This window comes from Acomys russatus, chromosome 14 (assembly GCF_903995435.1).
Source record: "Acomys russatus chromosome 14, mAcoRus1.1, whole genome shotgun sequence".
Classification (NCBI taxonomy): Eukaryota; Metazoa; Chordata; class Mammalia; order Rodentia; family Muridae; genus Acomys; species Acomys russatus.
This window is the reverse complement of record NC_067150.1, coordinates 30816305-30883988: the sequence shown is the minus strand read 5'-3', so window position 1 is coordinate 30883988 and position 67684 is coordinate 30816305. Positions and strand designations below refer to the sequence as shown.

Sequence of the window (67684 nt, the reverse complement as noted above, 5' to 3'; positions counted from 1 at the left end):
GGCCAAGATCCTAGAGACTATCCAATCAATGAGCTGTGGGTTCAGTTGAGCAACTATACCTGAATAAGTAAAGCACACACACACACACACACACACACACACACACACACACACACACACACACACACACACGAGAGAGAGAGAGAGAGAGAGAGAGAGAGAGAGAGAGAGAGAGAGAGAGACGAGGGCAGGCTATCTTGGAACAAATAGCTATAAATGATATGTACCCATCCAATCACTTCCCTCAGGGCTCAGAGAACTCTACAGTAGAGGAGCAGGAAAGAGTATATGTCATAAACCCTCCAGTGGAGTTTGTGTGACAAATACTACATAGGCCTGAGGCCACAATCCCCCAAAAAAGGAGAATATCCTGGACTGGGACTGATGTTTCTGCCAGGTGATATTAAATCACAGCTTTTTTTCTCTCATTGTGCTGGAATCTATTCTTTCTTCTTAACCCTACTTCACTCCCATGTCAGGACTTCTCAGGTATAATCACAGTCTCTAGGAGACGACCCTAACTCAGAACTGAAGCCAGGGGCTGTTAAGGGCTGGAGTAGTTCTGCTTCACTTCCTCTTATTAAAAAATGACTAAAAATTAATCATTAGTTAAGAAGTTATAGTATGGCTTACAAAATATAGAGAATTTCAACTGACCCTGGACAAAGCGAACACATACATATTGACACCAAGTCAGTAACTTAAAAGTTATGACATCTTTACTGTGTGTTCTGTACCCTATATTACACTCAGACACAAACTCATCTGTGTGGTTGTGTCTATTTGTCTCTAACTTATCTCTGCCCACCGACACTTCAAAAACTCACAATCCCAAGGACCTATCCCTGACTGAGCTGGTCCGTGACAAGTATAAGAACCAGAGGAGCTGGTGGACAACAGGGTGACAAGTCCCTCTAAATTCAAAGACCAAAGTTCATATGAAAGAACATGGATAGGGCCTCTGCACAGTCAGTATGTCTATTGGCAAGAAAACACAGAGCAGCAAAGTCTGTAAAATATGAAAGTGAAATGCTTCTCTGCCATTGCTGAATATGAAAATTAGTGCAGCCATGATGGAAGTTGCTATGAAAGTTTATAAAATATAACTGTCAAATAGCCTAGCTGCATCACTCCTACCATATAGATTTCACACTCTTGATTCCTTGGTCCTAACTCAAAAAAGGAATACACAGGGTAGTGTAAAAGAAAGGGAGATTTTGTAGCACTGTCAAGTGGGAGCATTTTCATTGATTAAGAGTGGACACTGGCAAACATCCTCATTGTAAAGCATAGCATTTACAGATGAGAGTATACAATAGTTAATGGCACTACTGTACTGGTTTGTATTTTAGGTAGATTATATTTCTCCAAAACCTTCTAAAAACACTTAAAAGATCACTTGTATTGAATTTTAAGTGATGGAACAGTGGTATGCCCTTATTCTCCATAAGAACACTTCTGACTAGGCAGAAATCTTATGACCTGCAGAGAAGTTTATGACAAATGTGCCCCCAAGACATAAATGTGACAAAGATTTTGGTCAGATTACAAGTTATCAAAGTCCCCCAGTGTAAACTCTTAATTGTAGTAGATGTAGATTAGAAGGAAAAGCTCTGCTTACAATGACCTTCAAGCTTGCTAATATCTAACTAGGGACATGATACTCCTTAGCATATTCACAGAAATACAAATGACAACAGCCTAAAGAGCCACTTGCACAACAAATTTTATTGCAGTACTAGTTACCATGGTCAAGAAATGGAACACGCCCAGATGTCCATAAGAAGACGAATGAGTGAGCAAAATGTGGTATTTATAAACCCAGTGGAGCTCACTAACCTGTAATGATGAACACTGTGCTATCTTCAAGAAAACAAATAGAACTGTAAACCTTCAGGTTAAATTAAATAAATATTTTTCTGTCATGGTCTAGATCTATACTTAATGTATATGACATGAAACTGAAAGACTATAAGGGAGAGAAAGAGAGCAAATGGCTTGGGTACAAAGAACCATAGAGTATAATGTAAGGAATAAGAAACATGAGTACCAGGCTGGAAAGATGGCTCAGAGGTTAAGAGCACTGGTTGTTCTTTCAACAGTCCTGAGTTCAATCCCCAGCAACCAAGAAGTGGCTCCTAGCCATCTATAATGAGATATGGTGCCCTCTTCTGGCATGCCTACACAAATGCAGGCAGAATACTGTATAAATTATAAATATATAAATTTTTTTAAAGATACACCTTATTTACCTTATTTGCAGAATCTAATATTAAATAAATAATTATGTTGACATTTAAAAATCCTGTGACATCAAGGTTGATAGAGTATTTGTGGGGATAACGTTGTTTAGCAAGAGGCAAGGGTAATGATATGTATTAAGAAAATTAAATAGTTTAAGCCATTATTTTGTCTGCTAAATACATAGTACAAATAATAGTACTAGTAAAAGTGAGACTATAAAAACTTCAGTTATAAACTTGAAAAATCACTAAATAGAGTAATAGCTTTTAAACTATCAACTATAGATACAACCTTGAATTTCTTGAGTAGTTAATTATAGAAAAATGCAAAGAAATCCTTATTTATCACCCTGCAAAAACTAAAGTCCAAGTGGATTAAAGCCTTCAACATAAAACCAGACACACTAAATTTGTTGTAACAAAAAACGGGAAAGAGTCTTGAGCTCATTGGCACAGGAGACAACTCCCTGAACAGAACACCAACAGCTTAGACTCTCAGATCAACTATTAATACATAGTACCTCATGAATAAGAAAAGTTCTGGAAGGCAAAGGACACTGTCGATAGAACAAAATGACATCCTACAGACTGGGAAAAGATCTTCACCAATCCTACATCTGACAGAGGGATAATATCCAAACTATATAAAGACCTCAAGAAACTATACACCACCACACCAAATAATCCAATTTTAGAAATGTGGTGCAATACTACTCAGCTATTAAAAACAAGGAATTCCCGAAATTTGTGGATAAATGGATTGAGCTAGAAATGATCATAATGAGTGAGTTAACCCAGAAGCAGAAAGAATCAAATGGTATATATTCACTTATATCTGCATACTAGCCCAAGGGGCATGTCCCACAAAAGCCTTCACTTACCAGGAAACTGGGACAGAGGGGAAGGCATCCTATTAGGACTCTAAATGAGAGACGCATGGGAGAACAGCAAAATAAAAGGATCCAGAGGGTCCTAGAAATCTACAAGTAGAACAATATGATAGGCAGATTTGGGCCCAGGGGTCCCGCTCAAACTAAGGCACCAGCCAAGGACAATACAGGAGGTAAACTTTAAACCCCTTCCCAGATCTAGCCAATGGTCAGAATATTCTCCACAGTTGAGTGGAGAGTGTGATACGACTTTCTCACGTACTCTGGTGCCTCACATTTGACCATGTCCCCTGGAGGGGGAGACCTGGTGGCACTCAGAGGAAGGACAGCAAGCAGCCAAGAAGAGACTTGATACCCTATGAGAATATATAGGGGGACGTAATCCCCCTCAGGAACAGTCATAGGGGAGGGGAATAATGGGAAAATGGGGGGGGGGGAAATGGGAGGATACAAGGGATGGGATAAACATTGAGTTGTAACTAGAATAAATTAATTAAAAAATAAATAAATAAATCAAAATAGAAAAAAATAAAGAAATGTGGTGCAAGACTAAACAGAGAATTCTCAAGAAAAAATTTTGAATGGATGAGAAACACCTACAGAAATGTTAAATATCCTTAGTCATCATGGAAACACAAATCAAAATGACTCTGATCTTGCACTATCAGAATGGCTAAGATTAAAAACTCAAGTGACTGCTCATGCTGGCAAGGATGTGGAGAAAGGGGAACACTCCCCCATTGCTGGTAGGTGTACAAGCATTTTGGAAATCAATCTGGTACTTCCTCAAAAATCAGGCAATAGCACTATGTCAGAACCTAGCTGTAGCACTCTTCAGAATATACCTGAAATAATGCTTCACCATACAACAAGGACATTTGCTCAACTGTGTTCATAGCAGCTTTATTCGTAATAACCAGAATCTGGAAACAATCTAGATGTCCCTCAACTGAAAAATGGATAAATAAACTCTGGTACATTTGCACAATGGAATAGTACTCAGCTAGTAAAGACAAGGAAATCTTGATATTTGCAGGCAAATGAGAGAGGAAGCCCAGACCCAGATGGCATATACTCACCGATGAGCAGAAATTAGCCACATAATATAGGATAACTACACTACAATACACAGGCCTAAATAACAAGGAGGACCTTAGGCATAATGCTTAATTCTCATTCAGAAAGACAACTAGAATAGATAGATACCTGAAGCAGTTGAAGAGAAGGAACAGGATGGGAGCCTACCATAGATGTCCTCTGAAAGACTCCACCTAGAAGAGGATCAAAGTAGATGCTGAGACTCACAGCCAAACTTTGGGGTAGACCACAGGGAGTCTTATGGAAGAATTGTGGGATAAAATGACCTGGAGGAGATAGGAGCTCCACAAGAAGACCAATAGACCTTACAAATCCAGGTGGAGGAGGGGAATACTGCAGAGACTGATGTACCAACCAAGGACCATGCATGGTGAGGACCTAGATCCTCTGCTCAGATGCAGTAGATAGGCAGCACAGTCTCCTTGTGGGTCCCATAATATGGGGAGTAGGGACTATTTCTGACATGGACTTGGTGTCCACTCATTGATCACTTCCCCCTGCCAGGCCACAGTGGAAGAAAATGCAGGAAAATTCCAGACGAGGCTGGATAAACCGGGTTCAGATGAAAGGGAAGACGGCTCCTCCTTTTTGAGGAAAATGGGAGGGATGAGGGATAGAGGCTGCGACTGGGAAGAAACTAGAGAGGGTGCTACAATCGAGATGTAAAGTGAACAAATTTTTAAAAATTTTAAATGTCCTTCTCTGGGAGGAAGTCAATATTTAGTTAAGCATCTCCCATAATAACAATTGTAGCCATAGATAATATTGTTGGTTGCCAGGGTCCAGCCCCAGCAATAGATGGATCCCTAGGAAGAGATAAGGAATTACCGAGGGAAGTCAGATGTTGGGGTGGGGGTAATCATACATTCTGACTGACTGGTCGTCAGAGTACTTCTTATACAGAACTCAGTAGGCAGGCATAAATTCATATTGCTCCAAAACATAAATCATATCATTTTTGTATGAGGAAACATGTTTTAACTTCTTCTTGGTCAGAAGTTTAGGCATCATTGATAAACTGTGACAGAACAGAATTATCTTTTACAATCATTTTCTTCATCAACTCCACAACCCAACTTTTAAGAATCTTGAGGTACATTTTGCCAAAGCATGACAGCACATTCTCAGTCTGATAGCACTTGTGATTTCAAGGGCACTAGACAGAGAGAAATCATTAAGCCAATATTGGGAGATTGCCATGTCCCAAGCAATGTATTATCAACTTTTTTTTTCTATTTTCTTAAATATTTTTATTTTTTACATATCCATTTATATTATCACACATATATACAATAGATTACCTATAGCAAGAAGAATCATAACACAATCAGGAATTGTATAACTGTTACATTCTTAGTGTTTTGGCTATTTGTATTTGGCAGCCTTGAAGAAAACATCTTTCCTATCTCGGTGCATCTAAAATTCTGATTGTGAATCAGTATCTATCCTATCTCATCATTGTCAATTTAAAGCTTAGGTTTGGAGATAGGGATTGAAAAGAAAGAAGGGGGACTATAGAAATATTTAGGGAAGATAGAAGAAAAAGTAGATTAGTGAATCTACCCCTGAGCTTAATGTCTCAATTGTCACTAACAAGGTTAATTTTGATTCACTGGTATGGAATTTTGTATATAGTTCCAAGTAAGTTTAATTTTAGATACAGTGGTATATAATTCAAATTTAAGGTTATTCTTCACACATATTACATATATTTCTACTCTGAGTATCCATATACCTCAATTATAATCTAAAGTTTACTTCCAATATTTTAAAAGTATTATTGCAGGCTGGTTAGGATAAATACGTTATACAAGTGTTATCAATTTTTTTTTTAATGGAAAGAGCACAAGTTGTCATTAGGGCAAGGAGAAATCTTAAGTACAGTGCTTCTGCAGATATTATTCAATTTCTGCCACTATGCAATGTTTTATTTTATATATTTGTATAATTTATTTATATGTCTAATCTTAGTATTCTTTCATTCCTTGGTCATATGACATCACAGTGGTTCTGTATGATCTAACTATTCTAAGAAAGCTGAATCTTAAAACTTCATTCTTTTTTATCATTTATTCATACAATTCTTCATCTATCAGGAGAAGTCCCAGTGTAAGGCAGAGATAACTCCAGCCAATCTAACTTTGTTGCTATAGCTTTTCCTAGAGAAGCATACCACATGCAGCCCCTAATTGACCCCAATATGCCATAGAATCACCTGAGCATACAGTAGGAAGATGTTTTTAACTTGATCTGCTGTCAGTCCCTTTAGCCCACTGAATCTTGTCTACCTTTTAAAAATTTACTGTTTTTCTTTTTTTTTATTTTTTATTAATTTATTCTTGTTACATCTCATTGGTTATCCCATCCCTTGTGTCCTCCCATTCTTCCCTCCCTCCCCTTTTCCCCTTATTCCCCTCCCCTTTGACTGTTCCTGAGGGGGATTTCCTCCCCCTGTATATGCTCATAGGGTATCAAGTCTCTTCTTGGTAACCTGCTGTCCTTCCTCTGAGTGCCACCAGGTCTCCCCCTGCAAGGGACATGGTCAAATATGAGGCACCAGAGTTCATGTGAAGGTTTTTCTTGTTCCTGAGTAAGTGCAGGGGTACACGTTCTGAGAGTATTTGAAAGTCAAAGCCTCATAAAGAAGTCTCTGGCATCTTCATTGGAGTCACAAACTCCAGGGCCTAAGGAAGACCTTAAAGTAGTGCCAGATAAGGATAGCTCCATAGAAGCGGGAGGAGTAGTATGCTAGGAAATTTTCTGGGGAATAACAATAGAAGTACTCCTGGGAGAAGGCATAAATGATCCATGAGAAATTTCCCATCAACCTAATATCCCAAGTTGTACAAATGTTAAAAGTCTTGAAAGCATGCAACAAAAGGAAATCAAGGTCAAAAGTGAAGGTTGACACACTGGTGATTGCTATTATGCTATATATAAGAGTGCTGTATCATGTACACACACACACACACACACACACACACACACACACACACATATACATATATATATTAGATAACGAATAATAATCAAGAAGACAACAGTTCATAGTTCTGAGTGTTACAGAATGCATAGTCAATGTTGTCTGAGAGTGGTCAGGACCTTTCTGCAGCAGCATCTTATGGCAGAAGACATAAATTATGCTGAGAGCAATAGTTATACTACAAGAAAGTGAATGAACAGCGGAGGAACATAAGCATTCTTTTTAAATAAAAAATCCACTTTCATAAAAATTATTCCAATTCTGCAATAGTTTCACTAATGTAATCCAGACAATAGCTGCAATGACTGAACATGTCTTAAGAGAAGAAGCACAGTGCTTTACACTGGCAATTACATGTCAGAATGCCTTTGAAGATATTTAAACTATGGTAAAATCAATGTTATTTGCCCTTCACATCAAGGAAAATTAAAATCTTTAAAAGCTGTTATGAAACAGCACACAAACCCCAAAACCTTAGGGATACCTCAAAAAGATAAGTCTATCAGAGTTTTTGTTGTCTATTCAAAATTCTTTTATTATATAATTTTTAAAGTTTATCTGTTTATTTATATATTTTTAGTTTGTGTGTGTATAAGTGTGTATTTTGTGTGTGTGAGTGTGTGTGTGTGTATGTGTGTGTGTGCGCTCGCGCGTGCTTTTATTTGTGGAAGTTCTATTGACCTCCTATCTTGGCTTTCTGTGTCTGGAATTCATTTTAAACTTTATATTTTAAAAGTGAATTTTTATTAGAAATGGTGAATCCTTCCACTTCAGTGACTGTCATTTAAAAGGCTCTCTTCTATGTCACTAAACAACTCATTTAAAGAGAATAATGTGCTTGGCTCATATCGATCATTCTACGGAAGCCACTAAAGATGATTTTCATAGATCAGATGTGCTACAATGGGTCCTACTTCCAATGACCTTGACAAAGCATCAGAACCATCTTTAATAACACAGAGACAGAGAGTCTTGTTTATTAGTGTATCAGGTGAGAGTGATGCTCCTGAGCTGAGGACTTTATTTTGCAAAGCCCTAACCTGAGATTCCCCCAGAGGCACACGGCATAACGGGAATAGGTTAGTGTGCTCACTATTCCTCCCACTTCTACAACCTGTCCTCGATCATAGAATAAGTTCTCTGGAGGATTTCAGCTGTCACTGTAAAGCTCACACAGCTTCAAGATATCTTCTTTCAGTTTTGTTATAAAAACTGTGCCATAATCCACTAAGATGGAAATACTAAAAAGCTGGACAGTTACAGTGGATATTGAAAGTCTGGATTAAATGGAATTCATTGCAATGGACACCTGCAGTTATGGAACCATATTATGAAACATTCTCTTTTCATAAAAAGAGAGTTACTGTAGCAACTGAAAACAGTCATATCAAAATGACATATGACCATATGACCAAGAAAGGAAAACAGGGACAGAAACAGACTATTTGAATCACAACTAAAATATAACAAATAATAACTGGACTACCCAATGATATGCTGACATTTATCATTTATGTATTCCTTGTTACAGCTTGTTAGAATCATTAATACTTTTGAGAATACAGTCCAATGGCTATGAAAGAGGAAACATGTTCTCAAATTGCTAAAACTGTAGAAGATGAAAGCTTTCCAATTGTGGGGGAATAAAAAAAAAATAACCTATGGAAAATAAAGCAAGTTACAAATTCTCCACTCTATGGTTTAAAAAAACAGAATGAAGAATGTAGGAAAATATATTGACCAATACACAGTAACTCTTAGTATTATAACTACAGGTAAAGGAGACACCAAATTCTGATTAAAACTTTCTTTTGGTTAGGGTTTTTGTCAGAGCAATTTTAACATCTTTGTTCCTAAGGCTATAGATTAATGGGTTCATCATAGGGACCACAATGTTATAAAAGACAGAAGATATTTTTCCCTGGTCCATAGACCCAGTTGAGGAAGGTTTTAAATACATAAATGCACATGATCCAAAGAACAGAGAAACAGCAATTATGTGGGAACTACAGGTGCTGAAGGCTTTGGATCTGCCTGAAGTGGACCTTATCTTGAGGATGCTGGAAAGGATGAAGCCATAAGAGGTAAAGATGATAACAGTGGGCACAATGATGTCCTTTCCTGCTATAATGAACAACGCTATCTCATTGACATAGGTGCTGGTGCAGGAGAGCTGCAGTAAAGGGAGGAGATCACAGAAATAATGATTGATGGTGTTCCCATCACAGAAGGTCAGTCTCAGAACACATCCAGTGTGGATCATGGCACCAGAAAATCCCATCAAATATGAACCAACCATAAGATAGGAGCACATCTTAGGAGACATAACAATGTTATACAAGAGTGGATTGCAAATGGCTACATAGCGATCATAGGCCATAGCTGTCAGTACATAACATTCAGAAATAATAAAAAAACAAAAGAAATAGAATTGGGTCATACATCCCTCATAAGAAATAACATTCTTCTTCTGTATGAAGTTCATTAGCATTTTAGGTGTAATTGCTGAACAATAAGAAAGATCTATGCATGACAAGTTAAAGAGGAAAAAGTACATGGGGGTATGAAGGTGAGAATTCAGCACAATTAGCATAATCAAAGCCAAATTCCCCAATGTGGTTATCATGTACATCAGCAGAAAGAGTAGGAACAAAGGTATCTGTAGGTCAGGTTTGTCTGTTAACCCCACCAAGATGAATTCAGTGACCAAAGAAGCATTTTCCAGAGACATCCTTCTGAAGAGAATCTGTAGTAAAAACAACAACAAAAAGATGAAATTAGGTAACATAAAATAACACACCACCAAAGCTTCTACTATATAAGTGAGGTATGTAGTAGAAATGTCTAAAACTGGTTCATTTGAAACCATGGAACCACATTTCATAATATCACATTGTTCAATGACATTGTCTTTCCCCTTTAAAAACTGTATTATAGAATATCATCACCTGTATATAAAATTTGTCTAGAGTATCATCATACCTAATACAATTATTCAAAAAACTAAGGGAGAAGCAGGTTGTGCCAAGTCAAATTGCCCTTTCTGTCTTGACTGCTGTTTCTTTGACTGGGTTTCTGGCTTAGTCTGGAAGAGGCTAGAGCAACATGGTATTAAACTTCATCTAAATTGGACCCTTGCAGAATTGACACATAAACAAAAGAACAAAATTCCAAAACAGATAATATAGTGGTCTCTGTGTCCACTCTGATAGTTTAAAGGAGACTGGAAGATGCTGATGGATTAACTTCTTATATAAGGAAACCAATTGTTTGTCGATTATGGTTCAAAATACAGCAAGTTTGGACTGGGCAGTAACTAGAGAACTACCTATCACAATGACAGTGAATTAAAAGATGTAATGAGAATTCTAGAATTTTGGTTAAAAAAACAGAAATATCATAAGAATGCATTTTTATCTTAATTCCAGGTGTGAGGATATAAGGCTACTTTGATATAAGCTGACTATGATTTATCTCCTGCTCTACAAGAGGTGTGGTGTTACCAGCAGGCCATAGTTTCTGAAACAGTGTGATGTGTGGAGTTCTGGAAAATTTTCAAAAGGTATACACACACACACACACACACACACACACACTAGGGCCCCAAAAGGTAGGGCTGGTGATTGCTGTCCTTTCGTGGTTGGGATATTGGTGGTGGTTTGTTAGTAGACATGCTCAAAGAAGAAAGAAATGAGATTTAAAGATCTCTCTCTCTCTCTCTGTCTCTCTCTCTCTCTGTCTCTCTCTCTCTCTCTCTCTCTCTCTCTCTCTCTCTCTCTCTCTCTCCTATCCTATCCTCCTTTCTTTCCTATCTAGTGATAAGGCGAGAAACCTGGGAAATAAAGGGTGGGAGAAAGCAGAGCCCACAAGTAGCAAAGACAAGCTACAAAATGCATCACATTTAAAAGGGCCTTAGAAGTTTGTATCTCTCTGTCTCTGTCTCTGTCTCTGTCTCTGTCTCTCTCTCTCTCTCTCTCTCTCTCTCTTTCTATCTCTCTTTCACACACACACACACACACACACACACACACACACACACACAAATGTAAAAGTGAGATCTATCTGTTCAAATAGAACTGTTGGTTAAAATACCACAAGCAGCTCCTGTTTGTATTGCCTATACAAAACATCTTCTGTTCAGTTCACATGAGGTTTCCCAGTGAATTTTGGCTAACATTTATCATTGCACAGACTGGGAAAGAATGAAATGTATTGAATGTTAGGCTTCACCTCAATCTCAATATTAAGCTTTTCTGTGAACATAATAAGCTCAAAACTTAAAATGAAAAACACTTATCAACTATCCAGTATTATAATCTAAGAGTTTCATCTACACAAGCAAAAATAGGATATTGTTTACTAGAGCAAATGAGAGAAAAATAGGATTATAGGGTAAAGAGATGTCAAATGTCACTGTATAAGTTCCTGAAGATGTTGATTTTAAACATACAAGGACTCCATGCTAAAAAGAAATGCATTCAGTTGGGAAAGGTGTCTAGACCTGGACATGCTAACAGAAATAATGCCCCATTGTCAAGAGGATATATCTCAAGGTTAACTTCTTGCTACATATGTACACATTAAAACCAAATAAAAGCAGGCCAATATTCAAGAAAGCCATATTTGAATTAGCTTCATTGTTGGGCATTTTACAATTAACACATGACTTAAAATACATTTATTATCTCACATTATCATTTTAGAGATATCTAAGTGAAGACATCAAATAAAAACTTAGTCTCCTTTGGTGAGAAAACTTCTTGCTTACTTACCAGAGTTATTTACCCTGGGGTCCACAGGAGGACTTACTTAGATTTACTTCATTCCAAGATGATACAGCACAAAATTAATATCCCATAGTCTTTGGGAATCATTCATAACTACTGACCATAATTCAAAAAGCTACTCTTAACACATAGAAGAATCTCAGGGAAGCATGCAGCTTTTCTTTTTTTCACACTGGCCACTGGGTTAGACGCCAGAATATTTAATATAATTTACTATCTTCCCTGTGGCGATGGGTAGGGAAGGGCATTCCTCAGTCTCTTCTCTGGGCACAGGTCCCAGATTTAAAGAGGAAAGGGGCTTATTGCATTTGCATGTTAGACCATAGAATCTGTCTAGATCTTTAGGGACCAGCTCTCTACTGAAGAAAGCCTCCCTCTTTAGGGAATGTACTTCCTCCCTGCTTAGGCCAATACTGAACTCCCATCTGCCAGTCACCTTCATCTCTTAAGGGAAATCTGCTGCCTTTGTTATTTTCTCTTTTCTTTCATGGTAATGTTTCACAGAGTCTACTTCCATTGCCATCTGCTATCTGATTATTATTCTTGTTTTTCAAGGAAGTCACCTTTTGGAAAACACTCTCCTCATGATCAAATTTTGTTTATATACCTAGGATCAAATTCAGGAAGTCATGCTAAGCATCTATTCTAACCCTGAACAATACCCCCAGAACTCCCAAGCTCTTAAGATCACATTTACCAGCTTTGTGTACCACCAGTAAAGAAATAGAAGTAGGCAGATCTCTGTGAGTTCAAAGTTAGCCTGGTCCTACATATTAAGTGCCAGGCCAGCCAGGGCTACATAATAAGAAATTTTCTCGAAAAAAAATAAGACAATAAACAAGACAAACAAACAAAATCACATTTATTGTGTTGCAACGCATGTTAATGGTTTTTAACAAGAAAATTTCTGAGTGGATGCTCTGCTTGGTTATTAACATTTTAGTAATGAGATGACCATATATTCCAGTCAACAAATTGGTCTTTAGTGGTAAATAACAAGGATAAAAAATAATTTTATGTCAATACCTACATAATAATGAAAGTAGTGAAAATTTAATCTTATGCAGGTTTGCTTCTTTTATTTGTGATGTTATAGTTTATATTTTCAACATTGTTTTATGTGACTATAGCCTAATGAATTGCTAGGAAATCAAGGTAGAAAGGAGGTACATACAAATGATAAGTTAAAATAATGAAGCATTAAAAAATACTCAACACATAATGTATTAATGACAGCAAAAAAAATGCAAATTAAGACCACTTTGCTATTGCATCTCATTTCAATCAGGATGACCATCATCATGAGGTAATCAAATGACACCAAATGCAGGCGAGATGTAGAGAAAGACCAACTCTTATTCACTATTGTGGCACATAAACTGGTGCAGCCACTATAGAAATCAGTGTAGGGCTTCGTCAAACAGCTAAAAGTAGAACTGCTACTATGACGGAGCTACACCATCCCTTCCTGAATGCCCAAAGGATCCTATATCCTATTAAAGAGATATGTACTCACACATCTTGTTCACTGCCTCATTCACAATAGCTAGAAAATGGAATTGGCCTAGATAGGAATGAGGTACTATCCATTAATGGGTAATGAGATGGTCAAATAAGTCTCCTCTTTTATACTATTAGTCCATGACATTGTTATTGAAATTTTATAGTTCAGTCATTTATTTTGCATGCATTATTATACAGATAATTCGGTCATGGTGAATGGTCGTTTTAATATGTTGTTGAACTGCTTACATTGAACTACCCTTGCATCTGTAGAATGAAGTAAAATTAGTCATTGTAAATGCTTTTGGGGATGTGCTGTAAACTTGATACACTGATATTTTACTAAAAAAAATCATACCTTTTTACAAGATAGATCCATAATTTTATTCTTGTTTTACTCAATTTTAGAATTAGAACATTCTAGATTTTTTTTTTTTTTTTTAGCTTTCCGGAATGCAGGATTTTGAAATATGCCACAAAATTATTATGAATTTCACCGGAGTCTATTGTGATGTTGTCATCTTTATCTTTAATGTTATTATTTTGTGCCTTCTCTTTCTTTTGGTTAGTACAGTTAAGAAATGGAAAGCCTTGGTTATCTTTTAAATAACCTTCTTGTTTCATAACTTTTTGTATTTCTATTTTCAGTCCATTTCTTTTGTGTCTGCTGTAATGTTTATTATTTCTTCCCAACTAATTATTTGGGGTTTAGTTCATTTGTATTTTTCTAATACCTTAAGATATACTACTGAACAATATTTTGAAATTTTCTCTAATTTACACAGTAAAAGTATTTTTAACTCTTAACTTCTGTAATCTTAGAATCATTTTTCTTGTATCCACAAGGTCTGGTACATTAGGTTTTTAATTTATTCTGTTGTAGGAATGTTTTGTTTTCTTCCTTATGTATTTTATAGACCATTCATGATTAAGACATGTATTTTTCAGTCTCTTACCCTTGATTTCAGTTTTTGTCCACTATAATCAGATAGATCATAAGAAACCACTTCAGTTTTGCTTTGTTTGTTCTTCCTGAAACTTACTTTATGTACTAAATATGATCTATTTTTAAAAAGTTCCAGAGGCTGCTAAAAAGAATGCATATATTTTTAGTTTATTCACAAATATCTCTTTGATGTCTATTAAACATTTTGTTTTTGCTGTCATTTAACTCTGGTGTTTATTCTGCCAGGACACTCCACCTGATATTAGAAATGGGATATTGAAATCATCCAATTTTACTGGGTTCAGGTCAGTGTGGTATATGAATTTGAGTGTGCTAATGTGTGATGAAGTTATAATTAGTAATATAATACCCTGTAGGTTGGTAATTTTCTTCATCCATGTGAATTAATATTCTTCATCACTGAATAATTGTGGATGAAGTCCATTTTTAAGGCATCAGTACTAGTAAACTAGTTTGATTTTTAGTTGCATTTTTTGGAATTTGTATTTCTTTTTTACTTATTTTTATTTTTTACATATACGTATATATTATTACAGACATACAAAATAAACTACATATAGCAAGAAGAACCACAAAACAATCAGGAATTATATTAATGTTATATTCATAGTGTTTTGGCTGTTTGTATTTGGAAACCTTGAAGAAAACATCTTTTCTATTTTGGTGAGTCTAAAATTCTGAATTTACATCAATATCTGTCATATCTCATCTCTATCAAGTTAAAACATGTATCTAGAACTAAAATTATATTAACCCCTAAACAACTAAGCTTAATTATAAAACTAAACTATCTTGTCTATAACCCCATCAGAGATTTGAGAAGGAATAAAATTAATCACATGAGCAAACATTATGTGCAGGTTAGGAGCTTCCAAAGTGGAAAAAAAAATGACGAAGAAAGTTGGCTGCCTGAGTAGTCACTCAAAACTCTATAGCATTGGAGCATCATCTTAGTCTTCTGGCAGAGTATATCTGACAGACATATTTGTGAGGCAGGAACTATTCAGGACTTTCTTACGCTATATTGGCAGAGTTTGGACACTGGCCCTACCTGCATCCAAGCTTGCCTATTTTGAGACAGAACTCTGTCTATATCCAAAATGAGGGCATTTTGCCCAGTAGCTGGTTTGCCACATTTGAAGTCATCTCCATAAGGAGATTCATTAATGCTCATCATCTTCTTTGAAGTAGACTGTGTGTTGCCAGGAGTTAACCTGTCTTATTGTCAAAGAATCCTTAAAGTAATAAAAACATCTTTAATGGGGTTTCTGAAGACCTTATATAGCTATTTTACTTTATCTATCTATGTTGTTTTTAATTTATCTGTATTATTAGTATTATCAGTATTCTTAATAATTGTTTATTACCAGGATTATAATTATTATTACTTCAGTATGCCCGGCTAGCAATCAATTAAGACACAGATGCCTGCTATATTTTAACATAGCCTTAGTTACCCTGGGCATGGCAGATATCAAACCTCTAAACTACCTCCCATAGTGGAGCAGGTATCATATCCCTACCCCAATCCCATGCCATCTGCTTCTAATAATTTCGGTTAAGCTACCTCTGATCCATAATCCCAAATACTTGCAAATGTTCTTTATCTAGACTAAATCTTCCATCCACACTGGCCACATGCTTTTCTTCCATCTAACCCATGGTAGCCTTCCTCTCCTCCCTTTTCAGCACCCTCCTCTTCTTCCCTGGATTCCCCTCTCTCTCTAAGCCTGGGAACCTTAGCCACACCTATCTTATCTGCCCTGCATAGGTGGAATGGCTTTTTACTAATTAGCATAAAAATACATCAGACCATCCCCCAACATATCTATAGAATCATATCTGTTAAACCTAGAATGTATATTCTTGTGATAAAAATAGAGTAGTAATGGACATGACCATGATTTGATCAACTAACAATTAGCTGTATTGCTTAACTATCCTAAACCACCTGCAATAGCACTTACAAAGTATTGGGAAGCAAACCCTGTATTATAATTGAGTTGTATAGGTACAATAACACATATTAGAGTAGGAATAAATATAATGTGTGTGAAGACTGATCTTAAATTTCAATCCTATACCAATGTGTCAAATTAATCTTATTTTGCATCAATACACAGAATCTATACCAATGAATTAAACATAACCTTATTTGTGAGTAACAATTAAGGCCTTAAGTTGAGTAGATTCAATAACCTACTTTTTGTCCTTCCATCCCTGTATGTTTCTATATTCCCTCTTCTTTCTTTTCAATCGCTATCTCCATACCTGTGAAAGAAAGATAAAAGGAAAACAGAGATATCCCTTACTCCAACCTTATTTTCTTTCTGAATAAGGCCTAAACTAACTTATAACCAACTCTCACTGAAAATAATCTGTAGATAAAAAGAGCAATCAAAAACCTACCCAACCCCCCCTTAGGAGAAGTCGGGTGTCATTCTCTTAATGTTTCTTCTAGCTGATTTATGGCAAATAATACCTTTGTAGGAGCCCAAATAAAACTTGGGAAATGGTTAAATAAGCCAGGAATAATGTTTGTGGTCCAGTTTCTAAGTGTTGAGAATTTCCAGGCTTCATAGAAGTCCTATATGGGACAATCTGAAATATGGGACCAATTGGGACCCAAAACTTTCTTTGAAGCTTTCCTGGGAGCTTTCCTGTTCTGATAAGGAACAGCAACTGATCTGCTTAGTTCTGGAACATGAAGGATGCAGGATGTCAGTGACCTGCATGCTGAGAGGAATGAATCCTATCAAATCTGATCCAGAGTCAGTGTCCAGTTCTTTTGTCTGAAAACATATAATTTCTCAAAAGCAATACACAGTCATAGAATTACAAATGTATGAGGTGTGTGAGATGCATAAAACAATTAAGACTGATTCTCTGCTCTTTGTATGAGCAGAACAAAGACATCTGCCAATCTTCATTCACGCCATATGAAGAATGGTATCTAATAATAATCCTCCAAGATTCTGTGACCAATAAAAAGCATTGTTTCTGCATAGCCATTCATGTCTCAGCCAGTCTCAGAGCTATTCCCCTGTACTGGGATCACGTACTCTGGTGCCTCACATTTGACCATGTCCCCTGGAGGGGAAGACCTGGTGGCACTCAGAGGAAGGACAGCAGGTTACCAAGAAGAGACTTGATACCCTATGAGCATATACAGGGGGAGGTAATCCCCCTCAGGAACAGTCATAGGGGAGGGGAATAAGGGGAAAAGGGGAGGGAGGGAAGAATGGGAGGATACAAGGGATGGGATAACCATTGAGATGTAACAAGAATAAATTAATAATAAAAAATTTAAAAAATAAATAAATAAAATGCAATATAAGTTACTTGATTGTTCTGCAGTTTGAATTCTTTATGTCATTATTATGGCCCCCTCCCTCGTCATCTTCTGATCTCACCCTTCCTCATCCCCTCTCCCACCCTCCCCTAGTCCTCATAAAAGGGAGCTATCCTCCCCTAATATCTGATCACAGCCCATGAAGTCTTGTCTGTACTACTTGCCACATTTGTACTTATTTTTAAAAGTCGTAATTTAATTGCTACCATTTTTCATTTTTATACTCTTTAGCACATTCCTAATTCCTATTTGCTTAATTGCTGTTCTAATACAGTTTATTCTTTTCTTAAGTCTTATATGTGTGCTTATCTTTCTCTTCAGTATGAAAGCTTTCTTAAGGTACCTCTTACTTTTATGGTCATGAATACTTTGCTTTGAATAACTATCTTTCTGGACATTAGATGTACCAGTGTCGTACGTTATTGATGGCTACATTTTTGTTCTTTTAGTGAACTTCAGTTATGATGGCATTGCATAGAATATTGTTATAAGTTTCTTGTTATATAGCTAGTACAGAATGTTAGTGTTGGGGGATTATAGAGTATAGAAAAATTCAAAATGATGTTCCAAAAGGAATAAAAAAAAATTTTTAAAAAGGGGACAACTTGAAACTCAATGTGTGTTTTCATAAGTCGTTAACAAGAATATACTCTGATCACATTCTTTTCAAACTGTGCCACAAGTTTACTTACAAAAAGTGTACATTTAATAAATTCAAGATAAAGCCACTGGATCTTCATTGTGTTTATTAAGACACAAACTAGTTTTCTATGTCATCCTATATTCCAAGGCTTTTATATTGTTTTAGAGACATGTTTCTTATTAAAAGTGGGAACAAGTGATCCACATGCTCTACTAGTTTAAGTATGTGACATATGTACATATGTGCCAAAGGAAGGTGTCGTGTTCTGCTTTATTATTCTTGGCCGGAGTCATTTGAAGTAGTCTTGCTCACTAAATCTGTAGATGGTTGCTAGATAACAGGATCCAGTGTTTCTCTTCTCTCCACACACTCCAGCTCTTGTGTTATAAGCATATGTGAGACTATCCCTAGATTTACTTTAATGTAAGATCTGAGCTCCATACTCAGACTCTTATGCCTGTGCAGAAAATACTTACAGTAAATGAAAGATAGCTCTATCCCCAGCTCTGACTCTTTCAATAATGTTACTGTTTCCCCTCTTTGAAAAGAAATCAAATAAGAACATCTTAAAGTCAACAACAAAAATCTATCAACTATATCATCTAATTAAACTAAATAATACACAATTTAATTAGTCTTATACATAAAATGTACCATTAAAAATCATTTTCTCAAATGTTTCCTTAAGGAACAGGATCTCAGATCAAAACAAATATTTTTTCTAAAGGTGTAATAAATTTTATTTTTATTTTGAGATTTGTTAGATGACAGATTAGTGAGATACTCCACTCAGTTATATAATTTATAATTATAGATGTGCAGCTCAATTCTGGAGAACTAGAAACTTTGGAATTGCTATTTACATATTTATAAATACTGTCCATTATATGAGAATGGTCAGTATTCTCCAATAGTAGGAAAACTACTAGTGAAAGAAGAACACAAAAAGGTCAGCTGTTTTATGTAAATATAAATGTGGGAGAAAAAATAATCAGTGTTGGCAGCGGCTAACATTAATCACAATGAACAAAATCAGTAACTACATACACTAAACTTCTCAACACTTAAATACAAAGTTATGATATAAATAACAAAATAGTGAATATTATTGTAGTGCAAAGTTGTCTATTTTTTTTATTAGTTATCAGCACAATTATCTTTTGGTCTATTTGCTCAAAGGTGAAAAGATTACGACCTCCTAGTCTAGAAAAGAAATATAATAGTTTGGGCTTGAGAACAAAATTTCTTTCAAGTTACTTGATTTATTCATTTTTGTTCAGATGTTTAAGTGTTCCCAACTGAAACAAGAGGCTTTGTTGACTATAAGTCTACATTGAATCATTACATTTTTATAAGAGTCCAGAGATGAGAGAAGCTTTAGTTGTCACTAAATATTGTGACCTTCAGACATTAATATTTATTTATTAGTAGTAACTCAAACTGAACTTCTTCAGGAAGTCTAGAAGTTTCAATATACTTAAGGCTTTTTTATTTGGATGTGTACAAAAATGGAATACTTTAATTTTTTTCATATTCTTTTTTTAAAATTTTTAGTAATTTATTATTGTTACATCTCAATGGTTATCCCATCCCTTGTATCCTCCCATTCTTCACTCCCTCCCATTTTCCCCTTATTCCCCTCCCCTATGACTGTTCCTGAGGGGGATTTCCTCCCCCTGTATATGCTCATAGGGTATCAAGTCTCTTCTTGATAAGCTGCTGTCCTTCCTCTGAGTGCCACCAGGTCTCCCCCTCCAAGGGACATGGTCAAATATGCGGCACCAGAGTTCATGTGAAAGTCATACTCCACTCTCCACTCAACTGTGGAGAATGTACTGTCCATTGGCTAGATCTGGGTAGGGGTTTAAAGTTTACCGCCTGTATTGTCCTTGACTGGTGCCTTAGTTTGAGCGGGACCCCTGGGCCCACATTAGCCTTCACTTACCAGGAAACTGGGACAGAGGGGAGGACATTCTATTGTGACTCTAGATGAGAGAAACATGGGAGAATAGCAAAGTAGAAGGATCCAGAGGGTCCTAGAAACCTACAAGTAGAATAATTTAATTTTAATGTTTCTTATTTTCTAAATTCCTAAGTTTAGTTTCATTTATTTCTCTTTTATTTTTGATTAAATAACAATTTATGTGTGACATATGCATAATATGGTACATGTGTGGAAGTCAGAGGACTACCTTTGAGAAGCAGGTTTTTTTAATTTAATTTAAATTTATTTCATTAATTTATTCTTGTTACATCTCAATGGTTATCCCATCCCTTGTATCCTCCCATTCTTCACTCCCTCCCATTTTCCCATTATTCCCCTCCCCTATGACTGTTCCTGAGGGGGATTACCTCCCCTTGTATATGCTCATAGGATATCAAGTCTCTTCTTGGTAACCTGCTGTCCTTCCTCTGAGTGCCACCAGAAGCCAAATCCATTCAATGGAAAAAGGATAGTATCTTCAACAAATGGTGCTGGTCTAACTGGAGGTCTATGTGTAAAAAAATGCAACTGGACCCATATTTGTCACCTTGCACAAAACTCAAATCCAAGTGGATTAAAGACCTCAACATAAAACCAGAAACACTAAGTCACTTAGAAGAAAAAGTGGGGAAGAGCCTGGAACATATTGGCACAGGAGACAACTTCCTGAACAGAACACCAATGGCCTAGGCCTTAATGTCAACAATTAATAAATGGGACCTCATGAGGCTGAGAAGCTTCTGTAAGGCAAGAGAATCAGTTTTTTTTTTCCTTTCATCCTATGGGTTCTAGGGATTGTAGATAGGTCATTAGGCTTGGCAGAAGGTGCCTATATCTCACCAGAGAATAATTTATTATTTTTTCATTTCCACTCAAATGTAGTTATTACCTTTTCACATCCAATAAGGCCATTGTGGACTGTAGATTTTCTCACAACTTTGAAAGTGAAAGATAATATGATGTCTCGGGGAACAAGTATGTATTTAAATAAAATGTATTTTCTAAACCCAGTTAAAGAAGGGACACATATATTTTGCTTTTGTGTCAGGCATGAAGGCATGTGTTAGGCTGTTTTCTTTCGTATACTGGTCTTCTTAAATATCAAATACTTTAAAGCATTCTGAACTAATATTTAATATAAAATCTGGCTTTTTGCACAAAACTATCTTAAACCATAACAAAAAGAATCATTAAGCTGTTTTCTAGTGGAAAGTCAATCAACGTTTATAATGATAAATGTGTTAATTATAGGAAAAAAAGAGGCACTCACTTTCAAAAAGGAACTGTGTTATTTCACTTTTCACCTTTACTGGAAGAAAATTAATAAACATTAAGTGTGTCCGAAAGTAAGAAAGAAAGTAAGTATTTTAATAAAATAATTGTTACACGGTAGTTATTAACCTTGGTGCACATTATTATACTATTCAAGTTATAAATATATACAAGAAATATAGTGTGAATTTTGATACAATTATGATTATAGAAATGCAAGAATCTCAATGTTTATCATTTACAAAAGCAGAATCGGAGGTATTTAATGGTCTTTGTGGAACTTTCTCTATTCCTGAGATATTCATTTAAGAAGCTGGATGCTGAAGATTAAAGGTAGTCATTTCTCATTTGTGACTTCAGTATTTTAAAATAAATAGAATCACACACCTGTTTCATTAGCAAAATTTCATCTTGTTATTTGTTTCATCATTTAGTGAATAAATGATGTATCTTTCCTGAGAGGAAAAATATTAATGTGGTAATAAACAGTCAATGGATGAAATTTTATTATTAGACAAGGGTCAATAACAAAAATATGTAATAAATGGGAAAGTGGTAGCTATTAACAAAGTCTGCAAACAAACTACCTAATAGATACACAATAAAAGAGGAAAACATTTCATCTTGTGATATTTTAATAAAATATATGAATTTCCACATAACTACAGATAAATAGGTGTGCTGCTTCTTTCATAATTTCCACTTGCTCAGGGTTTTGCTCACAGCAACTTTAACATCTTTGTTCCTCAAGCTGTAGATTAGGGGGTTCATCATGGGAACCACATTGGTATAAAAGACAGATGAGATTTTTCCTTCATCCATAGACCCAGCTGAGGAAGGTTTAAGATACATAAACGCACCTGAGCCGAAGAACATAGAAACAGCAATTATGTGGGAGCTGCAGGTGCTGAAGGCCTTGGACCTGCCCTCATTGGAGTTGATGTGGAAGATACTGGAGAGGATGAAACCATAAGAGATGAAGATGGTGATGCTGGGCACAATAATGTTGATGCCTACCACAATGAAAACCTCTAGTTCATTGACATAGGTGCTGGTGCAGGAGAGCTGCATCACAGGGAGGATGTCACAGAAGTAGTGGTTGATGGTGTTTTTATCACAGAAGGTCAGTCTCAGCATGCATCCTGTGTGAGCCATGGCACCAGAAAATGCCATCAAGTATGAACCAAGCATTAGGTAGGAACATATTTTAGGGGACATAGCAATGTTATATAAAAGTGGATTACAGATGGCCACATAACGATCATAGGCCATTGACATTAACATGTAACATTCAGATATAACAAAAAATGAGTAAAAATAAAGTTGGGTCATACATCCCATATAAGAGATAATATTTTTATTTAATATGAAGTTCAATAGCATTTTGGGTGTAAACACTGAAGAGTAACAGAGGTCTATCAAAGACAAGTTAAAGAGAAAAAAATACATGGGAGTATGAAGGTGTGAATTCAGTCCAATTAGTATTATCAAACCCAAATTCCCCATCACAGTTACCAGATACATTAAAAGAAACAGGGAAAATAGAGGGAGTTGAAGATTGGGCTGGTCTGTTAAGCCAATGAGGATGAATTCAGTCACAATAGTCCTATTTCCAAAAGCCATCCTTTTCTATTGAAATCTGTAGGCACAAGACAATATGTTATGTTATAAGACAATTTATCCCTTCCCGTATATATTTCTTGCCATCAATACATATTTATGTGAACATTTCAAGTCTACCTCAGTCTCAACCTGTAGAATCTGCTTTTCTCATGACACTGAGTGGCATAGAGTCTCTCTTATTACAGTCTCCCCAAGCTGAACAGTCAATGCCCCTCAGCTATTTAATTAATGGAAGAAAGCTGGGTCATTTCATGAATTCATAACTAATAACAAACATTAAATATAAGGAATGTGGAAGACGGCTGAAACAACTTTTACCTCATTATTTATTACTTTACTTGCTTTCTGGGAAAAATAGCAACAGAAGCTTTAACAATCAATATTTTCTCTATTTCAGATTAGGCCGTGGTGGAAAGGGAATAAAACCTTTTTCCATGAGCAAGGATTATGACTACAGGCAAGGTCCCTATGCCACAGAATCAAAGTTCTAAATCAACTTATTAAATTTCTGTACTTGGATAAGGAATGTATTTATACCGTATTTTTAAACATCTCTATTTTCTTTCAGAAATATATTTATATCAGCTTTACTTATATCTCAGGGTTTAATAAATGGGAAAGAAATCAACATGTCTTATATCACTGAACTTCTGTCATAAACAAAGACATTAAAGGTCCATAGAGTTCACAAACTCACCCTTGTTGAGGCAGAAAACATCGATGTGTTCTTATTCTTCATGAAATGAAAATTTCAGGATTTTTTATTTAGGAGGATATTGTTGTTGCAAAGACTTAATTACCAAAGTGTCTCAGAAATATTTGTGAACTGTAGGTTACACTTTCTGATTATGATTTCCACTACTTATTCATAACATAGAAAAACTCTTCACATTGGTCTATTTGTAACTTTAGGATATGGAGAAGATTCAATGTGAGTATACTAATATTAAATAACATACTAGGCTTTAAATAAATGAAAGCTTGTTTGTTGCCTTCCCTTGAGAACAGACCTTCAGTGTAAGAAGGGAGTAGGAGGGTTTTATTCATACCCTGGACCAAGATTTATCTTTAATTCCTAAGAGACCCACAATTTTACTGAAGTTTTCATTCACCCTTGGGCTTGTACAAGTCCCAAGACTAGTCCCAAAACAAGATCCCATCTCCACATTGTATTTATATCCAAATAGGAATACATTAAATTATCTCTTTTCCTTCCACATACTAAATAGAAATGTTCCACACGTTTTCATTCTATTTTTACTACTTCCTTTGTCTGGAAATATTTCAATTATTGCAGTTGCTCAGTTCAATAGTCTCTAATGAAATATTTTATTTCATAAACTTTCCCCTTCCAAAGTTTTTACTTTTATAATAATTATAAATTGCAACCTAAGACCCCTTCTAAGAATTCAATATAATTAATTCTATCAGTTAAACTTCCTTTGCTTTCTGTTTACAATTTATCAAGTTGCTGTGACAGCAAAATGAAACATTGTGGGTAAATTGGTAATGATACAATGTCTGGCTATTATTCCTGGCTACCCACCCTAACCAGACAAAGGAACCTATTTATTTCTTTTTGTTTCATTTTTATTGTCATTTTTTAATTTGTCATTTATTTGTTTACTCATTTTGCATCCTGGTTATAGTCATACCACCCTGAATGTGTCCAATCTCTTCTGATCTCAGAAGCTAAACAGGGTCAGGCCTGGATAGTACTTGGATAGGAGAAAGAACATATTTCTACAGAATACACTTTAGGTACAGGACATAGAGAAATTAAAGGAACAAAGATCTCCTCTCATCTCCTCCTCCTCCTCCTCCTCCTCCTTTTCCTCCTCCTCCTCCTCCTCCTCCTCCTCTTCCTTCTTTCTCCCCCCTCTCCTTTTGTGTATGTGTCTCTGTCTCTTTCTGTGTGTCTCTCTTTCTGTCTCTGTCTCTGTCTCTCTCTGTCTCTCTGTCTCTCTGTCTCTGTCTCTCTCTCTCTGTGTGTGTGTGTGTGTGTGTGTGTGTGTGTGTGTGTGTGTGTGTGTGTGTGTTTCTCCTCCCTGGGATTCATAGTTCAAGAAAGTAGTATGAAGGATGATAGGTCTAAAAAGACATTAATGATATTATCTACTAATAAACACTGCATACAACAATGCCAACCTGCAACTCAAAATGTCCCCATTGATGCATTAAGGGAAATACTGTTTAGGTTATAGACAACTATTCACTTTATTGGATTTCTGTCCTATTTCACAGGCAATATATTTTATCTTGTACTGTACCCATAGCTCTAAACTCATGGGTAGGATAGTTATAATCTTAGGGGAAACATGTTATTGATTTTAATAAAATGATCATGTTTACAAATGGCCTTCTAAATATTTATATTTATGTTCATAAATATAAATTTTTACTAGTCTCAAGATTGGTTAAAGAAGGTTTATACTACAGAGGGCGGGTTAATGAAGAAACTCAACTGCTCGAAGTGCTAAGAACAAATGACTATGAATGTTTAGCCTTGGAGAAGATATCAGCATCAACACTAATCCTCCATATAAAACTCAGGAAACACTACAAAAGAGAGATGAAAAGAATCTGAGAGCCTGAAGAAAAAGCAGGAAGTTATGAAATGCTGCCTTCAGAACATGTGGGCATACTACCATAACTACATGAACAGAGAAAACTTACTCTTCTTCCCTTAGCAGTGATCAGTTGTCAATAGCTCCTTAGGTTGAGGTGGACTGAATGAACCCCTTTATTATCCATGAAATTCTGAGACTATTGACCTTGTATAGATCCTATGTAGGAAGCCACAGTTACTTTATTTCATTTAGTGTTATATCTATGTCAGTAACAGGAAACACACTTTTAAATCAGTCCTCTGTGAACTTTGGTTCTTGCAATCCCTCCACTTTCTCTTCCAGGATAGTCTCTTGTGCTTGCGGGCAAGGCTCTGATATAGATGTCACATTTGGTAGTTTGTATCTACAGACATTTTTCTCTACACTTTGATAAGTTGTGGGTCCTTCTAATAGCTATGGTCTACATCACACACACACACACACACACACACACACACACACACACAAAGCATCTTTAATAAGCATGGATAATTTTACTAATATATTAGTATAGAGATAACTATTCAAAAGACACTTTGAGACTATGTCAATTTAGAAATAATAATAATAATAATAATAATAATAATAATAATAATAATAATAATAATAATAATAAAGAATAGGTTTTACCCTATGTCTTATGAACTCTCTAATTCACACAACAATTCTTGGCCAGATTTAGAGTACAAGCCATCGGTTTCCTTCCATGGAGCGGGCCTTGAATCCAATCAGAAAGTAGTTGGTTAATTACATAACTAAGACCATTAATGAATCCATGAATATCTGAGTCATTCCTCTCTTCCTTCTTTCCTGTGCCCTAAGCTAATATTCCCTTACTCTTTAAAACTATTTACTCTCCATTATTCTTTTCCTCTTCATAATACCTGTTCTTTCCTATTCCACCTTTCCTAAGAGTCCCCATGATTCCCCAAATTAATATACAAATATAAATTTTCAGCCTCCAATACCTTACTCTGTACTTTTTAAAATTCCATACAGTTACTTTCAAACTTCATAATTTTATTTTTCTTTATAGATGGATAATTTTCATTGTTTCTATGGACTAACGTAGATATTTTAGTTCATTTAATAATAAAGCATCACTGAACATGGATGTGCCAATGTCTTTATAGTAGGAATAGATGCTGTAGGATTTATGTCCAGGAGTGGTACAGCTGGTTAACAAGATGGATTTCTTTCTGGTTTTCTGAGTAAACTGTATGCTGATTTCCAAATTAAGTTTCCATTTCAACCAGAAATGTATAAAGTTTTTCCTATTTTTTCACATCCCTATCAGCATTTATTATCATTAATGTCTATGTTGATGGGCATGTAGACTTGAATGAAAAAGTCTTCAAGTACTTTCAAACTGTGTTTCCCTTATGGCTAAGAAATTTGACCACTTTTTCAAGTAAAATATGATCACTTAAATTGTCCTCCCACTGGCTTGTGTATTCAGACATTTGGTCCCTGCTTAATGATGCTGTTTGGGGAGGCCACGATGTCTTTAAGAGGTGTAATTTTGCTAGGAAAAAAATATGTCATTGAATGCTGGAGGGCTTTGAAAAAGTGTAGCTTTTCTTGTTCTCTCTTTGATGTCTGCAGGTGGAGGGAAATGTGACAAACTGGCTCCCTTCCCAGGTTTTGGCTTCCTGCTGTCATGGCTCTTCTGGATTCTTCCTCTTGAACCATAAACAATATAAACTCTTTGTCATGACTATTATTGTTGTCAACTTGACTACATCTGGAATGAACTACATTCCAGAGATGGAGGGCACATCTGTGAGAGATTATTTTTGCTTGATTTGAAGTAGGAAAATCCACTTCTAGTCCAAGCCTTTGAGGCAGAAAGGAACATGCCTTTGATTTGGATCTTGGGGCAGAAAGATACATCTTTAATCTGCACCACACATTCTGCTGGAAGCTGTTAGAGGACTTTTATTCCAGCAACAAGGCTAGGTCTCTGTGTTGGATGGAATGTAGGCACACTCTGGATTTCAGTAAAATCTAGCTGGGATACAGACATGCCCTTAGTACACACCTTTAATTCCAAACAATGTTGGTAAAGTTAGATCATAGAAAGAAGCAGACATGTGTGAAATTTACCTCTAATTGAGTAACAAAGAAAACGACAAACCAGAGAAGGATTTGACAGACTAAGATATTCCCGACTCTCAACAGAGGCTGAAGAGAGGCAAATGAAGGGAGATGGAGGTGGGGGGAGATAGTTTTACTGGGAGAGATTAACAGAGACAGGTTGAAGAGAGACGAAGCTAGACATAGTTGAAGACAGAAGAAGTCAGAGAATGAGAAGGAGCCAGAAGATTAGAGCATATTGCCATATCAACTATTGGAGTCTTTATATATGGGGGGGGGAGAGAGACAGAGAGACATAGAGGGGGGGATAGAAGGACTGAGATAGAGACAAAGAGCCAGAGATCCATTCTATACATTGCTTTACTCTGAAGTACCATGAATAACACACTCTCCCTTCCATAAGTTGCCTTTGGTCATGGTATTTTATCATATCAACAAAACGTAATTAATACAGATGATGATGTTCAACAATTTTTCAACTTTTTCTTAGCTATCTCTAATACATTTATTAAGAACTCTAGTGTAGTTTAATAATCTATTTTTATTTGGGTTGATATTTTTTCTTTATTTAGTTTTTTTTTTCAGTTCCTTGCATATTTTAATTGTTTAGCTTTTGTCCTGTGTACATCTAGAAAATATTTTCTCCAATTATGTGATTAGTCCTGGTCAAACTCTGAGTGACAAACACAAATCACACACACACACACACACACTCACACACACACAAATGACATAGAAAAAGAGGAGCGCCTTCACAGGCATGCAAAACAAGTGAGAAGAGCTAGAGTGACATAAGAATACACAAAAAAGATAATACGTGTATATGAAAATATGAATGAAAAATCAAATTTAAACACTAAAAATCTGCCAGTAGGAAGAAGAGGAAAGAAAGACGTTTTATACATTGCTCTTCCTGGAGATGTGAAGTTGCTGGTATAAATCTTTCAGTAGAGCAAGGAGCTACAAAAGATATTAGGGTTAGAGCATCTTATGGTGCATAAAAACTTTTTTTTCAATTCCTAGCTCACAGTCATCTATAATGAGATCTAGTGCCCTCTTCTGTCATGCAGGCATACATGCAGGCAGAGCATTGTATACATAATAAATAAATAAATCGTTTTAAAAAGTCAATAAAATAATTTCTATTGTTATTCTGCTATACTCAAAGATCAGTGCCTAGCCCATCTGTCATCAGAGAGGCTTCCTCCCTCAACTAATGAAAGTGGATACAGAGACCCTCAGCCAAACATTAAGTGGAGTGAGAATCCAAACTGGAGAACTCTATTGGGTCCCTTCTAGCACCAGCACTACTGTCTCGGCAGCAGTTAGGGGTGTGGGGTGAGGAGCAGTAAGATACCTGCTTTCTATTGATTTTCTAGGGAACAACTCACTGAATCACCAAATTGCATTCCAATAAAATTATCTCTTGGTCTTTGATCTATGTTCTTCTTTTTCCTTTTATTAAAAGTAGATTTTTTCCCTCATATAATATATCCTGATTATAGTCTTCTCTCCCTCTCCTCCCAGTTCCTCCCCCATCACCCCTTCCATCTCATTAGAAACCAAATAGCCTTCTAAGGGATAATAATAAAAATAAAATAAAATAAAATTGAACAAACTAGAATTGGATAAAACAAACAACCAGAACCAAAAGAGCCCAAGATAATGCACAAGAAAGAGAAACTCACTTGTTTATAGACTCAGGAATTCCATAAAAGCATTAAATTGGAAGCCGTAATATATATATATATATATATATATATATATATATATATATATATATATATATATATGCATATATATGCATATATATATATGCATATATATATATATATATATATATATATATATATGCATATATATATGCATATATATATATATATGCAAAGGACCTGTAAAGGAAAAAGACAGAAGACAAAATAAAAATGAGAAAAAAATTTTAAACAGGAGCAGTCCCAACATGACAGTAGGAGACGAGGAACCTCCAAAGTTTGTTTTCTATTGGCCATCTATTGTAGCTTTACCCATAAGAGTAGTTTGTTTCCCCAATGAAATGCCCTTGAAGGTAACTAAGTGTTTAATTGCAAGTGGTTATCAATTGGGGATTGCTGCTGGGTTAGGGATGGAAGCATGTGTTCACTCAAGGACATCACCTGGTGCAGGCACATGCAGGCCCTGTCCGTACTGCCTCAGTCTCTGTGAGTTCATATTGCATTGACCATGTTGATTTAGCAAGAATTGTTTCATTGGTGGTCTCCCTTCCATCTGGATCTTATACTATTTCTACTCCCTCTTTCACTGGGTTCCTTGAGCCCTGAGAGGAGAAATTTATGGTGACATATAATTAGGACTGATTGTTCCAAGGTCTCTCATTCTCTGCAGAATGTCTGGCTGTGGGTCTCCGTACTTCTTCCCATCCTCTACTCTAAGGGATAATAATAAAAATAAAATAAAACAAAATTGAACAAACTAGAATTGGGTAAAACAAACACCAGAACCAAAAGAGCCCAAGAGAATGCACAAGAAAGAGAAACTTTCTTTCTACTGTAGGAAGCTTCTCTGATGAGAAGTTTAGACAAAGCCATCCAGTTAGGAGAAAATATCCAAGGCAAGCAATGTAATCAGAGACAGGCCCTTTCCTACTGTTAGGAGTCTAACATGAAGACCAAGCTGCACAACTGTTAATCTAGCTATGATAATTGAGCATTTGCTGGGTATAGTAGTCTGGGTTGATATCTATGATATTTTAGGGTTTGCAAGACATCTGCCCAGACCCTTCTGGCCCATAGAGTCTCTGGTAAGATGTCAGATGTACTGCCTGTATTGTCCTTGGCTGATGCCTTAGTTTGAGTGGGACCCCTTGGGCCCAAATCTGCCTATCATAATGTTCTACTTGTAGGTTTCTAGGACCCTCTGGATCCTTCTACTTTGCTATTCTCCCGTGCTTCTCTCATCTAGAGTCCCAATAGGATGTCCTCCCCTCTGTCCCAGTTTCCTGGTAAGTGAAGGCTTTCATGGGACATGCTCCTTGGGCTAGTATGCAGATATAAGTGAGTATATACCATTTGAGTCTTTCTGCTTCTGAGTTAACTCACTCATTATGATCATTTCTAGCTTAATCCAATACAGGTGGTAAACTTTAAACCCCTACCCAGATCTAGCCAATGGTCAGAACAGTCTCCACACTTGAGTGGAGAGTGGGGTATGACTTTCTCACATACTCTGGTGCCTCACATTGGACCATGTCCCCTGGAGGGGGAGACCTGGTGGCACTCAGAGGAAGGACAGCAGGTTACCAAGAAGAGACTTGACACCCTATGAGCATATACAGGGGGAGGTAATCCCCCTCAGGAACAGTCATAGGGAAGGGGAATAAGGGGAAAATGGGAGGGAGTGAAGAATGGGAGAATACAAGGGATGGAATAACCATTGAGATGTAACAAGAATAAATTAATTTTAAAAAGAAGTAGAAAAAAAAAAGATGTCATATGTAATTCTGTTTGTCTGCCTTTATATGTTACCTGGCCTTTTTCCCTTGTAAGTTTAAATATTCTTTTGTTCTGTAATTTAGTGTTTTGACTATTATGTGGCAGGAAAATTTCCTTTTCTGGACAGTCTAACTGGTGTTGTGTATGCTTCTTGTATGTTTATAGGCATCTCTTTCTTTAGCTTGGAGAAATTTTTTTCTATGATTTTGTTGAAAATATTTTCTGTTCCTTGCACCTGGGAGTTTTCTCTTTCTTCTATTCCTATTATTCATAGATTGGGTCTTTTCATAGAATCCCAGATTTCCTGGATGTTTTGTATCAGGCAATTTTTAGCTTTACCATGTTTCTTTGACTAATGTATCATTTGCTTCAACTGTATCTTCTATACCTGAGATTCTCCCTTCTATCTCCAGGATTCTGTTGGAGATACTTGTGTCTGTTATTCCTGTTCTTTTCCCTAGGTTTTCCATCTCAAGGAATCCTTCACCTTATGCTTTCTTTATTGCTTCTTCTATTTTCAGGTCCTTCACATTTTAAATTGTGTTTTCCTATTTTTCTTTAAGAGATTTACTCATATCTTCTTTAAATGTCCCAAATCTTCATAAGACTGGATTTAAGTTCATTTTTTGTGTTCCTCAGCGGTGTTAAGATATCTTGGGATTGCAGTAGAATGATACTTGGGTTCTGGTGTTGACATATTGCCAAGGGTCTTGTTATTTTTGTTCTTGTGCTGCCCTTTAGCTATCTGGACCTTTGTTCAAATAGGCCACATCTGTTGTAAAGAGTGTTGAAGATCAGACTCAATGGGTCAGGGTATACTGAGATGGAGCATAGAGTTGGGCATTGATCATCACTCAGCAGACCTTTTTCTGAGGGAACAAAGCTTGACTCACTAAGACCAGAAAAAATGCTACCTGGGGCCAATGAGAAACAATCTGGGGACATGAGTAACTCTCTGGGGCCAGAAAGAAAAGGGGGAAAAGAGTCACACACACATACATATAGTTAAGGCTTCAAAAAGCTCCAACAAATTCACCCATACACATACATGCATGCATGCATACATACATATGTACACACATACGTACATATATCATACTTACCCACATATTTGTTAGATAGAACAAAACTCCAACCAACTTCACATATATACATATATATATGCATGTATACATAAACATACATATATACATACATGCATGCATACATACACACATATAGACATATATAGACATATATAGATATATGCATATTGGGCAGATGGAGCAAAGCTCCAAGCATTTTTTCTCTCTCACAGCTTCTATCTCCCAGCAAAATCTTTCAGGCAGTATAAATATCACAATATAGTTACATTTCTGTTTCTCTTTAAGTGCATGATTACAATGACTATACGTAGAAAAACATGTTCCCCAATGCATTCACATGTTCAAATGTTTCATGTATTACAGGTGAGAAACAAATTAAAAAACAAATTATTACCAATGCATTCATATGTTCAAATGTTTCATGTATTACAGGTGAGAAACAAATGTAAAAAACAAATTATTCCCAAGAACCCACATACATTTGTAAACGTGGTTTAGGTTAGCAAAGTGTAAGGAAGGAAGGTAATTTTCTCAACTGCAATTTTCAGTTACAAAGAAAGGATCAATTATTTCATTATTTATCTTATAAATTAAAAATTATAAAATCTTTAAAAATCCCTAATTTAAACTATTATATTAAAAGCTCATTCCTATGTTACATCCTCAGGATTCACATCTACCCATTAACATTTTTTATTAAATCTTATTAGGAAGCTGAGGGCATGTATAGGTACATGAAATTAATCATCACCTTGATCACTTTAAAAAGAGGGCATATCAGCCATTACTAGTCAGGCTGCTATAGTTCCTATTTCCTGACATTAAAAAGAAAGAAAGAAAGAAAGAAAGAAAGAAAGAAAGAAAGAAAGAAAGAAAGAAAGAAAACCAGAAAGAAAGAAAGAAATTCCTAGATCAACTCTCAAGAGAATGCCTTTCTGAACTTCAATTTGTCCCCTATGATTTTCTAAATCAAACCCAGTAGCCAAAACATATTAACCTAACTTTACTAACCATCTACATCTCCAAATTTTTTCCTAGGGGTGTGGACATTACTAACAATCCACATCTCTAAGTCCATTCTGAGGATGGTGCATAGCTCATTAATCTGCTCCAGCAGCAATGCTTGAAAAGATGAGTCACTATTACTGTAAGTGCCAATGAGGGCTGAAAGCCCTCTTGTAGTTTTCACACAACTCATAGATTATGAGACATGTGATGACTATGAAGACAACAAACAGAGAGATTTCCCATAACAGCATTGAGTCATCAGGACACATAGTCCTCAGAATTCTGCCTCACATGTTTGTGCTAATAGCGGGCTACATTCCATGAGTTCTAAAGCTCTTCCTCATGCACTGTCTCCAAGAAAAGAAAGATCTTTATTCTTCATGATTTCTAATTTAGTAGCAGGATTTCTTCACAATTATGTGTATATTATTCTCTAGGGAAATGTTTAACCAGAGTAATGACCTACAAAAATGCTCTAACCCCGTTTTATATGGCTAAACATGAAAGAACTAGGTATAGAGTGTTATATGAACTTAACTGGAACTGTAAAATATAACTGTAATTATATTTGATAACAACTATGGCAACATTAAATATCAGCTCTAGTTGATATACAACAGTTAATAGAAAAGCCATGGGAATACCAGTGAAATTAATACCAGCTGTCAGAAGACTGGGCCTGATAGTGCTTTGGGAGTACTTTGCTAGAGTCTGCCCAAACCATGAGCCTGGGGTAAGGAAGTGTAGCCACAGAAGCAATGGTCAACAGCAAAGTATATGGGTGGCTTTCATGAACCAAAAGGCAGGTCTTAGTAACACTGAAATCCCATGCAGTTCCAGCTTTCTTAATTGGGATTTAAAAAAAAAAACACTGAAAAGCCATCTTAGGACTAACCAGCCTATCCAGGTCACTCTTATATTGGTCCACCGCAAATATATATATATATTGCCAGCACAGCTCATGACTCCTCGAGTAAATTCTAGATGGACCTGAGTAAGACCAGCCAACAAGTCCCTCCTCCAGAAATAAAACAAACATACTTAAATATAAAGCTTAAAGGCTTGAGATGATCCACAGTAGTGTAATATGCTTGCCTAGTGCATGTGATTCCTCAAGTTCTATGCCCAGCACTGCAAATGAATAACGATGTTAATAATAACACATGCTTGAGGGGATGGGAAGATGGCTCCATGATTAAGGGCTTTTCCTGCTCTACAGAGAACATTCATTTGGTTCCCAATCCCCATCTATTGTTTTAGATCAGACTCTGAATAGCAGGTGTACGCACTCCACCTCACAGGCATGGCTGTGCATTCCACCCTGATAGTAGCTTTACCCATGTGTTCCTTATCCATGAGTTGAAACATTTTTCTGGGTTTACTTTATAGATCTGGAAACCCTGCTGATAAAATGGCTAAGACAATCTACAAAGGGGTCAAACTGAAGCTGAAACATTGTCTACCATGTATGGAACTATCCTGGTGCAAATCACTGCACAGAAGGTTGAGGACTGTTTTGAGGAAGAGGTGCGCTCCACCCATTCTGCAAGACATTTAGCCTACTGATAGTATTTTCAAGGATCATTAGTGAAAGAGGACATGAGAAAACCATTTTTAGAGTAATGCTAAGTCCAGAAGATCAATAGTTCTATCTAACAAGTATTTCTGAGTTAAAGCCAAGAATATTAATACAGAAACAAGTAATAGGCTGGTGTAAATTAAAAACTAAATCTCAAATATTTAGAATTCCCCAACACCTGAAATAGACAACAAATGCAAATGCTGACTTTAAAGCTTGAAAATTGCAAAATAGCAAATATCTTATCTCAAGTTATTTTTTAAGCTACTATGGGTACTTGGTACTTCAAATAAAGGATTACAAAAATAGTATCTTTCCCATTAAAAATATATAATTCTCTATTATTTAAAAAAGACGTTGTCTTAGTCATGTGTTGGTGTTGCAGGCCACAATCCCAGCACTCAGGAGGCTGAGGCAGTGGGTCTTTGTGAATTCAATACCAGTCTGGTCTACGAATGGACTACTAGGATGACCAGAGCTATACAGAGAAATCATGTCTCAAAAACCAAAGGACAAATATTAAAACAAAAAGATATTGTCTTAATTTGATCACCAATAGTTTAATCATAAAACAAACAAACAAACAAAACTTTATCTGCTGCCTGTCCATCATAATTCTGCAACTTAAATATGAAAACAGTAGCCATCCTCCAACCAGACACGACTCCTAGTAGAGGAAAGGAAACACCAACCCACTCACAAATATTTCAACTCAAAATTTACCCTGGATACAAGATATGCAGGTATAAAGAATGAGCAGAAACAATGTCTTTAGTCATCAGAGAAATGCAAATCAAACCGATTCTGAGATTTCATTTACACTCATCAGAATGGCTAAGATCAAAAATTCAAGTGACACTCCATGCTGGTGAGTATGTGGAGAAAGAGGAACACTCCTTCATTGCTGGTGGCAATGCAAGCTAGTACAATCACTTTGGAAATCTATCTGGTGCTATCTCAGAAAAATGGGAATAAGGTTTCCTCAAGACCCAGCTATTCCACTCCTTGGAATATACCCAGAGGATGCTCCAGCACACAACAGAGACATGTGCTCAACCATGTTCATAGCAGCCTTATTCATCATAGACAGAACCTGGAAACAGCCTAAATGTCCATCAGTGAAGAATGGATGAAAACAAAACAAAACAAAACTGTGGTACATTTACACTATGGAATACTACTCAGCTATTAAAAACAAGGAATTCCCGAAATTTGTGGACAAATAGATTGAACTAGAAATGATCATAATGAGTGAGTTAACCCAGAAGCAGAAAGAATCAAATGGTATATACTCATTTATATTTGGACACTAGACCAAGGGCATGCCACATGAAAGTCTTCACTTATCAGCAAAGTCGGACAGAGGGGAGGACATCCTATTGGGACCCTAGGTAAGAAAAGCATGGGAGAATGGGGAAATAGAAGGATCCAGAAGGTTCTAGAAACCTACAAGAAGATCATTATGACAGGCAGATCTGGGCCCACGGATCCTGCTCAAACTATGGCATCAGGAAAGGACTATATGTGCAGTAAACACAAACCCAGACCCAGATCTAGCCAATGGACAGGACATTCTCCACAGTTGAGTGGAGATTGGGGACTGAATTTCACACGAACTCTGGTGTCCCATATTTGACCACTTCCCCTGGATGGGGAGACCTGGTGGCACTCAGAGGAAGGATGGCAGGCTACCAAGAAAAGACTTGATACCCTATGAGCATATACAGGGGGAGGAGGTCCCCCTCAGTTATAGTCATAGGGGAGGGGAGTAGGGGGAAAGTGGGAGGGAGTAAGGAATTGGAGGATACAAGGGATGGGAAAACTATTTAGATGTAATATGAATGAATTTAAAAACAAAAAGAAAAGGGAAAAAATGAGCAGAGATTAAGTGAATGTCCAACTAATACCTGGCCATACAGGCAATAGAGCCAACCCCTGACACTTTTAAAGACACTTTGCTATGCATGCATAGCTTTCCTATGAGGTGGATCAAAACAGATACTGAGACTCACAGCCAAAAACTGAGAGGAATGCAGAGAGTAGTGTGAAAGAGGGGAAGGAAGGATGGAAGGACACAGAGGGAATAGAAGCTCCACAAGAAGACCAACAGTGCCAACTAACCTGGGCTCAGGGCAGCTTGCAGAGATGGAAACACTAAAGACCATGTATGGACTGGAACTAGGCACTCTGTACATATGTACTGATGGGCAGCTTGGCCATCAAGTGGCTCCCTAGTGAGGAGAGTAGGGTTGTCTCTGGCATGGACTTTTCTTGCATGCCTTTTGATCACTTTCTCTTGGAGGGGTTTCTCTTGCCAGGCAACCACGGCAGAGGATGTGCTGAGTCTTGATGCAACTTGATGTGCTGGGATGGGCAAGTGTGGGGGCCTCCCCTCTTCCGTGGGTAGAGGAGACGAAATATGTGAAAGAGGGAAGGAGGGTGGTAATGGGAAGAGAGAAGGGATGAGGCTACAATTGTGAGTAAATTAATTAATTTAAAAAAGAACACATTAAAAAAAATCCAACCAATTCAGGAATGATTGGTCTTCAGGCCTCTGTGCATTTATCGTTGCTATTAAATAACAAGCCTTTATTCTGTCAAGAGAAAAATCATCACTAAGATATTTCTAGGAATTTTCAGGAAAAATGGAGACACAGGGAAAGCTATTTTCCTAACTTCCACAGACTAAAATCTATCTTTCTATCTAGAGTCTCCATTCCACTTTCAGTTCTCTTGCCATGGCTATCTTTACATTGCTTGATTCTCTACAAGTCCAGCCAATGTCCATCTCCCAATATAAGAATCTCCATTACCTGAAGCTCTGCTGATGTCCAGTTACTAGGGATTGTTATTGACATTCATAAGTGACATTCATAAACTCTGGGGAAGGGTGATTTCCAAATTCATCTTAAACTTTTTCTGCAATGAGAGGCTTTAAATGCCTAGCCTCTTTATTCCTGGTCTAAAACCTCTTATTTCATGTTATTTTTCTACCCTTTATTTTATTCCCTGATACTGTAGAACAACACTCAGATATTTTTATTTATAATATTATCGATAAACTGTACTCCCCATCCGAAATGTTTTGCCTGCTCCTACAAAAACAATAATCTACAACAAAATGAAAATGATAATCAACTGAGAAAAAAATGCATATACCACACAGAAACAAATCATAATCAAATCTAAAATGGGCCTATTGCAAAATAGCGGCAATTTCTCAAATAAATAATAACATGAATTCAGAATACATATTTATTATGGCATTTGACTTAAAAATGGGTGGAAAGAAGACTTTAATCTGTTGGACTATTAGTAAATCAGTGGCCTCTCTCGGCATAAGTATCCAGTACACACAGTAAGTGAATGTTACCAACTTAGATGAGTAGATTAAGAGTTTATTCATACTACAATGGAGAACACATAAAAAGGAGGTGAGGCATTATTCTGGCTTGCATACCCAAAGAAACACTATGAGTGAATATGAAAAAAACTTACAGCCAATGACAAAAGATCAGATTTGTGTTATTCCACTTGACCAATGCAGAACCATGCTCTTTTCCTGGAAACAAACAAACAAACAAAAAACAAAAACAAAAAAAAAAGTCGATAATAAAAATGGAAAATAAAAAGTGTCATTTGTGACATTAGGCTCAATTAAACACAGGGAAACAATCATGAGGAATCATGGAAATGGTAAGGAAAAGAAAAAGATTTACATAAATATTTAAAAAATATTTTAAATGATTCAAAATTCTTCTTAGCATATGAAAGAAATAAGGACTGTATTATTCAAGTTACAATGCATATATACTCCAACACATTCTGTGATAAAATTTAAACACTAAAGTTTAAAAGTAGAAAAATGCCTAGGGAGAATAAAATAGAGTGAAAGATCACCATGAAAAACATTTGAACTAACTACAACTTATCAGCATGTCATGTAGTCGCAGGCAGATCCATGCTGTCTCCATTCAAAATTTCCATTTACTCAGAGTTTTTCTTAGGGCTATTTTTACATCTTTATTTCTCAAACTGTAGATTAATGGATTCATCATGGGAACCACATTAGTATAAAAGACAGAAGAGGTTTTTCCTTGGCCCATAGATGAAGAAGAAGATGGTTTGAGATACATAAATGCACCTGATCCAAAGAACAGAGAAACAGCAATTATATGAGAACTGCAGGTGCTGAAGGCCTTGGACCTGCCTTCAGCAGAATTGATGTGGAAGATGCTGGAGAGGATGAAACCATAAGAGATGAAGATGGTGATGCTAGGCACAATGATGTTGATGCCTACCACAATGAAAACTACAATCTCATTGACATAGGTGCTGGTGCAGGAGAGCTGCATCACAGGGAGGATGTCACAGAAGTAGTGGTTGATGGTGTTTTCATCACAGAAAGTCAGTCTCAGCATGCATCCTGTGTGAGCCATGGCACCAGAAAATGCCATCATGTATGAGCCAAGCATAAGGTTCAAACATAGTTTAGGAGACATGATAATGTTATACAAGAGTGGATTACAGATGGCCACATAGCGATCATAAGCCATTGAGGTCAACACGTAGCACTCAGAAATGACAAAAAAACAAAAGAAATAAAGCTGTGTCAAGCATCCCATATAAGAAATGACATTCTTGCTTAATATAAAGTTCATCAGCATTTTAGGAGTGAACACAGTAGAATAGCAGAGGTCTGTGAAGGACAGGTTAAAGAGGAAAAAGTACATTGGGGTGTGAAGATGTGAATTCAGTGCAATAAGGATTATCAAACACAAATTTCCAAACACAGTTACAATATACATTATTAGAAACACAAAGAACAAGGGTATTTGGAGTTCAGGCTGGTTTGTTAATCCTACCAGAAGGAATTCAGTCACCCAAGACACATTTCCAGAGGCCACCATTCTTCAAGGGAATCTGCAGACACAGGAAAATGATTTCTTCAGGAAATGACAATGTCTTTCTGTCATTGTTCCTTCCCCACCAGTGGTGGATTGAGTATGTGTGAGACTAGCCCCACCTGAGCACTTAAGTCAAATTGTAAAAAGCATAACCAATTATCTCATATTGGGAATGACGATGATAAAAAAATGTGAATATGTTTTCTAGAAAAAAAATTGTAAATGAGAATAGATGAGGACTGAAATATTATTCTGTAATTTTACTTATTCTGTTACCAGAGTCCCCTCCATCTGAATAAAACTGAAGGTTGAGGTCTTGGCTAAAAAATGGAGGCCATAGATTCAGAATGATATCTGGTACATCTGGGAATGAGGCTAGGGGATTGTTTTTAACCACCCAAAGTCACAGAGAAAGTCATGAAGCTTTAAGAATATGAATCCTATCCATGGAGAGGTGCTCCTGCAACTCGAGTGGCCACTACATCTCTTAGCATTGTCTGTTCTCCCTAAACATTTTCTTGGCCAATTTCACCTGAGCATGGTGATTATATAACATCAGGAAGACATACCATGTTGCAATCTGGCTCATAATAAGTAGGATGCTCATACATGTGTGATTCAGAAAATCAACACTTCAGCAAAAATTTAGAGATTTCTTACCTTTGCTATTCAGTGTATACAGCAGAGAAAAGTTGAATTCCAATGTTTGTATCCTTTGATTCTAGAAAGAGAATATATATATATATATATATATATATATATATATATATATATATATATATGTATATATATATATATATATATATGGCTTAATTCCTGATATACTTTAAAATACTGGTGAACTACAGAGAAGATTGTGCTATTAGAACATGGAGTGTTCTCCAAATGCAGAGGAAAGTAACTTTGTTACAAGTCTCATGCTGCCAGGAGATAAGGCAAAGGTTTTATTGACTTAAATAGCTTAACTGACTTGCTTATAAATTGAGTAGAAGTATGCTTACTCCCTTCCAGAGAGAATAGCATTTTAATATAAAAAGAAACTCAGTGGCTGTATTTTCAACTTGGATAATGATATGCCTTTAGTTCCCTAGAGACTGAGAAATGTAGGCAAGTTTCTCTTTAGGGACAATATACCTTATTGTGGAGATATAAAACCCCAGCTTCCCCAATTAGCTTGATCTCTGTAGAGAGATTAGCGGATGGGTTCTTGGTCTCTTTTTTTCATCTTAATTAAGAATTTCCAGCTGAATATACTCCAAGCTTTTCTAAGTACTTTCTCTGAAACCTTTTTTATTAATTCATTCATATTACATCTCAATTGTTAGCCCTTCCCTTGTATCCTCCTATTCCTCCCTCCCTCCTGCTTCCCACCTTCTCCCCTCCCCTATGTCTGTGATTGAGGGAGACCTCCTCCCCCTATATGTGCTCTTAGAGTATCGAGTCTCTTCTTGGTAACTTGCTATCCTTCCTCTGACATTTTTTAATGATTTGAGTAAATTTTTAATGATTGAGTAAATGGATTCAAGTCCTGTGGGCCATAAAATACCATAAAGGATCAACATTGTTGTGCAGTTTTTCCTTCTAAACACCTACCTGACATTCTCAGAACCTTGCTATGTCAGTAATTGGGGTTTCAATACTATTTTTATAAGAAAATATTTTTTATCTTATAAAGTCCAACTTAAGTACTTTACTCTTATAGATTTTAGTATTTTACCTTATTTTTGCCTAACCCTAAATCACAACTATTTCTCTTTTATTATCTTCAATAAGTCTTAAATATGAATGTTTATTTTTATAGATAACTCCCTGTGTGAAATTTTTGTTAAGATGTGAGGCCAGTTTTTTCTCTTTCTTTTTTTTTTTAAATAATAATTTATATTTATTGACAGAGTCTGTATCTGGTGAGTTCAGTAACCTGGGACAGAGATGTGGAGTCAGTAAAAAGGAAAACTCTGAACACTTGTTGTAGTTTGAGCAAGTGGCCCCGAATAGCTTGAGCCAGTGGCCCCAAATAGGTTGAGCTATCTTTATTTATTCAGAAATTTGAAGCCTTACACATATATGATCAGATTAACCTTTAATTATTATATAAAAATCTCAGTATTAAGTTTCTCTTCTTCCTTCCTAGTTAGTGATTGACCTTTGTCCACATCTAAGCAGTATAGTATTACAATCCAAATGATTATGTCATAACTAAATACACTTAAGTATTGCAAGCCAAATATTATATCTAGCCTGGCACAACCAGTTTGGTTTGTGTGCAGGCTTAAAACAGTTTCAAAGTAAAAACAATTAAAACCCAAGAATAAGCATCTAACATAAAAATAACTTTTACATCTTAGTATAATCTGAATCAATATATTTATAATATGTATTAAATTTTTTTATAAGCAAATTTTATGTAATTATACACATTGTCCTACTCTATTACAACATTCTCATAAAGCAGAAATAATTATCATTTGTCATTATCCAAAATTTTTTTCCTTGTCCAAGGTGGGAATGAATCTATGCAATTTCTTTTAAGATCATGACAAATTTTTACTTACTAGCTTGTCCTGAAGTTAAGTTAACTTGACCTAATAATGAACTCTTCACTATTGATGCTTTGGGCCTCATCTCAGTAGGTCCTCTCTCTTCAGACCCTATCTTCTCTTGGTTTTGATCTTTCCCTCACTCTAATGTATTAGCATACTTAGGTACTCAGAAAAAGTAGTTGACCTTTCCAAGCTCCTTCTTTTCCTCAAATATTTTATTAATATTAAAGACCATCTACTAAGGAATTTTTATTATAAAGGTTTTGGCCAGTCATGCCTTTACTTGACCTTTAATAAACAAGCAGGAGTCATAAGCAGGAATCATGGCTCTATCTCTCAAGGGTTGACATAAGTCATTCTGGGTATCGTTCCCACTTGATTTTGCCAAGTGGAAGAAGAAATCCAATGGCCTTTCCTCAAGTAGATTATCCACAGAAGACTCATGTATTTTTCTCCAAAGTCATTCTGGATATCAATCCCACTGAATCTTTCCAAGTGGGAGAAAAGCTCCAAGGGCCTTGCTGCAAGGAGATCACTCACAGAAGACTCAAGCATTTTTCTCAAGAGATGTAACATGGTTCCCACTAATTCACTATAGCCTTGTTTTTTGAAAATCTTTTTATTTCATCATTAACTTATGCATAATTTCAAAACGAAATTGGCCTACTATATCAGACTTGGCTCTTGTACTTTAATTCTACTACTTTGGAAACAGAGGCAGGCAGATCTCTGAGTTTGAGACCAGCTTGGTCTACTTGTTAGTTCCAGGAACTGGGCAATGTTAGTCACTAAAAGAATGGATGGAAATCATTGTGGTTATAGATTCATTCCAAAGCATATGAAAAATATAGAAAAGATTATGACTATTTGCACAAGAGATCATGACTTGAACAAATTTTTCAAGAGCTCGGTTTTAAAAAGGAATATTATATCCATCGTAGTAATATTTTTTTATTTGAGAACTTCACATACATTTACACATTGAAATAACCATGTATACTTGACTTCATCTTCCAACTTCCCTCATATCTTCCCAACTTGTCTATCTCTTAACATCATATATTTGTCTTATAACCAATTAAGTCTCACTATTGATGTCCATATGTCAATGGGTGCAGGACTATTCACTAAAACTTAGGAAACCAACCAGTGGCCACTCTCTCAAGGAAAAATATATTCTTCCCTTACTAGCATCTATTATTTGTCAATACATAATCAGATAGAAATAGAGGCTGGAGATCATCTTACCCATCTGTGTAGCAACTTTGGTTGGCTCATGTTGTGTCTTTCCTCCCCAGCCACCTGTATAGAACATAAACACAATGAAAACTAGCCCCCAGGGAAGAAGTTTCCTAAGTAATAATATATTTTAAATGTTTTATTGTTTGAGAATTTTCTGTAATTATTTAATGCATCCCGATAAAGCCCGCCTTCCTTTCTCTCCCTTTCAACTCTTCCCCATCTCTCCCTCTGACATGATAGCAATTATCCTATCATGGGCAAAAAATATTATTTTGATACAGATGTTCACTGCCTCTGGCTATGACAATCTCTCCACACTCATGAAAAGAGGTATTCTGTGTTAGTGAATATTATTTGCTTTTCTGGTGACAATGGTGATCAAATGAAAATTTGTGTTAGACATGGAATAGTTCCATATGACATATGGTTATTGGAGGATCCAGGTACCAGAAAGAATACAAGTCATTTTTAGTACTATTCTTTGCCTACCATGATAACAGGACAGTACTGTGTTGATAAAGACACCACTAACTGTAGATGGAGGACACAGAGAGATCAGTCTTGAGCTGTCTCTAGAATAGCTGCCTATTTACATGGAAACCTAATACTGTAGAAGCTTCCAGAGCATAAACACTTACACACATACAAGTTTAAATATAGTCACCTGATAATAGAAAATAATGCCTCCCTGAGAAACCACAAGCTATCAAATACAAACCGAAATACCAGGTAGGGTTAGCTCTTTATGAGTTGTTGATCAGTGCAGTCACTTGTAGACCCCCCTAGACAATTAATAGTGCAATTGCTATAAATTCTATTTTTTCCAAAATAATAACTTTTTATTTACTTCATATCCTCATTACATCATCCCCTCTCTCATCTCTTCCAAGTTTCTCCCTTTCACCTCATCTCACCTTCATCCTCCAGTGCTCATTTTCTCCTCAGAAAAGAGGCCTCCCATGGATATCAGTTGCTTTGACATATTAAGTTGCAGTAAGACAAGGCACATCTTCTAGTGTGACTAGGCAAGGCAGCCCAGTTAGGGAAACGGGATCCAAAGGCAAGTAACAGAGTTAGAAACAGTCACTGCTCCTGTCCTTAAGAGACCCAAGTGAAGATCAAGCTGCGCAACTGTTACCAGGTGCCAAAGTCTGTTCCATGGGTGCTCCCTGTTTGGCAGTTCATTCTCTGTGGCCCCCTATAGGCCCAGGTTAGTTGATTCTATAGATTTTCTTGCGGTGTCCTTGACCTCTCTGGCTCTTTTAATCCTTCCTTTCTCTCCTCAGTAAGATTGTCAAAGCTCCTCCTAATATTTAGCTGTGGGTCTCTGCATTTGTTTCCATCAGTTGCTTGATGGGTGAAGCTTTTCAGACAATAGTTATGCTGCTGCTCTCCTTACTTTCTTCTTCTTTTTGTTTTTAATGTATTCTTCCCTCATAGCAATTTCCCCTCCTTCATCACCTTCTCCTCCCAGTCCTTCCTTCCCACGTCCCCTTTCCTCCAGATATTCCTCCTCCATTTCCCTTCAGAAAAGGATAGGCCTCCCAGGGATATCAACCAAACATGGAATATCAAGCTAAAATAAAACTAGGTACATATCCTTATATTAAGGCTAGTTGAGGAATTCCACAAGACTGAAAATACTCAGAAACAGGCCCTGCTCCTACGGTTAGGATTTCCACAATAACATCAAGCATAACACATGTGCAGGATGTCTAGATCAGACCTAGACAGGCTCCCTTATTTGTTTCTTCAATCTCTATGAGTCCCCATAAACCCTGGTTAGTTGAATCTGTGGGATTTTTTTTGTGGTGACCTTGATCCCTCTTCGCTCTTACAATCCTTCTTCCGCATCTAACACAGGATTCCCTGAGCTCTGCCTAATGTTTGGCTGAGCGTCATTGAATCTGCTCCCATAATTCAATGTATAATGCCTCTCCAATTATGCTAGGATCTGGTCTACAAATATAATTAGGAATCATTTCATCATCTTAAATGCTAGCCAATGGAATAGTGCAACGCCCATCAGAATGTATCTTTCCGCATTTATTAACTCAATCTAGAAACTCCTGGGCAGCATGGCCAGGAGGTTCTCTTCCAGGTGATTATGGACCTATTCACAATGACAGTATTAATCCTCATAAATGGACAGTTTTTACTCACATGAGAGAAACCTCCTCATGGTGAGACTGTATTTTTTAAGGCAGTCTTTGTTTTTAATGTTATTGTAAAGAAGTCATTGTTGCATATTGTGCCGTTGTTGTGAGTCCGGAAATGGCTGTATATTAACCACTGGAACACCAGATTCAGATTGATGAAAGTTTATTGAGCACTGAACAAAAACTGACCAGTCAAGGCTACAGTCTGGATTCAGGTACCAGACCTTATTGTTGTTCTGTTTCTAAAGCCGTCTTTTTATATGAAAAACTCTATCCAGGTAATAACCAGGCAAACAGGTGTAGGAAGTGAGAGGGTGGGGAGGGCAGCATTAACTCAATTTTATTAGCTAAACAAAATAAATTTTGTTCTGAGCACAACGTATCCACAAAGGTAGACTAAGCATTTTAAGCTAATTGCCTAGGATATAGCTTGGGGGAATTTACAGTTCCCCACCATTCTGGGATTAGGGAACATAGCACAATGTTGTGATTTTAACTCTAATTAAATATATATTTATGTTTAACTCAATCAAAACATGCATTTATCATTTATTGTTTTATTCTAAGAAGCAAGTATGAACTATCCTGGTCTCAGGCATGTAGGTCCTGAGAACTTGAATTTAATTTCACCGTATGATCAAAATGGAGACTTGGAGAAAAAAATGCTTTTGATGCGATAAAGTGACAGGAGGTGTTATCATAGGAGCCACAATTATTCTATGAACTAAAGTAGGTCTCAAAGGAGGGGCTATAGAGTTTAAGTAGGTTAAGCAGATTACAATATTGTGAATATTTACTCCCGTGCTTTCTTGTAAACACTTAAGTTTTAAATCTTGCCCCTGGGTATTTGACCAACTTGGAGTACATGATAGATGGAGTCCGTAAGGGTCCAGTATAGCTTTCTCGATGTGGACATTCAGCTTTCTTAGTTAATAAAACTATTCACAACCACCCACCACTAGAAGGTCTTGAGAACTTCTTCAAATATTCCTTAACCCTTCCTTCATCTAAGATCTTATTTCTGAGCTTTCTATTCCATTTTTTGCTAGTGTTTTGAGCCTGTGGGACTTGAGAGAATGGAGCCTAAAATAAGGTGGGCAAAAGTCTCATGTAATAGCCAACTTTATTCAGAACATCAGATAACTTATAATCTGGGGGTTAAGAAGAGTCGCCTGAGTAAAATGTATAATGATCAGAACAAGCCACATGACCCAAAACGTTTTTCCATAGAGGCATATAAACAAATATCAACATAACTCACTTTTATCTGTTACAGCTGGGAGGTGCACAAGACAGCATTCCAAGAACAATCTGTGTGGTTTTTTTTTTTTTTTTAAGAAACTGAGGTCATAAGATTTTTGTTTTGTTTTCTTGGAGTTTTCTCACAAGCCCTCAGATTTCTCCTTGGACAACTTCATTCTTGTTCTTCATTCTCTGACAAGACCTGGTTACCTATTCTTACATCCACATGAGCTGTTTAGGACACCACAGGTTTGTAATTCCTTTAGAAGTTTGGAAATGGCAGTAATATAGCTTGATGCTTTTCCAAGATGGCTTTGCATATTCATAGTCTTTTGAGACCTTTTATGGATATTAAGATTAAAAAAAATCAATGGGAGTCAGTGTGCTAGCACATGTCTTTAATCCAAGCACTCTAGAAGCAAAGGCAGGCAGATCTCTGTGAGTTCAAGGTCATCCTAATCTAAAATTGAGATCCAGAGCAACAATAGTGGTGATACAGAGAAAGCCTGTATTGAAAAAAAAATCACTAGGATGTGATATAAATAGCACTGTCTCCTTAGATGACTTGGAAAAGTATTGACACCAAAACATTAGTAATCTTTCTGATCAATTAATAAAGGCTGTGCTTCTCTGTGGTTGTCTCACTAATTTTATAAAGCACTGTTTGATGGTTTTCTTCAAATTTTAAGCACTTTGATCAATTCTCATTATTTACTTTTGCAGGGGATATATATATATATATATATATATATATATATATATATATATATATATATCTGTGGGTGTGGGTACATACACAAATTTGTGTAGGCACAGAGGTGGTAAGGGAATATGCATGCATGACTGTAGTTGCAAGATATCAACAACAGGATATGTTAGTATTGATCTAAGAATATTTCTATGTATTTATGTGTCAACACCTTTTAGAAATATTAGACAGTTTTTAGTGTACATAACTTTGAGGTCTTTGATTATGAAAGTTATACTAATTCTTCAGTATTTTATTCTCTTTTGGTATGTTGACTTATTAAGTTCTTTGTTAGATTTTTATTGTTAGCAACTGAAATTGCACATTAAAGTTTTGGGAATTCAGCTCCGTGGTAGAGCACGTATCAGCTCCTGTAAAGGTCCTAGGTTTGACCCATGTAGCAATCATAATAATTTTATAAGAAATATTTGATGAATTTCACTGGAAGAGAAACTAGAAAATAATCACCCTGAGTGAGGTAACCCAGACCCAGAAAGACACACATGATATGTACCCAGTTATAAGTGGATATTAGCCATAAAGGATAACAAAGCTAAGTCCATATATCCAAAGTTTTCAAGTAACAAGGAAGACCCAAGGGAGAATGCATGAATCTCACTGAAAGGGGGAAATAAAGTAACCATCTGAAGTAGAAGAAGGAAAGGAACTGGTGGGAGAAGGATAAAGGAAGGAAGTAACGGAGGGCGGGGGGATCAGGAGGGAGTACCTGGGAAGGCTGTTATAGGGAACAGAAGTCAGTGGGGCTGGGGAAGCTCTGAGGCAGAGGCTTCTAGTAGTAGCCGATGGAGGTGACTCCAGCTGAGACTACTTGCAGCAGAGAGTATGAAGAGGCCATTTCCTGAAGCCAGGCACAACTTCTACTAGAGGGAGGAGGACACCAACTCACCCAACAGAACCTTCCACCCAAAAGCTGTCTTGCCTACAAGTAGTGCAGGGGTAAAGACAGAAGATAGACTGGAGAAATGGCCAAACAATGGCTGGCCCAACTCTAGATTCACCTCATGGGGGAGAGCCAAAACCTGACACTATTAGCGATTGTCTGCTATGATTGCAGACTGGAGTCTAGCAAAAGTGTCTTCTGAGAGGCTCCATCCATTTGCTGATGGAACAGATGCAGAGATAGCCAAACAATAGGTGGAGCTCAGTCGTGTGAATGTGTTGGGGAAAGGATTTAAGGAGCTTGAGGGATCATGGGTACTACAGAAGGCCTACAGAGTAAACTAATCTGGACTCATGGGGTTCCACAGACACTCAACCACCAACCAGAGAGCATACATGGGCTAGACCTAGACCACCCCTACACATAAATAGCAGATATACAGCTTGTTCTACATGTGGGTCCCCTAACAAGGAGAAAGGAGGCTGTCTCTGATTTGTTTTCTGATGTTGGATTCCAGATGCTAGAGAGATGAAACCATAGGAAGCAAATATACTTGAAGTAGGAAGAACAATGCTATCAATGCTCCTAGCAACAAAAATTACAAGCTCATTGACATATGTGCTTGTGCAGGACAACTGGAGCAAAGGAGGAATATCACAGAAGTAGAAGGTTGATTGTATTGGCATCACAGAAGGTCAGTCTCAGCATGCAGGCTACCGTATCAGAAAATACAGTAAAGTAGGAACCAAGCATAAGGTTCAAACACAGTTTAAGATATATGATAAGATTATACAATAGTGGATTACAGATGGCCATCTAGTGATCATAGGCCATTGAAATCAGCACATAACACTCAGAAATAACAAAGAAACAAAAGAAGTATATTTGGGTCATATATTCCATGTAAGAAATTATATTCTTGCTTAATATAAAGTTCATCAGCACTTGGGGAGTGCACACAGAATAATAGCAAAGGTCTGTAAAGGACAAGTGTAGGAGAAAAAAGTACATAGGGATGTGGAGATGAGAATTCAGCACAGTTCAAATTATCAAACACAAATTTCCCAAAGCAGTGACCAGATACATTGTTAAAAACAGACAGAAGAGGGGTATTTGGAGATCAGACTGGTTTGTAAAATCCTACCAGACTGAATTCAGTCACCAAGGAGACATTTTCTGAGACCATTTTCCTCTAAGGTAATCTGTGGAAACAAGAAAAGGAGCTGCATTAGAGTATGGTCCATGGTTAGTCACAGGTCCTTCCCACCTATGATGTGTATTATGGGAATATTTCTTCTAGCTCTATGTATTACAGAATCAACTAGTAAAGGCACCAATTATCTTAAGTAAAAAAAATCCCTTGATATTGAAGTTTAGTATTATTTATAAAAAAAAATACCACAAGATAAAGGATAAGAATACATTAAGAAAATTGAAGCTGCTCCCATCTCCTGTCTTCTTCAGTAGAGCCCTCACTACAACAATAAAATTGGGAGCGAATGCCTGGAAGCTACAGCTCTGGTTGCTGCTGCAGATTTGTCTTTCCTGTTGTATAAATGAAAAACATGTGCCTAATCTAAGACTAAAAGAAGTAGAGTAAGGCTTGTAGAATGTCTCCTGCCCATCTGTCACAGTCAAGAATCTGGGATACTTGAGTTCTGACCATGCAGGTCAAACCCATCAGAGATGATGCAGCTCCAATGGCCACCAACACCTTGTAACACTCTCTTAACTCACTGAAGGCTTTCTTCTGCAGGTTTGAGTATCATTTTTCACAGAGAAGGAAAGAAACTTGCTGAATCCCATATTATATTAAGAGAGACATAAAGGGTGTGGAATCGGAGAGGAGGGGAGATGGGGAGTATCTCCTAGGAGTTAGGAGAGAGAAAACTACAACCATAACACATTACATGAAAAATAACTTTCAATAAAATAAAAATAAATATTCATTTAAAATTATTATTATTTTTTGGTATTTTCTCTTCTCTCTGTAGAAAATGCATCCTCCAGTGGATGTAGAAAGATAGAATCTTATGTCTCAAATCATCTTGGAATTAGTAGAGACATCTAGATTTAGGTTTTTCATCTACTCCTTTCTGCAGTTAATTGAGAACTGCCTACAGACTATATTCTGGGCTTTCCAAGTTCTGTGTCTGGTACGTGTGCAGGGATAAAGATAAAGCAGACTGAAGGAACGTCCAACCAATCTGTGCTGGCACTAGGAGAGAGAGACAACCCCTGACACTATTAATGCCACTCTGCTATGCTTGCTGATGGAAGCCTAACATAGCTGTCCTCTGAGAGGTTCCATCTAGCAACAGATCCAAACAGGTGCTGGCTGAGACTCACAGCCAAACACTGGGGAAAGTGATGGGAGCCTTGTGGAAGAGTTAGGGGAAAGTTAGGGGGAGCTGGAGGGAACAGGAGATCTATAAGAAGACCAACAGAGCCAACTAACCTAGGCCCAGTGGATTTTGTGCATACAGAAGCACCAACCAAGGACCATGTATTGACTGGACCTAGGCTCCCCCCACATATCTATCCAATGGGTATCTTGGTCTTAGGAGAGCTTGGTACTAAGGAGAGCTGGAGCTATCTCTGACAGGGACTCTGTTGCATACTTATCCCTCTGGAGGGGCTGCCTTGCTGTGCCATGGTAGATGCTCAGTTAGGATGCAACTTGATGTGCTGGGCGGGTTGGTAGGGGGCTCCCATTTTCTGATGGGTAAGGGAGGCTAGAGCATGGGAAGAGGGAGAGAGGGTGTAATGGGGAGGAAAGGAGGGGTGGTGCTATGATTGGGATGTAAAGTGAATTAATTAATTAAATAATAAAAAGGCTTTTGTACTCCAATTTGTCATACTGAATCCAGGATGCAGTCAAAGGCCACAAATTATTTGTCAGGGCCCTAAGTCTCCCAAATCATCTTTCAAATGACTAAGATATAACTGTCAAATACATGGTTGAAGTATAGAGCTAAGCATTTTGATTATGTGGTTTTTAAATAATATATATATAGAGAGAGATGTGTTTCCACTTAAAGTTATTTATGATAACATGCACATTTCTATATCACGAATTGATATCAATTTACAAAGTGCTGGATCACACTGTAGATATAATGAGTAAATCAACCTTTAGAAGGGAAACCATGCTTCCTTGAGACATTTGATGTTTTACTTGTTTACATTTGAAAAGATTTCATTGTTTATTTCTTCACTTCACATCCTGGTGATAGCCCCTTCTCTCCTTCCCTCCCATCCCACTCTCCCTCCCTCTCCCCATGCCTCATGCTCCTGTATTTCAGAACAGAGGAGGCCCCATACCCACCCACTCCAGCTCATTAACTTCCAACAGGACTGAGCAGAGCCTCTTCCCCTGTGGCCTGGCAATGCAGTCCCTCCAGGGGGGAAGTAACCAAAAAGTGGCAAGAGAGTCTACGCCAGAGATAACCCCTACTCCCTTCAACAGAAGACCCACCTGAAGCCTGAGTTACCCATTGGCCACATCTTTGTAGGTGGCCTAGATCCAGTCCATGCAAGGTCCTTCGTTGGTGCCTCAGTCTCAGCAGGCCCCTTTGGTCCCTGTCAGTTGGCTCTGTTGGGCTTTATATAAACCTCCAGGCCTTTTTCTCCTTCCCCCTACTGTTCCACTAGATTCCTTATGCTTTGCCAAATGTTTGGCTGAGTTTCAGCATCCATTACAAGGAACTGCTAGGTGGAGCCTCTCAGAGGACAGTTTTGCTAGCTTCCTGTCTGCAAGCATAACAGAGTATTATTAATGGTTTCTCTCCCATAGGGTGTGTTTGGGTTGGGCCAGGCATCTATTGGACATTCCCTTAGTTTCTGCTCTATCTTTATGCCTGCACATCTTATAGGCAGGATGAATTTTGAGTCAAAGTTTTTGTTGTTGTGTTGGTGTTCCCCTCTGTCTACTAGGAGACTTGTCTAGTTAGAAGGTGTTCTCTTTGGTCTCTATGACCCCTGCTTTTAGGAGTCTCTGCTAGAGTTTCTCTCATATCCCCTTGGGAATCTACTCTGACTTAGACCTCCAGCTAGTAACAGAGATGCCCTCTCCCACAGTTTCTCTTTTCTCTACACACCTTTTGTCCTCCAACCCCCATTCTCCCAAAGAACACGTCAAATATATAATCCACCCTGATCAAGTAGGCTTCATCCCAGGCATGCAGGGATGGTTCAACATACAAAAATTGATCAAAGTAATCCACAATGGAAACAAGCTGAAAGAAAGAAATCGCATGATCATCTCATTAGATGTAGAAAAAGACTTTGACAAAGTACAACACCCATTCATGATTTAAAAAAAAAAAAAAAAACTCGGAGAAATCAGGGACACAAGGCCTATACCTAAACATAATAAAGGCAATATACAGCAAGCTGGTAGCCAATATCATCTTTTTATTTTTAAACAAAATCAGCTATAAATAGTGTTTCTAAATTATTTTGAGATTATGATACAGTTAAATCAATTCTCCCTTTGCTCCCTATAAACTCCCATATACCTCGCCTGGCCCTCTTTCAAATTCATGATCTTTTTTTATATTAATTGTTATTACATGTTAAGTGTGTGTGTGTGTGTGTGTGTGTGTGTGTGTGTGTGTGTGTGAAAGCAGTTTCAGCAAAGGCCAGAAGAGGGCATTATATCCCCTGTAGCTAAAGTTGTAGCCAGTTTTTAACTGCATGAAGATTCTAGGTTCCCTACAAGAGCCAAATAAGCTGCTAATGGCTGAACTATCTTGCCAGGCCAGCAGATGTGTTTGATAGACCAAATTGTTATAAGAGGATGTGGTTAAAAAAAAGTTTAAAATGAGAAGTTTTGTATAATAGAGAATCTTTTGTGGTCAAAATATTAAAGAATTTGGGCATAGAATAAAACTGTAATTTAAATAAATTATAGTCTGAGAACATTGGAAATATTTGGCAATAAATCTTAAACAATTTTAACTGTGACTCCTTATTCATTTTTGTATTCTCATTGTTTCACATTGTAAAGGCAGTTAAGTAGACAGGTTTATGGATCTAAGTGTCTGATATCAGGGAAACTCCATGTTGCTATTTATAATTGGACATGGTCTCTTATCTCTAGACTTCTCTTGTCTTCTTTTTAAGGCATGACCACCTCAGTCTAAATCATCCTGAGAACATGATGCCTACAGTTCTATAACCAATGTTTCTAGAATATTTTTTTATTAAAGTGAGAAATAAGAAAAGAATATCTTTAAAAGTCACCAGAAAGAATTCACAAAATTCATCAGTTCATGGACACACGAAATATGAGATCCTTTATCATTTAGTCTAACAATTTTCTGAGTATACCAAGATGCAATAAAGATAATCTATAATCTGGGTAAAATGGCTTTCCTGCTTATCACAATTATTATCTGAAATGTAAGGAAGTAACTGGTGAACAGTCTTGTGCCAGTCTTACTGAATGCTGTAATAACTGCTTTGCTATGAAGCGAATCTCTCAGATACCACTTCAAGAGCATGTTTTCTAAGGAACTAAAATTTTTGGTTTCTCTCTAATTAGCTAAATCATTTTGACCCAAATAAACATTTGATCTCATACTTGGTGTGCCTCAACTAGGCCCTTAGATTTAAAGTATATATCAAATTATTGCTGTGGAAAATAGTGTCTCAGTTTTAAAAAGGAAATAAAAAGTCTATTTAATATCCAGTTCTTGCAAAGTTTGTATATTGACTTCTGTTTTAACTTTCCTATTTTTCTTAGCATATGTTTATGAAGCATCATATATATGTATATGTATAGGTATAGGTATGTATAATTCAGTGCTGCTAATAAAAACACCAGGACAGAATAGGGCAGGCTGAGTAGGCTGAGTGTTTGAAACCTTGGAATTGTTTCCTCTACAACTCTGGGAGTTAGCAATTCAGGGTGAGTCTGTGCACAGTTTTCTATTATTGGAAGCTTCTTACTTGGTTTAGAGGTGACTAATCTTTAACTGTATCCTCACCAGGACCTTATTCTGGGCATTAATGTCCTTGTCTGAATTCATGCTTCATTTGCTTATGAAGGCACCAATCAAATTAGATTAGAGCTTACTCTATAAACTGAATTTTAAAATAATTCCTACATTAATGATCTTGTATCTAAAGGATGTCAATTTACAACAAAATGCTGGTCTCATTGAGACTACATTAATATTAGTCATTATTAATAAAGCAAATAAAAAGATATTTAATTTATTTGTAACACCGATGTTATTGTGTATAAGAAATAGCATCCTATTGTATCACTAAAAGAAAATAATGTTGCCAACTATATACTGAACTGAAATTCACTTATATTTAATTTAATAGGTTAAGTCAAAAATATTATAAGCTTCTAGACACTGCCATATAACAAAAGATTAAACAAAGCAGTCATGTACATGAATTTGAGTGTAGAAGCCATTGTTTTATTTAAAAAATATTTTTATTCCTTGAAAGTTTCATATATTGATATAGGCATACAATGCATATTTATCATATCAATCCAACATTACCTTTCTCTAAATCATCCCAGTGTTCCTATTCCATCCTCCTACTTTCATGTCTTTTTTATTATTATTATTAATAACCCCATTTCTACTTAGTGTTACCTATAAATACTAAATATGTGACTATCCATCAGGAATGATCAACATACCAGTGACCATGTCCCCAAGCTATCAATTACCAATAGCCATTTCACATGTACCTCAGGAACAAAATAATAGAGAGCTTCATTATTTTGTATCTTTCTTGTCAGGAGCCCACAAAACATTCTATTGATATTATATAATAAACATCTAAATAAATACACACTCTTCTTACCAATAAAATGGATGTTTTAATTACAAAAAAAAATTGAAAATTTACAACCACTGTTATATTTTCTATGTTCTTCAATTTACATACTTTGTTTAACATTGCTATGTTGTAATTGAATTATTTAAATATTTACTTTATTTTATATATATGCAGGGTTGTGTCTGAATGTATGTGCACACAGACATGCCTGGTAGATAGTAAGAACAGAAGATTGCATTGGATCCTATGTTGTAATTGAATTATTTAAATATTTACTTTATTTTATATATATGCAGGGTTGTGTCTGAATGTATGTGCACACAGACATGCCTGGTAGATAGTAAGAACAGAAGATTGCATTGGATCCTCATGAATTGGGTTCAGATGTGTTTGTAAGTTGACATTTAGTTGCAATGACCCTAACTCAGTTATTCTGCAAGAACAAGTGCTATTAACTGCTGAACCACTGCTCCATTGGTTGAGGGTTTTTTTTTTAAGTTTATAGTATGATAAATATAACATTTTTCCCTTCCCTTCCCTCCCTCCAAACTCTCCCATATTCCCCTCCTCAGTGTCCTTCAAATCCTGGCCTCTTTTTTCACTGGTTGTTATTGCTTGTAGATACATGTATATGCATATGTGCTTCTAAATATAACATTTTTGTCTGTGTTTTGATACCTTTATTTATATTTTCAGGGTTGACCACTTGAAGCTGGACAGCCAATTGGTGTTCTTTTCCCAAGGGAAGACCACCTCTCTCTCTCTCTTTTCTCCCCCCTTCTCTCTCTCTCTCTCTCTCTCTCTCTCTCTCTCTCTCTCTCTCTCTCTCTCTCTCTCTCTTCCTCTCTCTCTCCCAGATTTCCTTGTTTGCCTATAGTTCATTGTGTAGGGTTGAAGCCGTGTAGAATACTTCCCATTCCCATCCATGTTGCCATGTCCCTTAGTGTCTTCTTTGTTCAGAACATTTCATATTTTTAATTAATGTTGCTTAATCTGTATCTCTAGCAAAAATCTGCATTAGAGAAAACACTACAATAAAACCTGTATAAGATGAAACAAGGCAGTGCTATTTAAACATGTGGACACATTGGTTAGTTTGCACAGCTTCTTTAATTTAGAAACTCAGTTCAAGAGGACAGACAGCACAAAACTCACAGAAGTTATAGCTAAAATCAAGTCACATGCTTGCAATTTCTGTCAGCTTTCCACATTGAGACATTTGCACCACATGTGTAAAATGATGAGATCAGAGAAACTTTCATCTTGATTGGTGCCTGATGTAGTTCATATCCTACAGCTTGAGACTGCTCTGCACTCAAACATGAAAATATTAGGGAAGAAATATGCCTGGCAATCAAATAATGGCAACTCAGTATTGTTAAAAGTAGCTACAAATGAGCTATGAAATTATTAAAATATCTGGAGGGTGTGTACAAAGTAAATGCAGACTGTTTCAAAACAGTGAAAATTTTAATCCTTTGTGTGATTAGAATGATCTGATTTTTTTTTTATTATATCAGCCCTCACTTTTCCCCATACAATACCTTAATACATCAGCTTTGCTTCTACATTGTTTTTTCATGGATCACACAAATCTCCAAATATGTGTCCTTAAACATGGTATTGGAGCTGAGTTAATGTCTTTTCTGCTTGTATACACATCAAGGTTTTCATTGCCTGTCAGATTTTGTGCCAACTATCTCATTTTCTGGAAATACCATCTCTATGGCTTTCTTCCTCTGTTAAATGACTTCTGAGTGTACAAATTACCTCCTCGGAGAATCCCACAATGGCCCCTCATTCAGCATAAGCCATGGGTGCTCCCCATATCATCTCCTTTCATAAAGACACAAATATTAACTGCATGATTTTTAACACATAAACATCTGAGACACAAATGACACAATTTAAATATGCACCTGCTAATTAAGATTATAAAATTCATGTCTGAGGAAGACAAAATTTCCCTTCAGAATATTGTTAGAACTTGTAGTTAGACTTTTTGTCAGTGAGGACAGTCTGTCCTCATACCCACCACATTTCTAAGTTCAAAGTTGTGCACACAGATGTAGGTTTCGTTTATTTTGGAGACAAAAAAATGCTATGTTTCCTGTCCTTAGTAATTGGGATAAGAAAATTTGACTTCACTTTTCCAAATTCTCTTGAACTTAAAGTGGGAACAGAATCAGAGTGGCAGGGATACCCACACTTCTCCTCTTGTTTTAGAGGGAGAAAAAAATCTCTCACAAGAAAAAGTCATTCATGCCTGAACTGAGGTTCCCTAAATTAGGAAATAAATACCTCCAAGACCCCCAAATCAATGCATTTCTATCACATCTCTATAGAATTCTTAATGTATTCTACTAAAAATAAATCTTCATAACCTTGTTATTTCTGGATTTATTAATTCGGAACTTCTACTTAAATTCATACACAGTGGCTATGCTTACTTGTAATCCTAGAACTCAAAAGGCTGAGACAAAAGAATCATGAGTTTGATTAGTCCTAAGCTACATGAGACAAAACAGAAAATAAAAATTAGGATATCTAAATGTAATCTAGAGAATCAACAACCGAAGTGTTCACTTTGTATATTTGAAAATGAAGGACTCATCCTCTTCTTCTTCACAGTGCCTTGATCTGTGAGCTGACTTGTACAATTAATTTTTCTATTACCAACCAACTGGAATTTCATTTCAACTTTTTAGGAGTCTCTCTATCCATGGAGTAAGTAAGATAGGCATCTATAAGCAAAAAAAGTCATTGTCTATATAAGCATGCTTTTCTTCAAAGTCTTACTCAGTGCAATGTGGACATCCTTGTTCCTCAAGCTGTAGATGAAAGGGTTCAGCATTGGGCCCACAATGGTGTAGAAAACAGTGGATACTTTATCTTCACCCACAGAACCAATGGGAGAAGGTTTAAGATACATGAATGCAGAGGCTCCAAAGAATATAGAAACAGCTATTATGTGAGAGCCACAGGTACTAAAAGCCTTGGACCTGCCCTCTGTGGAACGGATATGGGAAATGTTGGAAATGATCAAAGTGTAAGAAGTGAAGATGATCAAAGCAGGTCCTATCACATTGACACCTACAACAATGAAAACCACCAGCTCGTTGATAGAGGTGCTTGTGCAGGAAAGCTTCAGGAGTGGGGGTATGTCACACATGTAGTGATTGATGATATTGCCATCACAGAAGGTGAGTTTCAGCATGCACACTGTGTGGGCCATGGCACCCACAAACCCCATGGTGTACACACTCACTGTCATCATGAAGCAGACCTGATAGGACATAGTGACTTTATAAAGTAGGGGCTTGCATATGGCCACATATCTGTCATAGGCCATTGCTGTCAAAATACAGCATTCATCAATCACAAAGAAGGCAAAGAAAAAGAGCTGAGTCATGCACTCAGCATGAGAGATGATGTTCTGTTTCACAAAACTCACCAGCATTTTGGGAGTTATGACAGAGGAGTAGCAAAAATCAATAAAGGATAGGTTGAAGAGAAAGTAGTACATGGGGGTATGCAGGTGAGGGTTCAGAACTATCAGAACAATCAAGCCCATGTTCCCCACCATGGAGACCACATAGATTCCCAAGAAGAGGAAGAAGAGAGGCAGCTGGAGCTCTGGCTGCTGTGTCAAGCCCAGCAGGATGAACTCCTTCACAGAAGAATTATTTTCCAAGGCCATCTTTTAGATCATAGCTGTGAAAGTGGAAAAAATGGAAACATTAAAATAATATTCCAGCTTTTTCCAGTAAACCCACTCTAATAATAAGAGCCTAAATAGAAAATTATTCTCAAACCTACCTTTCTCTGTACTTTTAATGTTCCATTTATATTTCCATATGTATGCTTTATAACAATAAGGGCATGTATAATGATGAATAATGGGCCAGGGAGACAGTAGCAGCACCTGCCTCTAAATCTGATAACCTTCATTTGATCCACAAGATCCATAGTGGCAAAGGAGAGAGCCAGTTCCTGAACATTTTTCCCTGATCTTCACATACAGCTGTGAAGTGTATGCACCCCCCCACACACAAATATATAAACAAATAATAAGATATCTTAATATTTTAAATGATTAATATTTAATAACTTAATGTGTATATTAAAACATACATTTCTGTGAGGACAAGGGGCAGACGGCTTCAGCATCTCCACTTCATTCCTACATTGATAGCCTAGCTCCTACCTCGAACTTCACGGTGGACCCAGGTAAGAAGATGAGGCCTATCACAAACTCCTTGGCTCCCTTAGTGGAGATTTCCAAAAAACCACAAAGTTCACCTTTTTGTGTGGAGACCTAGGAAAGATCCTCTTCACATTCTTCCCTTCCATCTCAGTGGTAGAGGGTTCCAATATCTCTGATGGCTTTTATGGGTATAAGATGCAGAAAGAGACAATTCTAGTCTTCTAGTTTAGAATGAATTCTTGACTGAGAGGTCCAGAAAACACTGTTTGTTCTCTAAAGCTCTGAGAAATCATTAGCTCCAGATCATAACTGATGGAGAGGTTTGCCCGCAGGGGACTACTCCCTAGCCTTGGGGAGATAAATAGCATCTACTGATGCCAAAAGTGCCACCTGCCAATATGACCCAAGAGGTTTTTATGACCTGGTAAATCCTAGGGACATGGTTAAAAATTGAAAGACCATTGTTCCCCCAGGGAGAGTAATTGAGAGCGTTTGCTGGCCTGTATTTACATATGTGTTTGCTGCAGTGAAACTGGCTTTTTTTGGAACAATATCATTCTTATTTCATACTAAATGGCGTATATCATTTCATACCAGAGACTAGGAAGTTAAGAAAAACATAGCATATGTCCACAAAGGAGTCTTCCTAGTAGCTGACACTACTACCTGAAAGTTACATAAAATCACATACTGTGGTAGTTTGAATGAAAAATGTCTCAAATATACTCATGTATTTGAAAACTTGGTCCCATTAGTGGCAGTGTTTAGGGAAGCTATGGGACCTTTAAAGTAGAACCTTACTGTAGAAAGTGTGTTACTAAAGGCTGGTTTAGGGTTTACAGCCTCCTTACACTTATTATTCTCTCTCCCTCCCTCCCTCCCTCCCTCCATCCATCCATCCATCCCTCCCTTTCTTCCTCCAGCCCTCTCTCTCCCTCTTTCTGATGTGTGGATGAAAGTGTCATCAGCCAGTTTCCCTGTTCTGTAAACATTCTATGACCAATAGTTATGATGTACTTTATGTCTCCTTAGAACTCTAAGCTAAATTAAAGCCTTTCTTAAGTTGCTTTTGATCATTGCATTTTACACCACTAAAATACACACTAAGAAAATATGTTGCTGGCCATATGTGCATGTGTTGGAGTCATCCACTGGGGCATAGGCAACGCATCAATGGCCGCCACTCTAAATACATCCTCTCACATACTGGGACATTACTGTTTTCCTGACTTCTACGTATTCTCCGTGTTAAATGTACAAAAGTAGAGATTTGAACTAGCACATACCTACGGCTGTATTTTTCTCCACATATAATTTTTCTGGTTCTAGCCATTTGAATTCAAATTTCATTTTTCTTTCTTTTTTAAAATACATTTATTTTATTACCCATGTATAAAACAAACTACATACAGTAGGGAGAACCATGAAATCACAATCACGAAAATCATGAGTTCTATAACATTGCATTCATAGTGTTTTGGCCATTTGCATTTGTCCAGCTTGAAGTAAATGTCTTTCCTGCCTTGTTGGATCTAAATTTCTGAATTAAATTCAATATCTATCCTATCTCTCAAATCTAATAACTTAACTTCTTTATCTTGATCCAAATTGTTCGTATCCCCTAACCAACTAAACTTGATTGTAAAACTATACTATCTGGTCTCCAATGCCCCTCAGAGATATTCCACTGTGCACGACTACCATATTTTCACTGTCTTTTCCTTTGTTCCTGCATGTCTACATTCAATTCTGTAGCTATTGTTAATAGAGTAAGCAATGTAATGTGCATTTTAAGTACATCTTTGGTAAGAAATTAAGTCCCTGGCACGGAAGGCAAATCTATGTCTGGCAATATGAGTACTGCAGAGTGACTTCCATGTTGGCTACGTCAGCTTACCTTCCTTCCAACTGAGCCTCATGGTTTCCTGTTCATACACTCATGTCCACACTTGTCATGACTAGAATTGTGAATGAGATGAGACGGAATAACCAAAGTCTTTTAGTCTACACTCACATGGCAGCTAAGGACGCTGAACACTCTGTAAAGTATTTGCAGGACATTTGTTTGTCTGTTTGGTTTTTTTTTTTTTTCTTTTAAGAACGTCCTATTCAATTCCATAACCAATTTCTTACTGGGATTATTTGTTCTCTAGATGCTTAGGGTTTTTTTTTTTGTGGTTTTTAATTTTATGTTTATTTTTCTGGTTTTTTTTTGTATATTTTAAGTGCTTCTCTGTCTTCTAATCACTTTTTAGAAAAAATTCCTACAATGTATTTTGATGATAGTATTTTCCCTCTCCTAACCCAACCAACTTCATACCCTCTCCTTATCCCTCCGTCTCCCACTCTAAAAAACTCAAACAATGAAAATCAAAACAACAAAACAGTAAGACCAGAAATATTAAACCAAAGAAAACACCACATACAAATATATAGCATTTTGTGTGTGTGTGTTGTCCAACCATTCCCAGGAATGGGGCCTGTCCTGGAGTGTTGTTGATACACGCAACATTACGTGACTGGAGAAAACGGGTTTCCCATTTCCTAGCAGGTGTCAATTGCAAATAGCTTCTTCATTCAGGGTAGGACTTTCATGTGTACTTTTCCTTCTCAGTGCTGGTAACCTTTTCATGTTTGAACTTTTATAAGACCTATTTCCGTGTGTGTCGTCACAGTCTCTGTATACACATATCAGTCACATACCACATCTGGCTCCTACCATCTCTCTGCTTCTTCTCCCATATAGATCCCTGAGCCTTGAGAGGATAATTGGGACTGTCTTTAGGAGAGGTGAGATGGAAGCTACTGGTTATCTGCCGCAACCTGCCGGGAAGGCACTATTACTGAAGATACCGCTTGCTTATACCACCAAACAAGGGGAAATTGAGCTGATGACCAAACAGAAGTTTCATCCCCTACTGACTAATGTTCTAGTACCATATAGTACTTTGGATATTACCAGAGGAAATATTAATCAACATCCCTCAGCTACAAACCCTGTGGCCGACAACATGTGAATGGACTGTTACTTTCTCACGTCACCACAGGCCGAGTTCTCAACACAGAGAAGATTTTTTTTTTTGTCCCAGAGAAGCAAAGGACAGGAAATAAAAGACAGGTCATAGAAACAAGGGAGAGGAGAAAGGGACATTTGTCCCTGGGACACAAAGGACAGCCTCTCTATCAGATGTAGCCCATAGGCAAATATCAGTTTAATAAAAGTAAAAAGGGGTCCTCCCATGTTAGGATGAATTCCTTAATGTTGATTGGGCTTGTTAATTAAGGTTGCCAAAAAGAGGGCTTTTGATTGCTGGATTTCAATGCTTTGATAGGTGGACCCTGTTAGTCAACTTCAGGAAGAGAAAATGAGCAAAAAGGGAACAGACCTTGGTGGCTATCTTTAGGAATGCAGTCTAATGTTTTCTTAGCAAGGCGGAGAGAATGGAGGAGAAAAGAAAGGCCTTTCAGAGTGATGTTCACCATGCTTCAGCTGGCTAAAGTCCTTTCTACAGTACCTATCTATACAGTACATTGCTGCAATTGTAGCACAAGTTTTTAGGTGAATGCGTGTGTGCTAGAGAGTCACACTTTAATATTAATATCATGTAAAAATTGTTAAATGCAGGCAGGGCTCAGTACACACACACACACACACACACACACACACACACACACACACTTACAAAATCTGAATACAGTTTCCTTTTCTTTACTTCTCCAAGCTCCTCTCCACTTCCCCTCCCATTCAGATCTATTCTATTTTTACCTCCTTTTGGAATATTACAGACTTCTTGGAGTTAAAAACAAACATAACCAAATAAAAATTAATAAGACAAAATAAAAAGCATATCAAAGTTAGACAAGACAAGGCAACAGAAAAATAAAAAGGCCCTTAAAGAAATCACAAGAATCAGAAAGCCAATCATTCACCCAGTCAGAAGTCCCATAGAAGAACTAAACTTAAAGCTGTAGTATACATGTGGAGGACCTAATGCAGACCTGTGCAGGCCCTACGCTTCCTGCTACAATCTCTGTGAGTTCATATGAGCCTTGCTTAGCTGTTTTAGAGGCCTTAGGTCTCCTGGTGTCCTCATCTTTCTGTGTCCCCTACTACTGCTGCCACTTCTTCTGCAGAGTTTCATGAGCTTTCAGAGGAGGGATTTGATAGGGACATCTCATTTAGAGCTGTGTGTTCTAAGGTCTCTCTCTCTCTCTCTCTCTCTCTCTCTCTCTCTCTCTCTCTCTCTCTTCTCCCTGCATAATATATGGTATATATATAAATGTAATGTCATATATATATGTGTGTGTGTGTAATATATATGAGTATTATATATATATATATATATATATATATATATATATATATATATATATATTATTCAATGTGTTTTGTATTTGGGAGCCTTGAAAAAAAATGTCTTTCCTCTTTTGGTAAGTCTAAAATTCTGAATGTAAATTAATATCTATTATATCTCACCATTATCAACTTAAAACATCTATCTAGATCTAAAAATATCTTAAACCCTAAACAACTAAGCTTAATTGTAAAACTAAACCACCTGGTCTTCAACCTCAGCAGAGCCTTGAGAAAGAATAAAATTAATTACCTGAGTACACAGGGAGCGCAATTTTTTGTTTTTGATTTTGTTTTTAAGTAGCTTCTTTTTATATGGTTAACATATTTCAACATAACTTTATAATTTTTCAAATATATGAACAGCATTTACCATAATTAACATTAACATTTCTTTTATCTAATTAACATGTATAGTTTTATTTATCCCTTTCCTCTGTGTTCTCATAGGGCCTTTCCACCAAGAAGCAGTGATCAAATCCTCCTTCACCCCTTCCCTGTAGCTTCCCCATGTGAAGAATGGGCTACACCTGAACTATTTGTATGCACTATTTGTAAACTTACGTCTAGGTTCTCTGATGGCAATGCCTTGGGTAGGAGCATCAGTTTGTGCGGGCGCCCTGGGTTCAGATCCTCCAGCCTTGACGGTCTCCTTGGGGAGCTCCTGACCACTTCCCTGCCCTGACTCCATGCCAAATTTTTAAACATGCAAATCCATTAAATGTTTGAGTTCACAGCACCTACAATTTCAAAAGTGTGCTGAGAACATGTATCAACTAGTAAAAATTGTCTTATTTAAAAAAGAACGGAAAGGGGATGCATGAAAGACAGACACAAAAATCCATATTGTGAAGAGGGCTACTTACAGGTACGTGCGTGTGTATGCGGCTATTGAGACATAGACTTCAAATTTTTACAATACAGTTTATTTTTAAAATCTGTTACATATTCACTGAGTGACACTGCTCTTTATCAAATGCCAGTTGACTATCTAGTGAACCTTATCTGTTTTGTTTGTTTGTTTCTTTTTTTTTTTTTTTTTAGCTTACATATTTACTTTACCTCTGGATCATAGCTGCCTCTGTCCTCTCCTCTTGTTCCCTCCCTCTCACCTTCTCCCCTTTCCCCCCCTCCCTTGTCTTCAGAAGAGGGGGGCCCCCACACCCTCAGCACATGAAGTTGCATCAGTGAACCTATTGCTTTAATCTATATTTTATATAAACCAATTTTTTACAAATAGTACACTATAGGGGCTTTGTAGTAGTATCCTTAGGTTGGGTAATGACTATTCAATATTATAGCAAGACTCATGTCAGCCTAAGATATAGAGCAAAACACCGATGGGAAAATATTTTATGCTAATATTATTATCTCGGTGGTTTTATAAGACTCCTAACAGTGGGAGCAGAAGTATCCCTTTAGCCTGCTTTTGGTACTACTTTTCTTCCACTGTGCTGCCTATGCCAGCCGTGATATGAGAGTTTTTGCCTAGTCTTGTTATATCTTGTTATGCCATGGTCAGTTCATATGCCTGGGAAGCCTCCTCCTCTCTGAAGGGGAATGGAGAAGGAATGGATATGGGGTTAACTGAGAGGAGTGGAGAGAGGAAAAAGAAACTGCCATTGATAGGTATTATAGGAGAGAAAAAAATTTTAATTAACAAGATATTACATGTGAGGAAAATTCTCAAATTTACTTCCCAGGTATGCAAAAATATAATGTTTAAAAGGAAAAAAAATGTACCACCCCTAATGCACATGCTTTCAGTATAATAATGAGTCAAATGGAAATTCTAGGAAAGAAAGAGGCTTAAAAGATATCTCCTTGTAATGGGTTAAAGGAGAAGATCTGGGATAAGAAATAATATACTCTATTTCAAGGAAAAGAATATCAGAATCAAAAAGGTAGTAATAAAAAGTTATAGAAATATAAGAGATAAAGGCAAACAAGTAAACCATTCCATACACTCTCTGATTATATAGACGCCTACAGAGGACACATTCAAGAAGCAATCTGCAGGGGGCCAGACCAGTGCCAGCCAGGTCAAAGAAGGAAACATGAATAAGATACAGTGGTCGGTGTAATCTTGCAGCCCTGACTGGCAGTGAGAATGTTTCTTTATTTATAAACAACTCAGTAAGCTGGGATAGACTCATGTTCCAAGACATAGATCATATCATTTCTGTGCCCAAATGTATTTTAACTTCCTCTTGGTCATAAGTTGAATCATCACTGATAAACTGTGACTGAACAGAGTTATCTTTTACAATCATTTTTGGGGTCATAAATTTAGTCATCATTGATAAGCAGTGATAGAACAGAGTTATCTTTTTTTTCATGCCAATTATTTACATTATAAGAATATATATCATAGGTTGGACAGATAAATATGAGAACCACAAAAAAACACAGGAATTATATTAATGTTACATTCATAGAGTCTGGGCTATTTCTATTTGGCATCCTTGAAGCAAACATCTTTCCTATCTTGGTGAGTCTAAAATTCTGAATGTAAATTGATGTCTATCATAGGTCATCTCTATCAACTTAAAACATCTATCCAGAGTTATCTTTTACAATCATTTTTGGGGTCATAAATTTAGTCATCATTGATAAGCAGTGATATAACAGAGTATCTATTGCAGTCCTTTCCCCTTATCAAGGCCATAACCCAAATTTTAAGAATTTGGATGCATATTTTGCTAAAGCATGACAGCCGGTTCGCATGCTGGTAACTCTTACAATTTCAAGGGAACTAGAAAAAAAGAAAATCTCCAAGAAACCCTGGGCAGATGTCGATGTCCCAAATGGTGTATTATAAACACTTAATGCTCAGAGTGCCAATTGTCATTAGGCCCAACAAAAATCTTCAGGCCAAAGCAGCTTCACTCAGTCATAAAGAATTAAATTATGTCATTGCAGTAAAATGAATAAAATTGCAAATAGCTGCTTTAAGTAATTCAAGCCAGTATAAAAATTGTATTTTTCTCCCACATGCAGAATTTCTATTCTTAAATATAAATATTCATTACATATAATAGTACATGAAATTAAATAAGCAAATATGACAGGAGAGATAGAAGTTTGCAAAGAGAAAGTAGCCAATGACAAAGTGTGTTAGGAGGAATAATCACAAAAATCATTTTATCTTTCATGTGAGCAATCAATAACTAATTATAAAAATGTGCATATCATATATTAGCATATGTATACATATATATGTGACACCAAAGTTTAAGAAGGTATTTATATAATGGGGGAAAAATAGACCGAGGAGAATAGAGGAAAGTGGATGGTAGAGTGAATGATCATGAATACGTTACACTCTGTGACATATACATAATAATTCTATAGTGAAATTCA

At 36.8% G+C, this 67684-nt stretch overlaps 4 protein-coding genes and 1 pseudogene across 4 annotated transcripts; all 5 read right to left on the bottom strand.

Annotated features, from left to right (window-relative positions):
• Nucleotides 1-9012: 9012 nt before the first annotated feature.
• On the bottom strand, nucleotides 9013-9960 carry LOC127198322 (olfactory receptor 145-like). Its single transcript, XM_051156218.1, has one exon. It carries the CDS (start codon nucleotides 9943-9945, stop codon nucleotides 9013-9015), a length of 933 nt encoding a protein of 310 aa, XP_051012175.1. The 5' UTR covers nucleotides 9946-9960.
• A 12452-nt stretch (nucleotides 9961-22412) lies between these two features.
• LOC127198009 (olfactory receptor 8B3-like) lies at nucleotides 22413-23345 on the bottom strand. The gene has a single exon (XM_051155814.1). It carries the CDS (start codon nucleotides 23343-23345, stop codon nucleotides 22413-22415), a length of 933 nt encoding a protein of 310 aa, XP_051011771.1.
• A 15840-nt stretch (nucleotides 23346-39185) lies between these two features.
• LOC127198008 (olfactory receptor 8B3-like) lies at nucleotides 39186-40121 on the bottom strand. The gene has a single exon (XM_051155813.1). It carries the CDS (start codon nucleotides 40119-40121, stop codon nucleotides 39186-39188), a length of 936 nt encoding a protein of 311 aa, XP_051011770.1.
• A 9200-nt stretch (nucleotides 40122-49321) lies between these two features.
• On the bottom strand, nucleotides 49322-50136 carry LOC127197854 (olfactory receptor 8B3-like; annotated as a pseudogene).
• Nucleotides 50137-58527: 8391 nt separating this feature from the next.
• Nucleotides 58528-59472, bottom strand: LOC127198007 (olfactory receptor 145-like). Its single transcript, XM_051155812.1, is given in 1 exon segment — nucleotides 58528-59472. A coding segment is annotated over 1 exon segment (945 nt).
• Between the last annotated feature and the right edge of the window lie 8212 nt (nucleotides 59473-67684).

Excerpts from the sequence above, each read along its gene's own strand:
- LOC127198322 (XM_051156218.1), bottom strand. The coding sequence starts at position 9,945 with ATGTCTCTGGAAAATGCTTCTTTGGTCACTGAATTCATCTTGGTGGGG.
- LOC127198009 (XM_051155814.1), bottom strand. The coding sequence starts at position 23,345 with ATGGCTTTTGGAAATAGGACTATTGTGACTGAATTCATCCTCATTGGC.
- LOC127198008 (XM_051155813.1), bottom strand. The coding sequence starts at position 40,121 with ATGGTGGCCTCTGGAAATGTGTCTTGGGTGACTGAATTCCTTCTGGTA.